This window comes from Ranitomeya variabilis, chromosome 1, assembly GCF_051348905.1.
Source record: "Ranitomeya variabilis isolate aRanVar5 chromosome 1, aRanVar5.hap1, whole genome shotgun sequence".
Taxonomy (NCBI): Eukaryota; Metazoa; Chordata; class Amphibia; order Anura; family Dendrobatidae; genus Ranitomeya; species Ranitomeya variabilis.
Window position 1 is genome coordinate 247,014,118 of NC_135232.1, and position 72,089 is coordinate 247,086,206.

Below are 72,089 nucleotides of genomic sequence, written 5' to 3' on the forward strand. Positions count from 1 at the left end.
GCTGTGGCTGGGCTGACGTATATACAGGTGGTGCTAGGCTCAGTGGGCTTGGGCTGGTGATGATATATACAGGTGGTGCTAGGCTCAGTGGGCTGGGGCTGATATATTCAGGTGGTGCTGGGTTCAGTGGGCTGGTGATGATGTATATACAGGTATAGGGCTCATTATACTGTATGGGGTATTATATGGGGCACATTATACTTCATTGAGCAATATATGGGAATCAATATTCTGTATGGAGCAATATATGGGGCAAGTTATTTTGTCTAGAGCGCTATGTGGTGCCCATAATACTGTATGGAGCAATATATGTGGCTTATTATTCTTTATGGAGCAATATATCAGGCTCATTATTCTGGATGGAGTAATATTTGGGGCTCATTATAGTGTATGGAGCACTATATGGTTCCCAAAATACTGTGTGGAGCAATATATGGGGCATGTTATTCTGTATGCAGCACTATGTAGTGCCCACAATACTGAATGGAGGACTATGTGGTGCCCATAATACTGTATGGAGCAATATATGGGGCTCATTATACTGTATGGAGCAATATATGGGGCATGTTATTCTGTATGGAGTGCTACATGGTGCCCATAATACTGTATGGAGCAATATATGGGGCTCATTATTCTGTATGGAGCAATGTATGGGGCTTATTATTCTGTATGGAGGATTGTGTGGTGCCCGGAATACTGTATGGAGGACTATACTGTCTGATTTATGACCTATTATAGAATGTACAATAGTTATCATTCATGTAATGTACGGGGGGACTGTATATAAGATGGGAGCCCTATAGTTGGGCTGTACTGTACATGTGTTTGGGGGGGGCGTCTTTTTGAAGTTCGCCTTAGGCAGCAGTGTGGCTAGGTTCACCCCTGACCCACTGTATATGTTTTGAAGAATATTTCCTTTGAAAATGATGTGTATATAACTTAGAGAAATTATCTATGTAAAAGCTTGTGTTAAAATCGCATTGCCGTGGGATAGCACTCGCACTGCATTCGGATTGAAAGCGGATGCTAGGTGTGAAAAATCGAATTGCACTTGCATAAAAAATGCATTACACTCGCATTACACTCATCTGACTCCCCTGCATCAAAATCAGACCAATTTTAAAATTTCTAGTGTGACTCCAACCTTGCTGTGATCTTTTGAAGACAGAATGAACAAATCAACAGCAGGTGAAGAATTGGTTTTAGTTACTTTTTACACCATTCCTCGCATGGTGTAAGTGATTAGATTACTTCTTCGGGTGCGATTACAGAATATCAGATTTATATCGGGTTTTTATGTTTCACTGCTTTCACACTCTAAAAGACACTTTTATTGCAGAAAACAAGTTTTTGCATCCCCATAGTTAGATAGCTATAATTGTTCCATAGTTTGGCTGACAGACACATGTGACAGTTTGTTTTTTGCAGGACGAATTGACATTTCTTTTGGTACCATTTTCAGACACATGACTTTTTTTCTCGCGTTCTATTCTGATTTTTGGGAGGCAGAATGAACAAAAAACAGCAATTCATGAAGTGTTTTTTTGTTTGTTTTTTTCAATGCTGTTCTGGGTGTGGTGAAATTGATAAGGCAGCTTTATTCTTTGGGTCAGAACGATTACAGAGATACCACATTTATATTTTTCTATGTTTTGGCTCAGTTACGGAATAGAAGCTATATTATTTGTATAGAAAAAAAAATATTCTGAGATAAAATTTATTTTTCCACTGAGAGAGCTGTATGGCAGCTAGTTATTTGAGGGACATGATGACGTTTTCAGAGATATCATCTTTGTTTACATTTGTCTTTTTGATGACTGCGGAGGTTGACATACTAGAGATGCGCAATGGCGCCCCCGCTCACCGTTGACTGACCCTTCTACCCCTATCCAGCCCTATATGGGAATGGGTGGGAGGGAAGGAGGAATAAAGAGGAAGATTTTAAACGGAGTTTGGACAATGATCCACCACAATATGTGGGGAAATTGATGGACACAGCGGGTCCGTGCTCCCAAAACACAGCTTATGCATCACGGATGATCTGGTTTATATTCCTTCTCTTCAAAGTTTCTTTGTATAGAATCAAGCCTATGAATCCATCTTAGTTCTTTTTGAAGGATCCTGCGATCCCAATTCCCACCTCTAACCCTAGAACGCATACCTGGGGCCTGGCATGCCTGCCAGGTTACTTGTTTTCTATTTTCTGTAAAAGTACTTTAGTTAGAATTTTGAAAATCTAGGTAATCCTCAGGTATATAGTTGTTAGTAATTTCCAGCTTTTCATATATTTTTATGTTACAGACATTTTGGTATAACAACCTTTTTTTGGGACTACCCCATATTCACGCACCTGGGGCCTTTTAGGCCTGTACTAGGTTTACATGTGATACACAGATTTGCTTATCAAGGCAAATTACGGAGGCAATGATCCGATGTGGAATACGCTTTCTGGAACATCCAGAGCAAAGAGAAAAAAAAAGAAAGCGCTGCTATATTTGTCCAGCAAAGAAGGAAAGAAAATCGGAGCGTTTCTGTTCTACTTGCGGACAAAATGTATGCAAGGAACATTCAGCCGAAAAAATAATATGCGAGAATTGTCGGGGGAATATGTAAAGTTACAAATAAATATTCCTGCACCAAGTTTGCTACAACCAAAAAATGTTTTCATAAAAAAATTGCATATAGAATGCCTATATTTGGCGTGCCCGTTTACTTACTTTTTTGTTGTTTTATGCACATAATTATGTTTTGAAATATACACATCTTAGGCTGTGTTCCCAGTAGCGCTGGGGTTCGCCAGAAGGGGATCCATAATGGATCTGACCTCCTGGTAACTCCAGGATTCCGCCAACCTTAGCTGGGGTCACCAGGAGGTCAGATCCATTACGGATCCCCTCCTGGCGGACCCCAGCGCTAGTTGGAATGCATCCTTACCTTGCAATTGTAAAATACATTTTGAAAAGTATTTTTATTTGAGTTATTCCATGATAATTGTAAACAGGCCTAAAAGGCCCCAGGTGCGTGAATGTGTAGATTTCTATGGGTATGCGTTCTAGGGCTAATTGATGGAGAGATAACCTCAATCACAGTGAAAGTAAAAGACCCAAGATCCCCAAGATGTTTTTCCCTTACATGTCTGGAGATAGGGGTATACATGGCATGTTTTGTGTCCCACAAGGGGATCCCCTATCCATCTCCAAAATTCTCTTTTCATTTTGCCAATATAATTAATCAGACATGAGCACTTAAACAGATATATGACTCCCTTGGTTTTACAATTGGCAAAATGTCTAGAGTAGTATCTTTTGCCTGTACTCTCACTCTCAAAAAATGTACACACCTCAATGTACTTGCAAAAATTGCATCCACCACAGTGGAACGTACCCTAACTTCTGTTGTCAAGCCAGGTGCTCTTTTTCTTGGGGGGATGTAGGTGCTATGTACCAATTGGTCACCAATAGATCTCCCTTTCCTACAACTAATTGCTGGTAGGGGAGGCCAATATATCACAAATGTCTGTATCTGCTTTTAAGATACCCCAGTGTTTGGAAATAATTGCTCTGACTTCTTGTGAACAGTTGTCATAGTTTCCTATGATTCTGAGGACAGGGTCAATATCTTGTTGTCTTTCTGGTCTCAACAGCTTAGTACTTGTTTGTGACTCAGCAAAATTAAATGCTTCCTTGAGGACTGTTTTGGGATATCCTCTCTCAGAAAACCAGTCTCTCAGATGGTGGGCCTGAATGTAAAATGCTGCTGAAGATGAGCAGTTTCTTCTGACATGTAGATATTGACCCTTAAGTATACCTTTTTTAAGACCAAAGTGATGATGACTATCCCATCTTAGAAGGTTATTTGTAGCTGTTAGCTTTCTAAAAATGCTGGTCTGTAGGTGACCCTCTCTGTCTTTTTTAATATTGATAAAGAAAATTTATAGATTCGTCATTGATTTCAAAGGTAAATCTCAGGCCAAGATTGTTCACATTTAGTTCACGTATAAATGCATCAAAGGAGGGAACATCACCTGTCCAGAAAATAATCACATCGTCGATATAGCGACCCCAGAAAGTGATATGGGGACACCACCAAAAACAACAGTATCCCCTCCCACCAGCCCAGGAGCAAGTTGTGTGGGTCAGGTAGTTCCGGACACGGCATTATCAAATTTGCTTACTTTTTTGTTTATTTTTGTTGTTACATAAATACATGTATTTTATTGGAACAATTTTTTTTATTGTTTTTCCCAATTTTTAAATTTTTTTATATGTTTTTACAATTTTTTATAACTTTTTTAAAAAACTGTTTTGCATTGTCCGAGGATGGGACATAAATTTTACATTGAGTGATCGCTGATTTAATACTCTACCATGCTTGTGCATGGCAGAGCATTAAATCAGCATCTCTGACACAGGGAGAATAGATCAGCATCTCAGCAGGAGCTCATAGGCCACCATCCCTGTCTGACCCCATGGTCATCTTTTAACCCAGGGTCAATATGGAGACCATTGGAGCAACCTGATAAGAGCAGAGAGGGTGCTCCATCCCTCTGAGATGCCCCTCAATGTCACTGTCACTATTAACAGCAGCATCAGAGGGAAGAAATGCATTGTTTCAGGGTGTCAGCTCTCATATAGAGATGACACCCGCATTTGATCGCTGTGGCGCTCAGGGTAAGACCGCACAATAATCACTCCATATATATATATATATTTCGGTTTGCGATAATGAAGCACCTGCAGCGCCGTATATATGGCACATGTCATCAATGGGTTAAATAGTTAAATTGCTTTTTATCATATTAAATAAGTCTTTGATCACCTACCAACCAGCAATAATACTGACTCTCACAGACCTGCTAGATTTTCCTTCTCTGCACTTGCTACCTGCATTCATTGCACTTGTTTCAACTTGTTACCTGTATAAAAGCCACCTGCCACACACTCAATCACACTCCAACCTCTCCAACATGGCCCAGCTATCTAAGGATATCAGGGTCAAAATTGTAGATTTCCACAAAGCTGGAATGGGTTATTGGACAATAGGCGAGCAGCTTGGTGAGAAGGCAACAACTTTTGGCACAATTATTAGAAAATGAAAGAAACACAACATGACTGTCAATCTTCTTCTGTATTGGGCTCCATGCAGAGTCTCTCCTCATGAGGTAAGCATGATTCTGAGAAAGGTCAGGAATTAGCCCAGAACTACATGAGAGGACCTGGTCTATGACCTGAAGAGAGCTTGGATCAAAGTCTCATACATTACCGTTAGTAACGCATTATGCCGTCATGGATTAAAAATTTTCAGGTCACACAAGGTCCCCCTTCTCATGCCAGCACATGTCCAGGCCCATCTTAAATTTGCCAATAACCATCTGGACAATCCAGAGGAGGCATGGGAGAAGGTCATGTCGTTAGATGAGACCAAAATAGAACTTTTTGGCATCAACTTCACTAGCCGTGTTTAGAAGAAGAAGGATGAGTACAACTCGGGGAGATATCATACTTTCTTGTGCCAGTCATTACACTGGCTACCCATCCAATCCAGAATCTAGTACAAAACTACTACCCTCATCCACAAAGCACTCCATGGCTCAGCACCACCCTACATCTCCTCTCTGGTCTCAGTCTACCAACCTACCCGTGCCCTCCGCTCTGCTAATGACCTCAGGTTAGCATCCTCAATAATCAGAACCTCCCACTCGCGTCTCCAAGACTTTACACGTGCGGCGCCGATTCTTTGGAATGCACTACCTAGGTTAATACAATTAATCCCCAATCCCCACAGTTTTAAGCGTGCACTAAAAACTCATTTGTTCAGATTGGCCTACCGCCTCAACGCATTAACCTAATTATCCCTGTGTGGCCTATTAATAAAAAACAACAACATAATCACGTTCCTCCATCATGTTCTCATACACTTTATGCAGTTAATAGCCTCTGTGTCTGTACTGTTACATACTTAGGCAGTTAACTGGTTCATGCAGCTTTACATGAACACCCGAGCCTTACACTATGGCTGGTCCAAATAACTAAAGCAATTGTTACCATCCACCTCTTGTGTCTCCCCTTTTCCTCATAGATTGTAAGCTTGCGAGCAGCAGGGCCCTCATTCCTCCTGGTATCTGTTTTGAACTGTGATTTCTGTTATGCTGTAATGTCTGTTGTCTGTATAAGTCCCCTCTATAAGTTGTAAAGCGCTGCGGAATATGTTGGCGCTATATAAATAAAATTATTATTATTATTATTATTATTACTTTGGGGGTGCTTCTCTGCAAAGGAGACAGGATGACTGCACTATATTGAAGGGAAAATGGATGAGGTCATGTATTGCTAGATTTTAGCCAACAACGTCCTTCCTCCAATAAGTGCATTGAAGATGGGTCATGGTTGGGTCTTGCAGCATAACAATAACCCAAAACACACAGCCAGGACAACTAAGGCTCCCTAAGAAGCATTTCTTTGGAGGGAGCTGAAACTCAATGTTGCCCAGCAACAGCCCTGGACCCTGAAATATCTGGAGAAGATCTGTATAGAGGCATGGGCCAAAATCCCTGCTGCAGTGTGTGCAAACATGGTCAAGGGCTACAGGAAACATCTGACCTCTGTAATTGCAAAGATTTCCGTACCGAATATTACGTTCTGGTTTTCTATTGTATCAAATACGTATTTCATGCAATAAAATGCAGATTAATTATGTAAAATCATACAATGATTTTCTGATTTTTTAATTTTTTTTTAAGATTCTGTCTCACACAGTTGGTGTGTACCTATGATGAATATTACAAACCTCTCCATTCTTTGTAGGTGGGAAAACTTGCAAATTTGGCAGTGTATCAAATACTTATTTTCCCCACTGTATATATGTATCTCCTCAGCTTTGTCAATATAAAAGGAGAGGTGCCCAAACATACTTCTTGCACTAGGGCCCCAAGTCTGCCCCAGAATCACAGGTCATGCCAATTTCCCAACAATTTACATCATATTTTGAAATATCTTCTGCTTTATAGACAAATGCATCTTATCTATATTCATACATGAAAACAAGTGTAAGGGTTTATTGAATTATTTTTCCATGAATTTTTAAGACACAGAATTGAGAATGATACACTACAAAACTGAAAAATTAAAAGTTACAAACTTTGCGACTGCATTTAATGCATTTGTGACTTTTGCTCAGAAAGTGCTAATAAACAGAACATGATTTTGATGTAAGTCTCTCCTACAATGCTGCACAATGTTAGGGGTGACTTTGAGGAAGGGGACAAGGATGGGGAGCTTGTTTCTGATTTATAATAATAGGTAATGTTTCAGGCCTGAATGGCTATAATCATCTCCAGTGCACTTTCAGGGCTGTTCATTTATTTTATATCTGCAAAAGTGGTAGCTCTCTTTAGAGAACTGTCTAAGTAATCAAATCCAAACAAGATTGGTAATGAAGAAGAAGGAATATTAGATATTTAGTGCTGCGCATTTGGATGTCTGTGCTTAAGAAAGGACATATAGAAATATGAAGCTGGTGAGGTCATGAAGAATGAACAAGATTAGCTGCTGCCACATTTGGTTCAGTGCGCTTTAGGGAATCGGTCTTGCAGCACAATTATTCTAATAGATGGAAATGTGTTGCTTATACTCGATACAGCAATTAGCACTTGAAAGAAACCAAGGTGATAATAAGAAACATTATTTATGTAGGAACAAGCAGACATTTTCATAATAATATAGTAGAATAAACACTGTCAATAAATAAACACAAATTTTCATATTTTTTTCAGCATATGCAGCATCAGCTATGAAATATAGGTGAAAAAATAGGGCCCTTGTTAGCATTTATGAACTGAATGGGTTGGCTTTCAGGCATTTAGTAGGTCATGGTTAAAGCTAATGTATGAGCAATTGTAGCGGCTAATATGATAATACTCTCCCCACTTTTTTTGTACATAGTATCTGGTTGCAATAGTTAGAGAAGGAAAAAACTGGAAAATTAAAAAAGTGCAACTAATCACATTCTTTTCCACTAAAAGTATTCAATGTTCTGCTTTTAATTAGCTGAATAACTTTATTAGAAATTACATCACAGGTTAAAGTCCTTGTCTAATGCGTAGGATTGCTTTCTGTCTGTCTCTCTTTGTGTCTAAGGAATGAGAGAAGAATAGCACCCAATAGTCTTAACAATTATTGTAGGCAGGTGGCAACCTAATTTCTTCATATTTTACTGAATGAACTTGGATCCAAGGGGTAATGTTTCTCCTTGCAGAGAGTGACATGTCAAGCCTGACATGCCGAGGTGAGGAGACTTTTAAGCTGCAATGAAGAGATTATTCGCATATCTCCCCAGAGAAAATTCCCAAAGGATCATTTTATCCATTGTTTGTGCCTAGTGTTAAAGCTCAGCAATATTTACTTAAAGGACCTGTTCACTACTAGGACAATCCCTTCTTAAACTAAATGTTATGACTAGTTAAAGCATTAAAGCCTATACTCATCTCATGTGCCAGCGCCGTTTTCGCAGTGTTGACACTCGATCTCCCAGTGGCTGTGATTTGGAGTTGTGATGCCGGCACCCAATCAGCACTGGAGTCACTGTCTCCACCTTTGGACAAATTGAACATGAAGAGGAAGCAAGGTATCAGCTGCAACTCGGACTTCTTCTTCCTATTCAGTTTGTCTGAAGGTGGAGACAGTGATGCCAGCATTGTTTGGACGCCGAGGTCACGTGTCATTCCACCACATCACAGACTCAGGACCGCGAGTGTTGACACCTCTGGTATGGAGCCGACATGTTAGTTGATTATAGGCTTTATTATTTTATCGGGCATCACATTTAGATTAAGAAGGGGTTGTTCTGGTAGTGGACAACCCATTTAAGTGGGTCCAAGCTACCATATCAGATACAGCCAAAGGACAGTCTAAGATAAGCAAAAGAAAGAAAAAAAAGAGAAGCATGGCATCCTGTAGCTGGGTTTGTAGCCTTCAGGTTAGCACTAAGCCTCTGAAAGGCTGTTCAGGAGCATTTGTGATGTCTGGGCAATCATGCAAATAATTAACATTAAGTCTGGAGAAGAATAATGAGTGTTGAGCACTACTGGTTGGGAAGTCCAGATAGAATATAAAGTGAATCGACCTTATTTTCCATCTAGATTTCAATAGACACTGAATCCATTTTATATTTCATTTAGACTTCCAGAACAAGTAAAGCCAATGGCTCAATATTTTTTTCCTGAATTTATGTTAATGGACAAAGGTGTAGAAATACATCTGTAAAAAGGAATAGTAATTTAAATGCTGTTTTCACACTGGGGCCTGTAAAGTCCATACAGTGGTGCTTGAAAGTTTGTCAATCCATCAGAATTTTCTACATTTCTGCATACATCTAACCTACTGAAAAACTACATCAAATTTTCACACACATGCTAAAAGTAGATAAAGAGCAACAAATCAAGCAAATGAGTTATAAATATTACTTTTTTATTTTTTTAATGAAGAAAATGATTTAATATCCCATGTTTGTGAGTGGCAAAAAGTATATGAGCCTTTAGTATTAGCAGATAATATGAAGATGAAATTAGAGCGACCTGTTCCATCAAATTCTGTTCTTAACACAACATATATTGTCTCACAACATACAAGGAGATTTCTGAGGACCACAGAAGAACTGCACACACTAAAGGCAAGATACTACAAATTCTTTAAAACAAAAAAAAAAGCATTAAAATGAGAAAGAAGCTCATGGTTACCAATGGAATCCGCAAGAATGATCCCTTGATAAATATAATTTTTTTAGATAACCTCCTACACCAACCAATAGGAAAGGCACCACTACAAGGAAAAACATCTTGTTGATAGCACGATGGTATAGGACAGAAGAAGTGAACAAACAACACTTACATTTTTTGAAGGCTTGAATTTTGAGGTAGGGACATAAGAAGAACAGCAACTTAAGTGTGGTTTTTAGTGAACTGTGCATAATAACTTGCAAAGCCGAACAATCTCTGGGAAGATTTAAGATCAGTATGAAGTGACTATAGATGAGCGAATATTTCAATGATCGGTTCGGATTATGATCACCAAAATTGCAATATTTGCCAATTTATTTGCTTAACCTTCGCTGAACATAGCCAAATGCCATTACAGTCAAAACCAAAAGGCAAAAACAAATGCATGCACAACTCCTTCTAATGGCCCCAAAAGCTACTAAAACACATCAAATGAGAGACAGACACAACTAAAGTGACCTCAATTCACCCACAGTGCAAATTATAGCATGTCACTGCAGCAATCAGCCCTGCATGAGATATTGTGGCCTGGGACAGTATTTACAGCTTACAATTGAATGTCACAGTAAGACGAAGTGGGTGAGGGATCGCTGTAGGCCTGGTTTGCAGGGATTCCTGATATTACATACAACAGCTCAACCTGCTTTCATGCTGAGCCACAATAAGGTAGCACAAATATCAGTTTCATAGATTACCATTGTCAGTAAAATGTAAGGATAGTAGCAACATGGGTAGTTGACTCTAATGAAGTGGTGGCCTGACGGTCTCGGAGGCCTACTGCTATAGGCAACACACATGAAGAAGATCCAACCAGGAGTCTACACATTTTCAAAAACTAGTGGCAGACACCAACAAAGTGGCCCAAATTTCACCACAATAGTAATAGTATAGTAGGCGCTGACAGGTTTTCCACTATGCCAAATCCAGCAGATGGACACCCGTACAGGAGTTTTCACATTAACAAAAATAAAGACCTGACCCCACAGAAGTGGCATCAATTTCATTAGAGTAGAAATAGTATAATTGGGACCAACACATTTTCCACTAGAGCCAACCCAACAGATGTAGGCCAACCATGACTGTTCACATTTCCACAAATTTGTGTTAACATCTGCAGCAGCAGCCACAGCAGGCATAGAAGCCACACTAAAGATATCACAGAGTGCAGTTACACAACATTAATCTGTACAGTCTGTGTTTGGGGTGCAAAAGTCCTTCGACATCCAAAACTTGTTCATCTTGATGAAAGTTAGTAAGTCTACACTTTCAAGGGACAGCCGGCTGCGATTATTCATCAGGATACCACCAGCAGTGCTGAAGATACTTTTTGAGAGAACTCTGGCATGATAAAACCCACAAAGCATGTGAGGCGAGCTCAGGCCACTCATCCATTTTGGAAGACCAAGATGTGGAAGAGTCCAAACCCTCCCTGATGGTATAGATATTCAGTTTTAGATAATCCTGCACCATCCTCTCCATTCGTTCACCACGTGTAAGACTTGGACTCTGTTGTGCTGGTGCACGAGCTGGTCTAAAAAAAAGTGTCAAGGGACTCACAGAAATTGCTTCTTCCACTTACGCTACTGCTGCTGTTGCCGCCAATGTTTTGCTGTTAACGAATTGACGTGCCAGAGGTTGGAAGTCTACAGCTGTGATGCGAACTGTGTGCTTCAGTGCTGCCTTACTAAGAAGATCTCTAAAGGTTGTGTAAAAGCATGTTTTGATACTCCAGCATTTGTTGGTCCCATTCCAGGACAGGAAGCATCCACCAAAATTTGGTTTTCTAACGTGGATCTAACAGAGTGGCAACCCAGTAGTCAGCAATATTTCTAATCTTAACTATTTGGGATCATGTAGCAGATAGTGCAGCAAGAAGGCACTCATATGTCGGGCTCTACCATGAGGTCCAAGCCCATGCTATGTTGATGGCTGGTTAAAATTGATGCTTGCTTCCTCCATCCCCTCCCGCCAACCACTAACAACAGAGAGGGGAGGATTGTCCTCTACATCTCCTGACAGTTGCTCGCTCATCACCTCTTCCTCCTTCATTTGTTCCTCGGATCTTCCCAACACCTCCATCTCTGCAGTATGGAGGTGGTGATTTGCTCTGCACTGTTGAAACGCATGCCTCACTAAGGCAGAGGTTGAGGGTGCAGTTGGAAGCCCTAGAGAATATCGAAGAGGAGGCAGAAGCAGTGCAGGAAATGTTAAATGTAGATGCTTGTCCTGCAAGACTTGGGGATTCCAAGACTTGTGGAGCAACGCCTGTCCCCACAGCCACCATAGTCACAACCAATGAACTCACTTTACCTTTCTGATGTTAGCTCAAGCACTGGGGGAAAATTTCCCAACACGCTCGCGCTGACGTCACATAGGTGAAGTGAGTTCATTGGCTGTGAATTCTGTTGTGAATTCCGCTCTTGGGCTCCCTCCGGTGGTTGTAAGTGGCACTTTTGTGAGTTCTGCTCTTGGGCTCCCTCCGGTGGTTTTGAGTGGAACTGCTGCTCCTTGGATTTAGCAGTCAGCAGCTGCTTCCACTGATCGTCTTTCTGGCTCGGCTATTTATCCTGGCTCTATCCTTCAGCCTGGGCCAGTTATCAATGGTTCCTGGTTGGATTCACATCTCTGCTTGGATTTCCCTGATATTCTGACCAGTTCAGCAAAGATAAGTCCTTGCTTGTTCTTTTGCTGTCCACATATTGTGGACTTAATCGTTCAGCTCTTTCTATGTTTTTTCTTGTCCAGCTTGTCAATATGGATTTATTCAGTTAAGCTGGAAGCTCTGGGAAGCATATTTACCCTCCACACCTTTAGTCAGGTGTGGAGATTTATGTAAACTCTGTGGTGGATTTTTCTAGTTTTTTAATACTGACTGCACAGTATTCTGTCCTATTCTATCTATCTAGCTAGACTGGCCTCCTTTGCTACATTCTGATTTCATTCTGCGCAAGTCATTTCCCTCTCCACTCACAGTCAATATTTGGGGGGGCTGCCTTTCCTTTGGGGATTTTCTCTGAGGCAAGATAGCCTTCCTGTTTCCATCTTTAGAGGTAGTTAGTCCTCCGGCTGTGACAAGGTGTCTAGGGAGTGACAGGAACATCCCACGGCTACTTCTAGTGTTGTGATAAGCTCAGGAACTGCGGTTTGTACAGGTACCACCTCCTCCAGAGCTCGTTCCTTGTTGCTTCTAAACCACCAGTTCATAACAGTACAACTGGCCAAAAATGAATTAAATGCATCTCAAAAGAAGGAAAAAAAAGTTCTGAGCCATTTTTTTTTTTTTTGCAGTCTGTTTTGTCTTTTTTTTTCCTCTTAATCTCTGGGTGGTTCAGGATTTTGGCGCTGGCATGGATGTTCAGGGTTTGTTTTCTCGTGTGGATCAACTTGCTGCAAGAGTACAGAGTATCCAAGATTATGTTGTCCAGACTCCGGCTTTAGAGCCTAAAATTCCTACTCCTGATTTGTTTTTTGGGGACAGATCTAAGTTTTTGAATTTTAAAAATAACTGCAAATTGTTTTTTGCTTTGAAACCCCGTTCCTCTGGTGATCCCATTCAGCAGGTTAAGATTATCATCTCTCTGCTGCGTGGTGACCCTCAGGACTGGGCATTCTCCCTTGAATCAGGGAATCCAGCATTGCTTAATGTAGACGCATTTTTTCAAGCACTCGGATTATTGTATGACGAACCTAATTCTGTGGATCATGCAGAAAAAACCTTGTTGGCCCTATGTCAGGGTCAGGAAGCGGCAGAATTATACTGCCAGAAATTTAGAAAATGGTCTGTGCTCACTAAATGGAATGAGGATGCTCTGGCTGCAATTTTCAGAAAGGGTCTTTCTGAAGCCCTTAAAGATGTTATGGTGGGGTTCCCCACACCCGCTGGTTTGAGCGAATCTATGTCTCTAGCCATTCAGATTGATCGGCGCCTGCGCGAGCGCAAAGTTGTGCACCATATGGCAGTGTCCTCTGAGCGGAGTCCTGAGCCTATGCAATGTGATAGGATTTTGACTAGAGCAGAATGGCAGGGATTCAGACGTCAGAATAAGCTGTGTTTTTACTGTGGTGATTCTGCTCATGTTATTTCTGATTGCCCTAAGCGTACTAAGAGGGTCGCTAGGTCTGTTACCATCAGTACTGTACAACCTAAATTTATCTTATCTGTGACCCTGATTTGCTCATTATCGTCCTTTTCTGTCATGGCATTAGTGGATTCAGGCGCTGCCCTGAACTTAATGGACTTGGAATTCGCCAGGCGCTGTGGTTTTTCCTTGCAGCCTTTGCAGAGCCCTATTCCTTTGAGGGGCATTGATGCTACACCGTTGGCCAAGAATAAACCTCAGTATTGGACTCAGCTGACCATGTGCATGGCTCCAGCACATCAGGAAGATTGCCGTTTTCTGGTGTTGCATAACTTGCATGATGTTGTTGTACTGGGTTTTCCATGGTTACAGGAACATAATCCGGTGCTGGATTGGAAATCTATGTCTGTGACTAGTTGGGGTTGTCAAGGGGTACATTGTGACGTTCCTTTGATGTCAATTTCCTCTTCCCCCTCTTCTGAAGTCCCTGAGTTTTTGTCGGATTTCCAGGATGTATTTGATGAGCCCAAGTCCAGTTCCCTTCCTCCACATAGGGACTGTGATTGTGCTATTAACTTGATTCCTGGCTGTAAGTTCCCTAAGGGACGACTTTTCAATCTGTCTGTGCCAGAGCATACCGCCATGCGGAGTTATGTCAAGGAGTCTTTGGAAAAGGGGCATATTCGGCCGTCTTCCTCACCATTGGGAGCGGGATTCTTTTTTGTTGCCAAGAAGGATGGCTCCTTGAGACCCTGTATTGATTATCGCCTTCTTAATAAGATCACGGTCAAATTCCAATACCCTTTACCTTTGCTCTCTGATTTGTTTGCTCGGATTAAGGGGGCTAGTTGGTTTACTAAGATTGACCTTCGAGGGGCATATAATCTTGTTCGTATTAAACAGGGTGACGAATGGAAAACTGCATTTAATACGCCCGAAGGCCATTTTGAATACCTTGTGATGCCTTTCGGGCTTTCTAATGCTCCTTCTGTATTTCAGTCCTTCATGCATGATATTTTCCGCAATTATCTTGATAAATTCATGATTGTGTATTTGGATGATATTTTGATTTTTTCCGATGATTGGGAGTCTCATGTGAAGCAGGTCAGGATGGTATTCCAGATCCTTCGTGATAATGCTTTATTTGTGAAGGGGTCTAAGTGCCTATTTGGAGTTCAGAAGGTCTCTTTTTTGGGTTTTATTTTTTCTCCCTCGTCTATAGAAATGGATCCTGTTAAGGTCCAAGCTATTCATGACTGGATTCAACCCACATCGGTGAAGAGCCTTCAGAAATTTTTGGGCTTTGCTAATTTTTATCGCCGTTTCATTGCCAACTTTTCCAGTGTGGTTAAGCCCCTGACCGATTTGACGAAGAAAGGCGCTGATGTGACGAATTGGTCCTCTGCGGCGGTTGAGGCCTTTCAGGAGCTTAAACGCCGATTTACTTCTGCCCCTGTGTTCCGTCAGCTGGATGTTTCTCTTCCTTTTCAGGTTGAGGTTGATGCTTCTGAGATTGGGGCAGGGGCCGTTTTGTCTCAGAGGAATTCTGATGGTTCTTTGATGAAACCGTGTGCCTTTTTTTCCAGAAAGTTTTCACCTGCGGAGCGCAATTATGACGTTGGCAATCGGGAGTTGTTGGCTATGAAGTGGGCATTTGAGGAGTGGCGACATTGGCTTGAGGGAGCCAAGCACCGCGTTGTGGTCTTGACCGATCATAAGAATCTGATTTACCTCGAGTCGGCCAAGCGGCTGAACCCTAGACAGGCTCGATGGTCCCTGTTTTTCTCCCGTTTTGATTTTGTGGTCTCGTATCTTCCAGGATCTAAGAATGTTAAGGCTGATGCCCTCTCTAGGAGTTTTTTGCCTTATTCTCCTGGAGTCCTTGAGCCGGTTGGCATTCTTAAGGAAGCGGTGATTCTTTCTGCCATCTCCCCTGATTTGCGGCGGGTGCTTCAGGAATTTCAGGCTGATAAACCTGACCGCTGTCCAGTGGGGAAGCTGTTTGTTCCTGATAGATGGACTAGTAAGGTAATTTCTGAGGTTCATTCTTCAGTGTTGGCTGGTCATCCTGGGATTTTTGGTACCAGAGATTTGGTTGCTAGGTCCTTTTGGTGGCCTTCCTTGTCGCGGGATGTGCGTTTTTTTGTGCAGTCCTGTGGGACTTGTGCCCGGGCCAAGCCTTGCTGTTCCCGCGCTAGTGGGTTGCTTTTGCCTTGGCCGGTCCCTGAGAGGCCCTGGACGCATATTTCCATGGATTTTATTTCGGATTTTCCTGTTTCCCAGAAGATGTCTGTTATCTGGGTGGTTTGTGACCGGTTCTCTAAAATGGTCCATTTGGTACCTTTGCCTAAATTGCCTTCCTCCTCTGATTTGGTTCCATTGTTTTTTCAGCATGTGGTTCATTTGCATGGCATTCCGGAGAATATTGTGTCTGACAGAGGCTCCCAGTTTGTTTCTAGGTTTTGGCGGGCCTTTTGTGCTGGGATGGGCATTGATTTGTCTTTTTCTTCGGCGTTCCATCCTCAGACAAATGGCCAAACTGAGCGAACTAATCAGACCTTGGAAACCTATTTGAGATGCTTTGTGTCTGCTGATCAGGATGATTGGGTGGCTTTCTTGCTGTTGGCCGAGTTTGCCCTTAATAATCGGTCTAGTTCGGCTACTTTGGTTTCGCCTTTCTTTTGTAATTTTGGTTTTCATCCTCGTTTTTCTAAGGGGCAGGTTGAGCCTTCTGATTGTCCTGGTGTGGATTCTGTGGTGGACAGGTTACAGCAGATTTGGACTCATGTGGTAGACAATTTGACGTTGTCTCAGGAAAAGGCTCAACGTTTTGCTAACCGCCGTCGGTGTGTTGGTCCCCGGCTTCGGGTGGGGGATTTAGTCTGGTTATCTTCTCGTCATGTTCCTATGAAGGTTTCTTCCCCTAAGTTCAAGCCTCGGTTTATTGGTAGTGTTGAGCATTCCGATACCGCAAGTATCGGGTATCGGCCGATACTTGCGGTATCGGAATTCCGATACCGGGATTCCGATACTTGCCGCGTATCGGATACCGGAATCGGAAGTTCCAAGATTCAAAATGCAGAAATTCAGCCAATGAGAATGATTCCAAGTGTGGGCACATCCTGTTTAGCATGGAGGGCATGAAAGTACTGGCAAGGCTGTGATTGGCTGCTGAAATGATGTCATGCTGCAGTTTAAAAGTCGCTGGCGCCATTTTGCGATCACTCTGCTGTGAATTCAGTTAGTGACAGGACGCTGTTTGCTGACTGAGGGACAGTTTAGAGATAGCGATTTGCTTCTTTGTGCTTTCCAAAGGCTAATTTAGCAACCGCTGTGTTCACCTACTATTCACCTTGCTTTTGCCTTGTAGCGCTGTTTTCACAGCGATCTGCAAGGTCTGTGTGTGTGTGTGTGTGAGTGCAGCCCACTCTCTAGTCTGAGTGCAGCCACATAGGCCATCCATAGCTGGTTGTATTCAGTTTAGGGAGGGTGGTTCATTGCCTCATACTGTTCTTTTTTTTTTTTTTTTTCCAAGTAGTGTAGTCTGCTGCTAATTTATTCAAAAAAATCCTATTAGTGTCTTTCCACCCGTCTCCAGCTAATTTGTGGAAAAACACTACATAGGATAAAGTAGAGGAGGGTTTTTGGGCCTTGCAGCGCCGTTTACGGCTGTCTGCACGGTCTCCGTGTGACTGCAGCTCGCCCTGTAGTCTGTGAGCAGCCGTAGCCTGGTTGTCTCCAGCTCAGGGTTGTTCACTGCGTCATACCGCCAAATCAATTTTATTTTTTTTTCAAGTAGTGTAGTCTGCTGCTAATTTATTTAAAAAAAATCCTATTAGTGTCTTTCCACCCGTCTCCAGCTAATTTGTGGAAAAACACTACATAGGATAAAGTAGAGGAGGGTTTTTGGGCCTTGCAGCGCCGTTTACGGCTGTCTGCACGGTCTCCGTGTGACTGCAGCTCGCCCTGTAGTCTGTGAGCAGCCGTAGCCTGGTTGTCTCCAGCTCAGGGTTGTTCACTGCGTCATACCGCCAAATCAATTTTAATTTTTTTTCAAGTAGTGTAGTCTGCTGCTAATTTATTTAAAAAAATCCTATTAGTGTCTTTCCACCCGTCTCCAGCTAATTTGTGGAAAAACACTACATAGGATAAAGTAGAGGAGGGTTTTTGGGCCTTGCAGCGCCGTTTACGGCTGTCTGCATGGTCTCCGTGTGACTGCAGCTCGCCCTGTAGTCTGTGAGCAGCCGTAGCCTGGTTGTCTCCAGCTCAGGGTTGTTCACTGCGTCATACCGCCAAATCAATTTTAATTTTTTTTCAAGTAGTGTAGTCTGCTGCTAATTTATTTAAAAAAATCCTATTAGTGTCTTTCCACCCGTCTCCAGCTAATTTGTGGAAAAACACTACATAGGATAAAGTAGAGGAGGGTTTTTGGGCCTTGCAGCGCCGTTTACGGCTGTCTGCACGGTCTCCATGTGATTGCAGCTCGCCCTGTAGTCTGTGAGCAGCCATAGCCTGGTTGTCTCCAGCTCAGGGTTGTTCACTGCGTCATACCGCCAAATCAATTTTCTTTTTTTTTCAAGTAGTGTAGGTTGCTGCTAATTTATTTAAAAAAATCCTATTAGTGTCTTTCCACCCGTCTCCAGCTAACTTGTGGAAAAACACTACATAGGATAACGTAGAGGAGGGTTTTTGGGCCTTGCAGCGCCGTTTACGTCTGTCTGCACGGTCTCCGTGTGACTGCAGCTCTATCTGTTGTCAGTTCAGCCCCCCAAAAAGAAATAAATAATAAAGTTCACCAAACACACCAGTGACACCACTTTACATTTGTGTAGGCCACATTAGCTCATATTAAAGTCTAGTCCACACTTTAGAAAATTAGTGTTTCTTATACCTGTTAGGAGGAGTTGCTCAGGAATAAGCACACAAATCCGTTAGTACTTTTCTGCTTATCTTTATCAGTCAACCAAGATGAAGAAGGCAGTGAGTAAGGCACGTGGGCGTGGGCGTGGGCGCGGAGCAGGGAGGGGACGTGGGGATTCTGTGCCTGCTGCGGGCACCGGTGACTCATCAGCACCCACTTTCACCAGGCAACAGTCGTTCATGCGCAGCTTTGTGTCAGAGCGCCGTACACCGCTGCTGCGTCAAGACCAAATTGAAGCTGTTGTCGGATGGATGGCAGCTAATGCATCGACTTCCATTAGTGCCACATCCTCTCAGACACAGAGCACTGGAGAGCAGCCATCTGTCTCTTCACCACCTGCCAAATTGCCCAGGCAGACAGAGAGCCCAGGACAGGAGCCGTCTCTACTTCTGTTCTCTGAATCTCTTGGCTTGGAAACAGGGGGCCAGCCAAGCAGCATTGGAGAAATGGAAGAAGAGGCAGGGTGCAGTGATGCCCAACAGCTTTTTCTGTCTTCCTCTGAAGAGGCGGGTGGGCCAGTGGCTCCGGTCACCACATCGCAGGCCGCATCAGCTGATGATGACACTCAGGTGCCACTTACTGGTGCGTGCTCTGCTGCTGAGACTACCCAGGAGGAGCAGTTGGGGGCAGAGGGTAGTGTAGATGATGAGGTCCTCGACCCATCTTGGCGTGAGGGACAGGAAGGTGGTGGGAGCAGCTCTGAGGAAGAGATTCCCCGTACGGCCCAAAGAGGGAGAGGGAGGGGGAAGACTGCGGATCCTGCAGCCTCCGCTTTGGCACCCGTTAGGAGCATGTCTCTTCCAAAAGCCAAAAAGGGCGCTCCCAAGACTTGCAGTGCCTGGTCCTTTTTTGACACAGTTGCAGATGACATTTGCTATGTCAGATGCAACGTGTGTCATCAAAAAGTCAAAAGAGGTCGAAATGTCAGCAACCTCAATACCTCCAACATGTGGAAACATGTGCGCAACAGGCACCCGGCGGAGTTAGAAAAACACACTGAAGAGGTAGGCCAACCAACAGCGGCAGCTACCACCTCTTCAGCTCGTGTTGCCTCTTCCTCTAGCTCACACGCAGCTGGTTCGGCTTCCTCCCAGGATCGCCGTGGAAGAACCTCTGGCCCTGTTGTCCAGAGACCCGCTGTAATTCCACCCGCAGCGCCACTTTCCCAGTCATCCACACACTCCCAGCCCAGTCTACAGCCATCGGTAGTACAGGCATGGGAGAAAAGGCGGCCTTTCTCGTCAAACCACCCACGAGCACAGGCTCTGACTGCAGGCATTGCCAAACTTCTGTCACTGGAAATGCTGTCATTCAGGCTGGTGGAGACTGACAGCTTCCGTGACTTGATGTCATTGGCAGTCCCACAGTACAATGTGCCTAGCCGCTTTTACTTCAGCAGGCAAGCCGTCCCTGCCCTGCACAAGCATGTGGAGGGACACATAAAACACGCGCTACTGAACGCCGTCAGTAGCAAGGTCCACCTCACCACCGATGCGTGGACCAGTCAACATGGACAGGGGCGATACCTTTCCCTCACTGCCCATTGGGTTAATGTCGTTGAGCCGGGTACAGACCGTGCGAGTGGCGCAGGACGTGTCCTGCCCACTCCAAGGATTGCAGGAATCCATTCTGTACGCATTGACTCCTCCTCTTACACCAGTTCCTCAGAATCATCGCTGCAGGAGCCGTCACAGTCCACCTCCACATGGACCCGTGATGAACGTGTACCTGTTACGACCGACATGAGCACAGCCGTGGCCAAACGTCAACAGGCCGTGTTGAAATTAATTTTTTGGGGGAATCGTAGCCACACAGCGCAGGAGCTCTGGAATGCCATCAAGCAGGAGAGCGATGTGTGGTTTGTGCCAGCGAATTTCCAGCCAGGCATGGTAGTGTGTGATAATGGTCGAAATCTGGTGGCAGCTCTGGGCCTCGGCAACCTCACTCACATCCCATGTCTGGCACATGTGCTCAATTTGGTCGTGCAGAGCTTTTTGAGGGACTATCCGGATCTTGATGCACTGCTGCACAAGGTCCGCCTAGAGTGTGCTCACTTGCGGCGTTCCAGCACGGCAAAAGCGCGCATTGCGGCTCTGCAGCGCCGACACCGCCTGCCGGAACATCGCATCATATGTGACCTACCTACCAGGTGGAATTCCACGTTACATATGTTGGAGCGGTTGTGTGAGCAGCAGCAAGCTGTAATGGAGTACCAGCTGCTTCAGGCGCAAAAAAGTCGCAGTCAGCGCCGTACAGACTTCACAACCACAGAGTGGGCCACTATGAATGACGTCTGCCAGGTTTTGCGTCCCTTTGATTATTCCACGCGGATGGCGAGTGCAGATGATGCACTAGTCAGCATGACTGTCCCCCTTATCTGCCTGCTTGAAAAATCACTGCAAGCGCTAAGGGATGATGTTGTGGAAGAGGTGGAGGATGAGGATTCACCATTTCCATCATCTTCTGGACAGTCAGCGCCACGTGGTTCCTCACAAACGCGTAGGCAGGGGACAGTTTGTGAGGAGGATGAGGAGGAGTCAATGGAGGAGGAAGACATCCGTCCAGAGGAGGGAGTTACACAATTGTCCAGTACTCAGTGTGTACAGCGAGGGTGGGGTGATGACGAGCGGGCAGAGATCACGCCTCCAGCAGGGGACAGCGTTTCTTGGGCAGTTGGCAGTCTGCAGCACATGGTGGATTACATGCTGCAGTGCCTGAGAAACGACCGCCGCATCGCCCACATTCTCAACATGTCTGATTATTGGGTGTTCACCCTCCTCGATCCTCGCTACCGGGACAACGTAGAAAGCTTCATCACACCGTTGAACCGGGAGCGAAAAATGCGGGAGTACCAAGACACACTGGTCAATTCCATCATCTTCTCCATTCCAACTGAGAGAAGTGCTGCTAGTGCATTCCAAAGCAGCTCAGTGCGTCCAGGCAGTGGTGGAGGCTCTGCACAAAGAGGGAGCAGAAGCAGTGCCTCTGCCCAAGGCAAGACCAGTATGGCCCAACTGTGGCACAGTTTTCTGTGCCCCCCACAAAAGTCTACACCATCACAGACGGCTCCAGTCAGCAGGAGGCAACGGTTCCGTCAGATGGTGACAGACTACATGTCTTGCCCTCTTGCTGTACTCCCAGACGGCTCTTCCCCTTTCAAGTTTTGGGTCTCAAAGCTGGATACATGGCCAGAGCTAAGCCAGTATGCATTGGAGGTGCTGTCTTGCCCTGCGGCCAGTGTATTATCGGAACGTGTCTTTAGTGCTGCAGGTGGTGTACTAACTGACCGTCGCATGCGACTATCCTCCGATAACGTTGACCGGCTTACTTTCCTGAAAATGAACAAGGCCTGGATCTCGCAGGAATTTGCCACTCCTCCTCCTGATTAAATAATTAGGTCACTGTATACGTTATCCAGGTCTCCTGTTGTGTTCATCTTTCTACCACCTGAATTTAAATTCCTGGGCTCCAACACCGCCAGTTGAGGCTCAGAAGTGCCGTCTGCACAGTCAAAACATACGACCCAGTGTTATTGGGTTTCAGTAACGTCAGCTGATCCCCAGCTGTGTAGCCGGCAATGTGTCATGCGACCGCCACGCTGACACAACAACTGAAATGTAAGGGAATCTGTCCCCCCCCCCAAGGCGTTTGTTACTGAAAGAGCCTCCTTGTGCAGCAGTAATGCTGCACAAGGAAAAGGTAGCTATTTTTGTTTAGCACCTTGCACACGCAGAACTTAACACTTATAAAATGTGTCCACTGATACCGTAACACCGTCCCGGAGGTGGGACTTTCCTTCGTAATGTGATGCAGCACAGCCGTCATTCCTACCCCCCCGGCGCCGCGCACCGGCTCCTCAGCGTTGTTTGATTCCGTCCCGGAGCCTGCGCTGTTATGTTATCCCGTGGCCAGGCACACTTAGCGCTGCCCGTCTTCTGGCATCATTTGGTGTCAGGATGGCTGCGCCTGTGCGGCCGCGCTGGCAGAGAGCCCGCCTCGCAGTGTCTTCTGATTTAATCCCACTGGGGGCCTGGGATCCATGGACATGCGCAGTGCATATCTGAACCTCCACCTCTCACTCATCTCCCTATGGCTTCTTCAGACTGTTCGGTGTCAGCTGGTCCCTAATAGCATGCCACGGCCGTGACACCGCACAGTCTTAAGAAGCCGTAGGGAGGGGAGTGAGAGGCGAGGATATGCACTGCGCATGTCCATGGATCCCAGGCCCCCAGTGGGATTAAATCAGAAGACACTGCGAGGCGGGCTCTCGGCCAGCGCGGCCGCACAGGCGCAGCCATCCTGACACCAAATGATGCCAGAAGACGGGCAGCGCTAAGTGTGCCTGGCCACGGGATAACATGACAGCGCAGGCTCCGGGACGGAATCAAACAACGCTGAGGAGCCGGTGCGCGGCGCCGGGGGGGTAGGAATGACGGCTGTGCTGCGTCACATTACGAAGGAAAGTCCCACCTCCAGGACGGTTTTACGGTTGCAGGGGACACATTTTATAAGTGTTTAGTTCTGTGTTTGCAAGGAGCATGATGAAAAGAGCCACCTTTTCCTTTTGCATCTTTTGTGCTGCACAAGCTGGCTCTTTCAGCTACAAACACCTTGGGGGGGGGGTTAAAGGTTCCCTTTCGACTTTCTCAGGCTTCGGCCTACATTGTGTTCCTCTGCTTTTCCACCTGTCCCTGGGCTCCAACACCGCCAGTTGCCGTCCAGAAGTGCTGTACGCACAGTCAACAGTCGCTCCTCTGTTATTGGGGTTCAGTAACGTCAGCTGTTCCCCTGCTGTGTGTGTGGCAATCCCTCCTACCTCCTCCAACCTCCTCCAACCTCCTCCTCCTCCACCTGTCCCTGGGCTCCAACACCGCCAGTTGCCGTCCAGAAGTGCTGTCCGCACAGTCCCGACAGTCCCTCCTCTGTTATTGGGGTTCAGTAACGTCAGCTGTTCCCCTGCTGTGTGTGTGGCAATCCCTCCTACCTCCTCCAACCTCCTCCAACCTCCTCCTCCTCCACCTGTCCCTGGGCTCCAACACCGCCAGTTGCCGTCCAGAAGTGCTGTCCGCACAGTCCCGACAGTCCCTCCTCTGTTATTGGGGTTCAGTAACGTCAGCTGTTCCCCTGCTGTGTGTGTGGCAATCCCTCCTACCTCCTCCAACCTCCTCCAACCTCCTCCTCCTCCACCTGTCCCTGGGCTCCAACACCGCCAGTTGCCGTCCAGAAGTGCTGTCCGCACAGTCCCGACAGTCCCTCCTCTGTTATTGGGGTTCAGTAACGTCAGCTGTTCCCCTGCTGTGTGTGTGGCAATCCCTCCTACCTCCTCCAACCTCCTCCAACCTCCTCCTCCTCCACCTGTCCCTGGGCTCCAACACCGCCAGTTGCCGTCCAGAAGTGCTGTCCGCACAGTCCCGACAGTCCCTCCTCTGTTATTGGGGTTCAGTAACGTCAGCTGTTCCCCTGCTGTGTGTGTGGCAATCCCTCCTACCTCCTCCAACCTCCTCCAACCTCCTCCTCCTCCACCTGTCCCTGGGCTCCAACACCGCCAGTTGCCGTCCAGAAGTGCTGTACGCACAGTCCCGACAGTCCCTCCTCTGTTATTGGGGTTCAGTAACGTCAGCTGTTCCCCTGCTGTGTGTGTGGCAATCCCTCCTACCTCCTCCAACCTCCTCCAACCTCCTCCTCCTCCACCTGTCCCTGGGCTCCAACACCGCCAGTTGCCGTCCAGAAGTGCTGTACGCACAGTCCCGACAGTCCCTCCTCTGTTATTGGGGTTCAGTAACGTCAGCTGTTCCCCTGCTGTGTGTGTGGCAATCCCTCCTACCTCCTCCAACCTCCTCCAACCTCCTCCTCCTCCACCTGTCCCTGGGCTCCAACACCGCTAGTTGCCGTCCAGAAGTGCTGTACGCACAGTCCCGACAGTCCCTCCTCTGTTATTGGGGTTCAGTAACGTCAGCTGTTCCCCTGCTGTGTGTGTGGCAATCCCTCCTACCTCCTCCAACCTCCTCCAACCTCCTCCTCCTCCACCTGTCCCTGGGCTCCAACACCGCCAGTTGCCGTCCAGAAGTGCTGTACGCACAGTCCCGACAGTCCCTCCTCTGTTATTGGGGTTCAGTAACGTCAGCTGTTCCCCTGCTGTGTGTGTGGCAATCCCTCCTACCTCCTCCTACCTCCTCCAACCTCCTCCTCCTCCACCTGTCCCTGGGCTCCAACACCGCCAGTTGCCGTCCAGAAGTGCTGTACGCACAGTCCCGACAGTCCCTCCTCTGTTATTGGGGTTCAGTAACGTCAGCTGTTCCCCTGCTGTGTGTGTGGCAATCCCTCCTACCTCCTCCAACCTCCTCCAACCTCCTCCTCCTCCACCTGTCCCTGGGCTCCAACACCGCCAGTTGCCGTCCAGAAGTGCTGTCCGCACAGAACCAAACACCTCGCCAATGTGTTAGTGGGGTTCAGCACCGCCAGCTGTTCCCCTGCTGTGCAGCCGGCAGCGTGTACTGCGACCGCCACGCAGGCACAACAAGTTAAATTTAAGGGAACCTGCCCCCCCCCCAGGCGTTTGTTACTGAAGGAGCCACCTTGTGCAGCAGTAATGATGCAAAGGGAAAAAGTGCCTCTTTTCGTGGTGCTCCTTGCACATGCTGATCCTAACACTTATGAAAAGTGCCCCCTCCTACCGTGATACCGTACGGTTGGTGGAACTTTCCTTTGTGATGTGACGCAGCACAGCCGTCATTCTTACCCCCTTGGCGCCGTGCGCCGCCTCCTCAGCGTTGTTTGAATCAGTCCCGGAGCCTGCGCTGTTAGGTTAGCCCTTGGCCATGCACACATTTTGCGCTGCCCGTCTTCTGACATCATTTGGTGTCAGGCTGGCTGCGCCTGTGCGGCCGCGCTGGCCGAGATCCCGCCTCGTACTGTCTTCTGATTTCATCCCACTGGGGGCCTGAGATCCATGGACATGCGCAGTGCATATCTGAACCTCCACCTCTCACTCATCTCCCTATGGCTTCTTCAGACTGTTCGGTGTCAGCTGGTCCCTAATAGCATGCCACGGCCGTGACACCGCACAGTCTGAAGAAGCCGTAGGGAGGGGAGTGAGAGGAGAGGATATGCACTGCGCATGGCCACGTATCTCAGGCCCCCAGTGGGATGAAATCAGAAGACAGTACGAGGCGGGATCTCGGCCAGCGCGGCCGCACAGGCGCAGCCAGCCTGACACCAAATGATGTCAGAAGACGGGCAGCGCAAAATGTGTGCATGGCCAAGGGCTAACCTAACAGCGCAGGCTCCGGGACTGATTAAAACAACGCTGAGGAGGCGGCGCACGGCGCCAAGGGGGTAAGAATGACGGCTGTGCTGCGTCACATCACAAAGGAAATTTCCACCTACCGAACGGTATCACGGTAGGAGGGGACACTTTTCATAAGTGTTAGGTTCAGCATGTGCAAGGACCATAATTAAAAGAGCTAAGTTTACCTTTTCCAGCATTAGTGCTGTACACGATGGCTCTTTCAGCTACAAACGCCTGGGGGGGGGTTAAAGTTTCCCTTTCAACTTGCTCCAGTGCAGGCTTCGGCCTACACTCTGCTCCCTCTCCTCCTCCTGCTGACCCTGGGCTCCAACACCGCCAGTTAGGGCCCGGTACTGCTAGCTGCACAGAGAAAAACACCAGCCAATGTGTCAGTGGGGTTCAGCACCGCCAGCTGTTCCCCTGCTGTGCAGCCGGCAACGTGTCCTGCAACTGCCACGCAGGCACAACAGACCCAAAAGCTGCCGCCAGTGCAGGCTTCGGCCTACACTCTGCTCCCTCTCCTCCTCCTGCTGACCCCGGGCTCCAACACCGCCAGTTGGGGCCCGGTACTGCTAGCTGCACAGAGAAAAACACCAGCCAATGTGTCAGTGGGGTTCAGCACCGCCAGCTGTTCCCCTGCTGTGCAGCCGGCATCGTGTCCTGCAAAAGCCACGCAGACACAAGAACTGAAATTGAAGGGAACCTGTCCCCCCTCCCCCAGGCGTTTGTACGTTTTAAAGGCCACCTTGTACAGCGGTAATGCTGCATGTGTGCAAGGTGGCTCATAAACGTATTCTCCTCGCACATGTGGAACTGAAAACACGTCTAAAATGTGTCCTCTGTGTGACCATTTAACCGTCCCGGTGGTGTGACTTTCCTTTGTAATGACACGCTGCAACCCCCTTGGTAGCGCTGCCCGTCTTCTGGCATCATGGTTTGGCTGCCTGCGCCTCTGCGGCCGCCCTGACCCACACAACGCCCCTCGTTGTCTTAGTTATTGGGACTGCGAGGGTGTGATTGATGGGCATGATCAGTGCATCAGTTCGCCTGTCCCTCATCTCCTTCCGCCTTCTGCGGACTGTGCGGCTTCATGGCCGTGGCATGCGATAAGGGATCAGATGACGCCGCACAGTCTGAAGCGGGTGTAAGGACCCGAGTGTGAGAGGCGAACATATGTGCTGCGCAAGGCCCTGAATCCCAGCCCCGCAGTGTTTTAACAATGTTAAGACACTGCGGGGCTGGGATTCATGGTCATCGCGAAACGCACCGGCCGACATTAAATGATGCCAGAACATGGGCAGCGCTAACAGCGCTAGGCCAGGGGATAACACGACAGCGCAGACTCCTGTACAGCAAATAACAACGCTCAGGAGGCTGCACCCAGCACCAAGGTGGGATTCTTGACATCTGTGCTGCGTCTCATTACAAAGGGAACTCGCGCCTCCAACACAGTTTGACTGTATAAAGGGCTAAATGTTATACGTGTTTCACTCAGCGTGTGCAAGGAGCGAAATTAAAAGAGCAACCTTTGACTTGTGCAGCACTACTGCTGCATAAGCTGTGGCTCTTCTACTTTGTAACCCCTGAGGGGGGGGTTAAAGGTTACCTTTGAAATTGGTTCAATTAGGCTTCGGCCTACACTCTGCTCCCCCTGCAGAGCCCTGGGCTCCAACACCGCCAGTTGGGGCCCGGTACTGCTAGCTGCACAGAGAAAAACACCAGCCAATGTGTCAGTGGGGTTCAGCACCGCCAGCTGTTCCCCTGCTGTGCAGCCGGCAACGTGTACTGCAACTGCCACGCAGGCACAACAGACCCAAAAGCTGCCGCCAGTGCAGGCTTCGGCCTACACTCTGCTCCCTCTCCTCCTCCTGCTGACCCCGGGCTCCAACACCGCCAGTTGGGGCCCGGTACTGCTAGCTGCACAGAGAAAAACACCAGCCAATGTGTCAGTGGGGTTCAGCACCGCCAGCTGTTCCCCTGCTGTGCAGCCGGCATCATGTCCTGCAAAAGCCACGCAGACATTTGCTCTTGTACCTTCTGCTCCCCATCCTGGTTCCAGTACCGTCAGCTGGTTCCGGGCAGAGCCTTTGGCTTAGGTGCCTCCCTCTGGGTATCCGAGTTCCACCAACGTCAGGTGGTCCTTGGTAGTGCTTTCAGGCACGGGTACCTCCTGCTTAGTAACCGGGTTCCAGTAACGTCAGCTGGTCCTCGGTAGTTCCATTGGCTCTTGGACCTTCGGCTACCCATCCGGGTTCCAGCACCGTCAGCTGGTTCTCGGCAGTGTCTTTTGCTCTTGTACCTTCTGCTCCCCATCCTGGTTCCAGTACCGTCAGCTGGTTCCGGGCAGAGCCTTTGGCTTAGGTGCCTCCCTCTGGGTATCCGAGTTCCACCAACGTCAGGTGGTCCTTGGTAGTGCTTTCAGGCACGGGTACCTCCTGCTTAGTAACCGGGTTCCAGTAACGTCAGCTGGTCCTCGGTAGTTCCATTGGCTCTTGGACCTTCGGCTACCCATCCGGGTTCCAGCACCGTCAGCTGGTTCTCGGCAGTGTCTTTTGCTCTTGTACCTTCTGCTCCCCATCCTGGTTCCAGTACCGTCAGCTGGTTCCGGGCAGAGCCTTTGGCTTAGGTGCCTCCCTCTGGGTATCCGAGTTCCACCAACGTCAGGTGGTCCTTGGTAGTGCTTTCAGGCACGGGTACCTCCTGCTTAGTAACCGGGTTCCAGTAACGTCAGCTGGTCCTCGGTAGTTCCATTGGCTCTTGGACCTTCGGGTAGCCATCCGAGTTCCAGTTCCATCAGCTGGTTCTCGGCATTTTCTCAGCCTTCTTGTACCTTCTGCTACATTTCCAAGTTCAAGAGACTAAACACGATGACCCGGAAGAACACCCCTAAGATGACGACGACACCAGAGACGACAACCACCGTGATGACGACGACCCTGGAGACGATGACCCTGAAGACCACCGTGATGACGACGACCCCGGAGACGACGACCCTGAAGACCACCCCGATGACGACGACCCCGGAGACGACAACCCTGGAGACGACGACGACCTGGAAGACCGAGAAGCAGAAGAACAAGAGGCTGCAGAACAAAGAGCAGAAGAACATTAAGCATAACACTAAATATCAGAGCAAAAAATATTATCCAAATTATAAGCAGAAGAAGACTAAGCAGTGTATGGGGGTGAGTCCGTTCCTCCTCGTGGTGCCCCTGGATAAAGCCTGATGCTGCAGGCCAAACTGAACGCGGACAAATGTAACTCTTTTGTGACAGGCAGAACGGAAGGTGTAATCTTCAAACTTTTATAGATAACAACTACGGGAATGCCTGTCACAAATAAGAATATGATGAAGAAGTAGAATATGATGAAGATAATAGTAAAATAAAAAGAATATGAACAATGTAACCCAAAAAATAATAGGTAGAAGATGAAGAAGAAGATGAATAAGGTGAAGAAGTTGATGTCAAAGAAGCTGATGATGAGGATAATGAAGAAGAAAGCGTGGGAGAAGTAAAAAAGAAGGTGAAGGGCGTTGAAGTAGTGATAGTGAAACATCAATATGTGACATAAAAAAAAAAAAAAATAACATAGTCAAATTCTTTCTAACGCCGAACGTCATAAAAAAAAAAAAAATCCTGCTATTCTATTACATTGGGCTAAACCTCTGTGCCTTTAATGTCTCCGCCACGTCCCCCAATACATCCTACATTATTCTTAGTTGTTTTCCTTCATGTAGAATGAACCTACAAGTGTATAAAGGGTTTATTTTAATTCCGATATTTTCGTCCCATTGACTTGCATTGGGATCGGGTATCGGTATCGGATTGGATCCGATATTTTGACGGTATCGGCCGATACTTTCCGATACCGATACTTTCCGATATCGGAAAGTATCGCTCAACACTATTTATTGGTCCTTATAAGATTTCTGAGATTATCAATCCGGTGTCTTTTCGTTTGGGCCTTCCAGCCTCTTTTGCCATCCATAATGTTTTCCATAGATCTTTGTTGCGGAGATATGTGGTGCCTGTTGTTCCCTCGGTTGATCCTCCTGCCCCGGTGTTGGTTGAGGGGGAGTTGGAATATGTGGTGGAGAAAATTTTGCATTCTCGTTTTTCGAGGCGGAGACTTCAGTATCTTGTCAAGTGGAAGGGTTATGGCCAGGAGGATAATTCTTGGGTTGTTGCCTCCGATGTCCATGCCGCCGATTTGGTTCGTGCCTTTCACTTGGCTCGCCCTGATTGGCCTGGGGGCTCTGGTGAGGGTTCGGTGACCCCTCCTCAAGGGGGGGTACTGTTGTGAATTCCGCTCTTGGGCTCCCTCCGGTGGTTGTAAGTGGCACTTTTGTGAGTTCTGCTCTTGGGCTCCCTCCGGTGGTTTTGAGTGGAACTGCTGCTCCTTGGATTTAGCAGTCAGCAGCTGCTTCCACTGATCGTCTTTCTGGCTCGGCTATTTATCCTGGCTCTATCCTTCAGCCTGGGCCAGTTGTCAATGGTTCCTGCTTGGATTCACATCTCTGCTTGGATTTCCCTGATATTCTGACCAGTTCAGCAAAGATAAGTCCTTGCTTGTTCTTTTGCTGTCCACATATTGTGGACTTAATCGTTCAGCTCTTTCTATGTTTTTTCTTGTCCAGCTTGTCAATATGGATTTATTCAGTTAAGCTGGAAGCTCTGGGAAGCAGATTTACCCTCCACACCTTTAGTCAGGTGTGGAGATTTTTGTAAACTCTGTGGTGGATTTTTCTAGTTTTTTAATACTGACCGCACAGTATTCTGTCCTATTCTATCTATCTAGCTAGACTGGCCTCCTTTGCTACATTCTGATTTCATTCTGCGTATGTCATTTCCCTCTCCATTCACAGTCAATATTTGTGGGGGCTGCCTTTCCTTTGGGGATTTTCTCTGAGGCAAGATAGCTTTCCTGTTTCCATCTTTAGGGGTAGTTAGTCCTCCGGCTGTGACGAGGTGTCTAGGGAGTGACAGGAACATCCCACGGCTACTTCTAGTGTTGTGGTAAGCTCAGAAACTGCGGGTTTGTACAGGTACCACCTCCTCCAGAGCTCGTCCCATGTTGGTCCTAAACCACCAGTTCATAGCAGAACTCCCAGGACCCGTCTGACTGCACCTCAAGCAGGAGAACTTTTTCTCGCTCACAGACAGGTAATAGGAGTTCACAGGGAGACACTGAGCACACGCTGCTTAATTTCTCTGCTGGATTACAGGCTGTTTAGTCGCATCATGCAACCATGCAGCCTGCCATTTAGATGTAGCAGAGCTAGACCCATCGCAAGACAAATGGATTATCATCTTCTCTGGGGAAAGGTGAGGAATATTGTTGTTTGTTTTTTTAACTCTTTTGCAGAAGACAATGGCACTGGTGGAATGGGTGAGGTCATAAGTATAATTTAATGAAGCAAAAATGAGGAGAACATGAGTCAAAATGTATCTCAAAATATAAATGTTTTATTAAAGGTAGACATTTACCACAAAGACTAAATACAAATATATATGGTTTAAGGAGTCTCGAGGACATGGACGTGTGTATTGTAAGACATGACATGTTATTGGTTGTATCCGACCATGTGATCAGATTAGCAGGGTATTTAAGACCAGTGAGTTATCATTTTAGACCACACCCCCTTGAAGAAGCAAATGTCTATACTCCCAAAATGCGCATCGGGATTGCGGTCACTTTGTGGACAAGAGAAGACATAACATGGGTAATTAACCCTTGATTTATCTATGCATACTTTATGCTATTCATGCTTGATACATAGTAATGGTTTTAGCAATGCATGTTGGCAAAAGACATGGTGGCGGTTACAGATGGAACTGATTAGTCTTGGTACTGACAAGTGACTAACTGTTTGTTCCACCTGTTTATGTTACACTAGATGGTTGCCCGATTCTAACGCCTCGGGTATTCTAGAATATGTATGTCCACGTAGTATATTGCCCAGTGACGTAGTATATTGCCCAGCCACGTAGTATATTGCCCAGTGACATAGTATATTGCCCAGCGATGTAGTATATTGCCCAGCCACGTAGTATATTGCCCAGCCACGTAGTATATTGCCCAGTGACGTAGTATATTGCCCAGCCACGTAGTATATTGCCCAGTGACATAGTATATTGCCCAGCGATGTAGTATATTGCCCAGCCACATAGTATATTGCCCAGCCACGTAGTATATTGCCCAGTGACGTAGTATATTGCCAAGTGACGTAGTATATTGCCCAGCCACGTGGTATATTGTCCAGCCATGTAGTATATTGCCCAGCCACGTGGTATATTGCCCAGTGATGTAGTATATTGCCCAGTGACGTAGTATATTGCACAGCCACGTAGTATATTGCCCAGTGACATAGTATATTGCCCAGCGATGTAGTATATTGCCCAGCCACGTAGTATATTGCCCAGCCACGTAGTATATTGCCCAGTGACGTAGTATATTGCCAAGTGACGTAGTATATTGCACAGCCCCGTACTATATTGCCCAGTGACGTACTATATTGCCCAGCGACGTAGTATATTGCCCAGCCACGTAGTGTATTGCCCAGCCACGTAGTATATTGCCTAGTTACATTGTATATTGCCCAGTTACATTGTATATTGCCCAGTGACGTAGTATACAGCAGAGCCACATAGTATATTGCCCAGTTACGTAGTATATTGCCCAGTGACGTAGTATATTGCCCAGTGACATAGTATATTGCCCAGTGACGTAGTATATTACCCAATGACGTAGTACACAGCACAGAGCCACGTAGTATAATGCACAGCCCATGTAGTATATTGCCCAGCTATGTAGTATATTGCCCAGCCACATATGACACAGGTAGTATATTGCCCAGCTATGTAGCATATTGCCCATCCACGTATGACACAGGTTAAAAAAATAAAAAATAAACATATACTCACCTTCCGCAGGCGCATTGTAGCTCTGTCGCCTGTGTAGGGTGCAGGTGGCATCTTCCGGTCCCAGGGTGTGATGACATCGCGGTCACGTGACCGTGACGCAGTCACATGACTGTGACATCACAGCAGGTCCTTGTCGTGCAGGACCTGTCATGATGTCGCGGTCACATGACCGTGTAGCGGTCACATGACCGTGATGTCACGGCAGGTCCTTTCCGCGCAGGCCTTGTGATGACGTCGCGGTCACATGACCGTGACATCATGGCAGGTCCTTCTGCCAGACCATCTGTGCAACCGGGACGTGCCGGTTGCATCGCAAGAAGCGGGAAAGGCGGCGTAGGTGAGTATATAATCTTTTTTTATTTTTTTAATTATTTTTAACATTAGATGTTTTTACTATTGGCCCTGCATAGGCTGCGTCAATAATAAAAAAACTTGGTCACACAGGGTTAATAGCAGCGGTAACGGAGTGCGTTACCCGCGGCATAACGCGGTCCATTACAGCCGGCATTAACCCTGTGTGAGTGCGGGGAGTAAGGAGCGGCCATTTTCTTCCGGACTGTGCGCGTCGCTGATTGGTCGCGGTAGCCATGACAGGCAGCTGGCGAGACCAATCAGCAAACGAATAACCGTTACTGACAGAAGGACAGACGGAAGTGACCCTTAGACAAATATATAGTAGATTGCTTGTATGCATTGCTTTCCACTTGTATATGTAATTTTTTTAGCATAATATGTCGTCCTGATTTACCCTGTGACTGTTACTTTCTATATTTTGAGATACATTTTGACTCATGTTTTCCTCAGATTTGATTGATATTTTTAAGTCTGTATTTTTTTATATTTTTGATTGTATATATTCTGGTGATTTATATAATTAGTTGTTTTTCTGTGTTTTTCACAGCTGTCAAGCCCAGTTCTGTTATGGATTTTAATGCCAGTGAACAGACATGGCTTTCTCAACTAAAAGATGTTTTTAGTGATGATCCTAAAATATCATCTTTTGGAGGTGGTAAAGATACATAAGAACTTATTAAGAAACTAAAAGATCTACTGGTGGAATTGTGCTTTTTTAAACAAATATCTGGAGAGGGGTCTCATAATCTAATTAAGCTTTGATTATCCTTAACCCCTTAATCCCATATGACGTACTATCCCGTCGAGGTGGGGTAGGCCTTAATTCCCACCGACGGGATAGTACGTCATAGCGATCGGCCGCGCTCACGGGGGGAGCGCGGCCGATCGCGGCCGGGTGTCAGCTGACTATCGCAGCTGACATCCGGGACTATGTGCCAGGAGCAGTCACGGACCGCCCCCAGCTCATTAACCCCCGGCACACTGCGATCAAACATGATCGCAGTGTTCCCGCAGTATAGGGAAGCATCGCGCAGGGAGGGGGACTCCTTGCGGGCTTCCCTGAGACCCCCGGAGCAACGCGATGTGATCGCGTTGCTCCGAGCGTCCCTTACCTCCTATCCCAGCAGGCCCCGGATCCAAAATGGCCGCCGGGCTGCATCTGGGTCCTGTAGGGATTACTTCCAGGTCCAGAGCAGGCGCTGGTAAGCCTGCAGCGCTCTAAGTCAGATCGCTGATCTGACAGAGTGCTGTGCAAACTGTCAGATCAGCGATCTGTGATGTCCCCCCCGGGACAAAGTAAAAAAAAAATAAAAAATTCCTAAATAAAGAAAAAATATATATATTATTCCCATAAATACATTTCTTTATCTAAATAAATAAAAAAAACAATAAAAGTACACATATTTAGTATTGCCGCGTCCGTAACGACCGAACCTATAAAACTGTCCCACTAGTTAATCCCTTCAGTGAACACCGTAAGAAAAAAAAAAAAAAACGAGCCAAAAAACAACGCTTTATTATCATACCGCTGAACAAAAAGTGGAATAACACGCGATCAAAAAGACGGATATAAATAACCATGGTACCGATGAAAACGTCATCTTGTCCCACAAAAAATGAGCTGCCACACAGCATCATAAGCAAAAATATAAAAAAGTTATAGTCCTCAGAATAAAGCGATGCCAAAATAATTATTTTTTCTATAAAATAGCTTTTATCGTATAAAAGCGCCAAAACATAAAAAAGATATAAAAGAGATATCGCTGTAATCGTACTGACCCGACGAATAAAACTGCTTTATCAATTTTACCAAATGTGGAACGGTATAAACACCTCCCCCAAAAGAAATTCATGAATAGCTGGTTTTTGGTCATTCTGCCTCACAAAAATCGTAATAAAAAGCGATCAAAAAATGACATGTGCCCGAAAATGTAACCAATAAAAACGTCAACTCGTTCCACAAAAAACGAGACCTCACATGACTCTGTGGACCAAAATATGGAAAAATTATAGGTCTCAAAATGTGGAGACGCAAAAACTTTTTTGCTATAAAACGCGTCTTTTAGTGTGTGACAGCTGCCAATCATAAAAATCCGATATAAAAAATGCTATAAAAGTAAATCAAACCCCCCTTCATCACCCCCTTAGTTAGGGAAAAATAATAAAATTAAAAAATGTATTTATTTCCATTTTCCCATTAGGATTAGGGCTAGGGTTAGGGTTAGGGCTAGGGTTAGGGTTAGGGCTAGGGTTAGGGCTAGGGTTAGGGTTAGGGCTAGGGTTAGGGCTAGGGTTAGGGTTGGGGCTAGGGTTGGAGCTAAAGTTAGGGTTAGGGTTGGGGCTAAAGTTAGGGTTAGGGTTGGGGCTAAAGTTAGGGTTAGGGTTTGGATTACATTTACGGTTGGGATTAGGGTTGGGATTAGAGTTAGGGGTGTGTCAGGGTTAGGGGTGTGATTAGGGTTACCATTGGGATTAGGGTGTGTTTGGATTAGGGTTTCAGGTAGAATTGGGGAGTTTCCACTGTTCAGGCACATCAGGGGCTCTCCAAATGCGACATGGCATCCGATCTCAATTCCAGCCAATTTTGCATTGAAAAGTAAAATGGCGCTCCTTCCCTTCCGAGCTCTGCTATGCACCCAAACAGTGGTTTACCCCCACATATGGGGTATCATCGTACTCAGGACAAATTGCATAACACATTTTGTGGTCTAATTTCTTCTCTTACCCTTGGGAAAATAAAAAATTGGAGGCGAAAAGATAATTTTTGTGAAAAAATATGATTTTTTATTTTTACGAGTCTGCATTATAAACTTCTGTGAAGCACTTGGTGGGTCTAAGTGCTCACCACACATCTATATAAGTTCCTTAGGGGGTCTACTTTCCAAAATGGTGTCAGTTGGGGGGTTTCAATATTTAGGCACATCAGGGGCCCTCCAAACGCAACATGGCGTCCCTTCTCAATTCCAGTCAATTTTGCATTGAAAAGTAAAATGGCGCTCCTTTCCTTCCGAGCTCTGCCATGCACCCAAACAGTGGTTTACCCCCACATATGGGGTATCGGCGTACTCAGGACAAATTGTACAACAACTTTTGGGGTCCATTTTTTCCTGTTACCCTTGGTAAAATAAAACAAATTGGAGCTGAAATAAATTTTGTGTGAAAAAAAGTTAAATGTTCATTTTTATTTAAACATTCCAAAGATTCCTGTGAAACACCTGAAGGGTTAATAAACTTCTTGAATGTGGTTTTGATCACCTTGAGGGGTGCTGTTTTTAGAATGGTGTCACACTTATTTTCTATCATATAGAAGCCTCAAAGTGACTTCAAATGAGATGTGGTCCCTAAAAAAAATGGTGTTGTAAAAATGAGAAATTGCTGGTCAACTTTTAACCCTTATAACTCCCTAACGAAAAAAAATTTTGGTTCCAAAATTGTGCTGATGTAAATTAGACATGTGTGAAATGTTACTTATTTAGTATTTTGTGTGACATATCTCTGTGATTTAAGGGCATAAAAATTCAAATTTGGAAAATTGCAAAATTTTCAAAATTTTCACCAAATTTCTATTTTTTTCACAAATAAACGCAAGATATATCGAATAAATTTTACCACTATCATGAAGTACAATATGTCGTGAGAAAACAATGCCAGAATTGCCAAGATCCGTTGAAGCCTTCCAGAGTTATAACCTCATAAAGGGACAGTGGTCAGAATTGTAGAAAATTGGCCCGGTCATTAACATGCAAACCACCCTCGGGGCTTAAGGGGTTAATAAGGAATTGGAAGTGGAATTTCTAAAATGGGGAAAAAAATATCTGTGAAATTAAAGCAAAAAAATTCCAACGTGATATTAAGGATCACCAGTAGTGTTGAGCATTCCGATACCGCAAGTATCGGGTATCGGCCGATATTTGCGGTATCGGAATTCCGATACCGAGTTCCGATACTTTTGCGATATTGAGAATCGGGATCGGAATGCATATTCATGTGTAAAATAAAGAATAAAAATAAAAAATAGGGATATACTCACCCTCTGACGCGCCCTGGTTGTAACTGCTGCAACCGGCAGCCTCCGTTCCTAAGAATGAGGTAGTGAAGGACCTGCGATGACGTCGCGGTCTTGTGATTGGTCACATGACCAATCACAATCCGCCACGTCATCGAAGGTCCTTCACGCGCTCATTCTTAGGAATGGAGGCTGACGGTTAACATCGCTAGGTCCAGGGTCCGCCGGAGGGGTGAGTATATCCATAATTTTTATTTTTATTCTTTATTTTTTACATGAATATGGATCCCAGGGCCTGAAGGAGAGTTTCCTCTCCTTCAGACCCTGGGAACCATCCAGGATAGCTTCCGATACTTGTGTCCCATTGACTTGTATTGGTATCGGGTATCGGTATCGGCGATATCCGATATTTTTCGGATATCGGCCGATACTATCCGATACCGATACTTTCAAGTATCGGAAGGTATCGCTCAACACTAATCACCAGTCCAACTCTATGTATAGATGGAATAGGAGGTGTAGAGAGTCCTCATGCACTCAATCTGCCTCCACTGTTTCTATAGCCTCGAGTGAGGAGTCATCCAGATCCAAATCAAAAACATCTGACACGGGTTTTTGTCATGAAAGGATGAACACCAGATATGGGAAATACTTGATTGATACTAATGATAAGAAAGGAAAATATGGATCTGAGGTAATTTATCAACTCATATTTTATCTCAGGCATATTTAGAGGTACCTCAAAGAGGATTGACATTTTCACCTACTAATAATTTTAATCCATTTACGCTACCAAAGACCTCTTCCTCTTCTCGAGTCACTTGCAGCTGATTCTATAGAACAGGAGCCATTGACGGCTCTCGAGGACCTCCTACAGGAACAGACTCCCGAATATTCAGGTGGGTTTCCACATTATCTCTGCCCCAGACCCACAAAATTTCCACCCTTGTCAGTTGTTCCTGCTGTTGATATTTTTACACGTCTCGTTGTACAAGATTTTCAACAAATTACAATGAGATGCAAATTTGATAACTTAACAGCAAAACAACGGAAAGCTTTGCAGGAATTAAGATCATTTGATGACATTGTCATCAAAGCAGCTGAAAAGGGGGGGGGACATAGTTCTGTGGCCGACAATTATGTATGAACGTGAGGTTAGCAGACATCTGAAAGATACTGATACTTATCAAAAATTTGACTCAAATCCTCTTAATCCTTTTCAATCTGAACTTGAGAAAATTCCAACTGTGGCATTTGAGAGGGGTATTGTTCCTAAGAAAATAGTTGATGGCCTTCTAACGAAGTATCCGAAGGTCCCTACCATATATTTCATTCCGAAAGTGCATAATGACCCCATGTGTCCTCCTGGGCATCCAATTGTCTCTGGCGTGGGAGGGTTATGTGTTGTGATCCGCTTTTTGGCTCCCCTGGTGGTGGCTGGTGGTACTGGAGACTTGTGTGTGCTTTTCTGCCTCAGCTCACCTGCTTCCATCAGTTTTGGGAGTTCCCTATTTAGCCTTGCTCTCCAGTCACTTCCTTGCCGGTCATCATTGTAACCTGAGTCTTTCAGTTGCATGTTCCTGCTACTAGTCTGCTGATCAGCTAAGTGGACTCTTGTCCTTATTGTTTTGTTTTTCTTGTCCAGTTTACAGTTTTGTCATTTCCTGTTACTGGAAGCTCTTGTGGACTGAAATTGCCACTCCTGTGTCATGAGTTGACACAGGAGTCTTAAAGTAATTTCAGGATGGGGTTTTGAAAGGGTTTTTCAGCTGACCGTGAAGTCCTCTTTTGTATCCTTCCTCTATCTAGTAAGTGGACCTCGCTTTGCTAAATCTACCTTCATACTGTGTATGTCTTTTCCTCTGAACTCACCGTCAATATACGTGGGGGCTACTATCATCTTTGGGGATTTCTCTAGAGGTAAGCCAGGCCTGTTCCTTCCTCTCCCAGGCGTAGTTAGTTCTCCGGCTGGCGCATGGCATCTAGGCAGCCGTAGGAATGCTTCCTGGCTACTGTTAGTTGTGTGGTAGATTTAGGTCACGGTCAGCTTGAGTTTCCATCACCCGAGAGCTAGTCTGTTATTTTTGTGTTTCTGATGTTCCCATGCCATTGGGGAATCATGACAGTATGACCGGCCGACAAAGTGTTAATTGTTTGGGCTGAAGCTGGAGAAAAAGAAGTGTTGAAGGAAAAAATTTTTTTTTCTTTCCCTCAGAGTTTTGCTGCCTAGCCCTTAATTGCTGTCTAGCTGCTTCTTTCCTCCTCTTAACCCTTGAATGGCTCTGACCTTAGCTGTTTAACATGGATGTCCAGAGTTTGGCTGCAGGTTTAAATAATCTTGCTACGAAGGTTCAGAATTTACAAGATTATGTTATACGTACTCCTATTTCTGAACCTAAGATTCCTACACCAGAGGTATTTTCCGGAGATAGATCTCGGTTTCTGAATTTCAAATGTAATTGTAAATTATTCCTTTCTCTCAGACCTCACTCCTCTGGAGATCCTGTTCAGCAGGTTAAGATTGTGATTTCTTTGCTGCGAGGTGACCCTCAAAATTGGGCATTTTCATTGACACCAGGGGATCCTGCGTTGCTCAATGTGGATGCGTTTTTTCTGCCTTTAGGGTTGCTGTATGAGGAACCTAATTTGGAGATTCAAGCTGAAAAAGCTTTAACCCCTTCCCGACATTTGACGTACTATCCCGTCGAGGTGGGGTGGGCCCGTATGACCGCCGACGGGATAGTACGTCATCACCGATCAGCGGCGCTCACGGGGGGAGCGCGGCCGATCGCGGCCGGGTGTCAGCTGCATATCGCAGCTGACATCCGGCACTATGTGCCAGGAGCGGTCACGGACCGCCCCCGGCACATTAACCCCCGGCACACCGCGATCAAACATGATCGCAGTGTACCGGCGGTATAGGGAAGCATCGCGTAGGGAGGGGGCTCCCTGCGGGCTTCCCTGAGACCCCCGGAGCAACGCGATGTGATCGCGTTGCTGCGAGGGTCTCCTACCTCCTTCCTGGCTGCAGGTCCCGGATCCAAGATGGCCGCGGCATCCGGGTCCTGCAGGGAAGGAGGTGGCTTACCGAGTGTCTGCTCAGAGCAGACGCTTGGTAAGCCTGCAGCCCTGCACAGCAGATCGTCGATCTGGCAGAGTGCTGTGCACACTGCCAGATCAATGATCTGTGATGTCCCCCCCTGGGACAAAGTAAAAAAGTTAAAAAAAAAATTTTCCACATGTGTAAAAAAAAAAAAAAAAAAAATCCTAAATAAATAATAAAAAAAAAATATATATTATTCCCATAAATACATTTCTTTATCTAAATAAAAAAAACAAAACAATAAAAGTACACATATTTAGTATCGCCGCGTCCGTAACGACCCAACCTATAAAACTGCCCCACTAGTTAACCCCTTCAGTAAACACCGTAAGAAAAAAAAAAAAAAAACGAGGCAAAAAACAACGCTTTATTACCATACCGCCGAACAAAAAGTGGAATAACACGCGATCAAAAAGACTGATATAAATATCCATGGTACCGCTGAAAACGTCATCTTGTCCCGCAAAAAACAAGCCGCCATACAACATTATCAGCAAAAAAATAAAAAAGTTATAGTCCTGAGAATAAAGCGATACGAAAATAATTATTTTTTCTATATTTTAGTTTTTATCGTATAAAAGCGCCAAAACATAAAAAAATGATATAAATGAGATATCGCTGTAATCGTACTGACCCGAAGAATAAAACTGCTTTATCAATTTTACCAAACGCGGAACGGTATAAACGCCTCCCCCAAAAGAAATTCATGAATAGCTGGTTTTTGGTCATTCTGCCTCACAAAAATCGGAATAAAAAGCGATCAAAAACGGTCACGTGTCCGAAAATGTTACCAATAAAAACGTCAACTCGTCCCGCAAAAAACAAGACCTCACATGACTCTGTGGAGCAAAATGTGGAAAAATTATAGGTCTCAAAATGTGGAGACGCAAAAACTTTTTTGCTATAAAAAGCGTCGCTGGTTTCACACTTGCGTTTTTGTCTGCAGCGTTTTTTGCACAAAAAAACGCATGCGTTTTTTCCCTATATTTAACATTGAAAACGCATGCGGTTTTTTTGTACGCGTTTGGTCGCGTTTTCAAACGCATGCGTTTTTTTTCTGCATGCGTTCATTTTCAGAAATACAACCTGCAGTGTTTTCTTGCGTTTTTAAGCACATGCGTTTGTTTGCGTTAAAAACGCATGCATTTAAACACACTGAAAAGCCACCCACCACCATCAAGGTGATAAAGGGATCCAAACCCTAACCCTAACTCTACCCCTAACCTCACCCCTAACCGTTTAATGAACATTTTCTGACAGTCATAGTGCCACGTATTTCAGTGCCACGTATTTCAGTGCCACGTATTTCAGTGCCACGTGTTTCAGTGCCACGTATTTCAGTGCCACGTATCACATATTTCAGTGCCACGTATCACGTATTTCAGTGCCACGTATCACGTATTTCAGTGCCACATATTTTAGTACCACGTATTTCAGTGCCACGTATTTCAGTGCCACGTATTTCAGTGCCACGTATTTCAGTGCCACGTATTTCAGTGCCACGTATTTCAGTGCCACGTATCACGTATTTCAGTGCCACGTATTTCAGTGCCACGTATTTCAGTGCCACGTATTTTAGTGCCACGTATTTCAGTGCCACGTATCACGTATTTCAGTGCCACGTGTTTCAGTGCCACGTATTTAAGTGCCACGTATCACGTATTTCAGTGCCACGTATTTCAGTGCCACGTATTTCAGTGCCACGTATCACGTATTTCAGTGCCACGTATTTCAGTGCCACGTATTTCAGTGCCACGTATTTCAGTGCCACGTATTTTAGTGCCACGTATTTCAGTGCCACGTATCACGTATTTCAGTGCCACGTGTTTCAGTGCCACGTATTTAAGTGCCACGTATCACGTATTTCAGTGCCACGTATTTCAGTGCCACGTATTTCAGTGCCACGTATCACGTATTTCAGTGCCACGTATTTCAGTGCCACGTATTTCAGTGCCACGTATTTCAGTGCCACGTATTTCAGTGCCACGTATCACATATTTCAGTGCCACGTATTTCAGTGCCACGTATTTCAGTGCCACGTATTTCAGTGCCACGTATTTCAGTGCCACGTATTTCAGTGCCACGTATTTCAGTGCCACGTATCACGTATTTCAGTGCCACGTGTTTCAGTGCCACGTATTTCAGTGCCACGTATTTCAGTGCCACGTATTTCAGTGCCACGTATTTCAGTGCCACGTATCACATATTTCAGTGCCACGTATTTCAGTGCCACGTATTTCAGTGCCACGTATTTCAGTGCCACGTATTTCAGTGCCACGTATTTCAGTGCCACGTATTTCAGTGCCACGTATCACGTATTTCAGTGCCACGTGTTTCAGTGCCACGTATTTAAGTGCCACGTATCACGTATTTCAGTGCCACGTATTTCAGTGCCACGTATTTCAGTGCCACGTATTTCAGTGCCACGTATTTCAGTCACGTTTAGGGTTAGGGTTAGGGGTAGGGTTAGGGTTAGGGTTAGGGCTAGGGTTGGAGGTAAAGTTAGGGTTGGGGCTAAAGTTAGGGTTGGGGCTAAAGTTAGGGTTAGGGTTTGGATTACATTTACGTTTGGATTAGGGTTGGGATTAGAATTATGGGTGTGTCAGGGCTAGGGGTGTGGTTAGGGTTACCGTTGGGATTAGGGTTAGGGGTGTGTTTGGGTTAGGGTTTCAGGTAGAATTGGGGAGTTTCCACTGTCCAGGCACATCAGGGGCTCTACAAGCGCGACATGGCGTCCAATCTCAATTCCAGCCAATTCTGCGTTGAAAAAGTAAAACAGTGCTCCTTCCCTTCCGAGCTCTCCCGTGCGCCCAAAAAGGGGTTTACCCCAACATATGTGTTATCAGCGTACTCGGGACAAATTGAACAACAACTTCTGGGGTCCAAGTTCTCTTGTTATCCTTAGGAAAATAGAAATTTGGGGGGCTAAAAATTATTTTTGTGGGAAAAAAAAGATGTTTTATTTTCACGGCTCTGCGTTATAAACTGTAGTGAAACACTTGGGGGTTCAAAGTTCTCACAACACATCTAGATAAGTTCCTTGGGAGGTCTAGTTTCCAATATGGGGTCACTTGTGGGGGGTTTGTACTGTTTGGGTACATCAGGGGCTCTGCAAATGCAACGTGACGCCTGCAGACCAATCCATTTAAGGCTGCATTCCAAATGGCGCTCCTTCCCTTCCGAGCTCTGTCATGCACCCAAACAGTGGTTCCCCCCCACATATGGGGTATCAGCGTACTCAGGACAAATTGGACAACAACTTTTGGGGTCTAATTTATCCTGTTACCCTTGTGAAAATACAAAACTGGGGGCTAAAAAATCATTTTTGTGAAAAAAAAAAAGAATTTTTATTTTCACGGCTTTGCGCTATAAACTTTAGTGAAACACTTGGGGGTTCAAAGTTCTCAAAACACATCTAGATAAGTTCTTTGGGAGGTCTAGTTTCCAATATGGGGTCACTTGTGGGGGGTTTGTACTGTTTGGGTACATCAGGGGCTCTGCAAATGCAACGTGACGGCTGCTGACCAATCCATTTAAGTCTGCATTCCAAATGGCGCTCCTTCCCTTCCGAGCTCTGTCATGCGCCCAAACAGTGGTTCCCCCCAACATATGGGGTATCAGCGTACTCAGGACAAATTGGAAAACAAATTTTGGGGTCCAATTTATTCTGTTACCCTTGTAAAAATACAAAGCTGGGTGCTAAAAAATCATTTTTGAGAAAAAAAATAAAAATTATTTTCACGGCTCTGCGTTATAATCTGTAGTGAAACACTTGGGGGTTCAAAGCTCTCAAAACACATCTAGATAAGTTCCTTAGGGGGTCTACTTTCCAAAATGGTGTCACTTGTAGGGAGTTTCAATGTTTAGGCACATCAGGGGCTCTCCAAACGCAACATGGCGTCCCATCTCAATTCCAGTCAATTTTGCATTGAAAAGTCAAATGGCGCTCCTTCCCTTCCAAGCTCTGCCATGCGCCCAAACAATGGTTTACACCCACATATGGGGTATCAGCGTACTCAGGACAAATTGCACAACATTTTTTGGGGTCCAATTTCTTCTCTTACCCTTGGGAAAATAAAAAATTGGGGGCAAAAAGATCATTTTTGTGAAAAAATATGATTTTTTATTTTTACGGCTCTGCATTATAAACTTCTGTGAAGCACTTGGTGGGTCAAAGTGCTCACCACACATCTAGATAAGTTCCTTAGGGGGTCTACTTTCCAAAATGGTGTCACTTGTAGGGAGTTTCAATGTTTAGGCACATCAGGGGCTCTCCAAACGCAACATGGCGTCCCATCTCAATTCCAGTCAATTTTGCATTGAAAAGTCAAATGGCGCTCCTTCCCTTCCAAGCTCTGCCATGCGCCCAAACAATGGTTTACACCCACATATGGGGTATCAGCGTACTCAGGACAAATTGCACAACATTTTTTGGGGTCCAATTTCTTCTCTTACCCTTGGGAAAATAAAAAATTGGGGGCGAAAAGATCATTTTTGTGAAAAAATATGATTTTTTATTTTTACGGCTCTGCATTATAAACTTCTGTGAAGCACTTGGTGGGTCAAAGTGCTCACCACACATCAAGATAAGTTCCTTAGGGGGTCTACTTTCCAAAATGGTGTCACTTGTAGGGGGTTTCAGTGTTTAGGCACATCAGGGGCTCTCCAAACGCAACATGGCGTCCCATCTCAATTCCAGTCAATTTTGCATTGAAAAGTCAAATGGCGCTCCTTCCCTTCCAAGCTCTGCCATGCGCCCAAACAATGGTTTACACCCACATATGGGGTATCAGCGTACTCAGGACAAATTGCACAACATTTTTTGGGGTCCAATTTCTTCTCTTACCCTTGGGAAAATAAAAAATTGGGGGCAAAAAGATCATTTTTGTGAAAAAATATGATTTTTTATTTTTACGGCTCTGCATTATAAACTTCTGTGAAGCACTTGGTGGGTCAAAGTGCTCACCACACATCTAGATAAGTTCCTTAGGGGGTCTACTTTCCAAAATGGTGTCACTTGTAGGGAGTTTCAATGTTTAGGCACATCAGGGGCTCTCCAAACGCAACATGGCGTCCCATCTCAATTCCAGTCAATTTTGCATTGAAAAGTCAAATGGCGCTCCTTCCCTTCCAAGCTCTGCCATGCGCCCAAACAATGGTTTACACCCACATATGGGGTATCATCGTACTCAGGACAAATTGCACAACATTTTTTGGGGTCCAATTTCTTCTCTTACCCTTGGGAAAATAAAAAATTGGGGGCAAAAAGATCATTTTTGTGAAAAAATATGATTTTTTATTTTTACGGCTCTGCATTATAAACTTCTGTGAAGCACTTGGTGGGTCAAAGTGCTCACCACACATCAAGATAAGTTCCTTAGGGGGTCTACTTTCCAAAATGGTGTCACTTGTAGGGGGTTTCAGTGTTTAGGCACATCAGGGGCTCTCCAAACGCAACATGGCGTCCCATCTCAATTCCAGTCAATTTTGCATTGAAAAGTCAAATGGCGCTCCTTTCCTTCCGAGCTCTGCCATACGCCCAAACAGTGGTTTACCCTCACATATGGGGTATCAGCGTACTCAGGACAAATTGTACAACAACTTTGGGGGTCCATTTTCTCCTGTTACCCTTGGTAAAATAAAACAAATTGGAGCTGAAATAAATTGTGTGTGAAAAAAAGTTAAATGCTCATTTTTATTTAAACATTCAAAAAATTCCTGTGAAACACCTGAAGGGTTAATAAACTTCTTGAATGTGGTTTTGAGCACCTTGAGGGGTGCAGTTTTTAGAATGGTGTCACACTTGAGTATTTTCTATCATATAGACCCCTCAAAATGACTTCAAATGAGATGTGGTCCCTAAAAAAAAATGGTGTTGTAAAAATGAGAAATTGCTGGTCAACTTTTAACCCTTATAACTCCGTCACAAAAAAAAATTTTGGTTCCAAAATTGTACTGATGTAAAGTAGACATGTGGGAAATGTTACTTATTAAGTATTTTGCGTGACATATGTCTGTGATTTAAGGGCATAAAAATTCAAAGTTGGAAAATTGCGAAATTTTCAAAATTTTCGCCAAATATTCGTTTTTTTCACAAATAAATGCAAGTTATATCGAATAAATTTTACCACTAACATGAAGTACAATATGTCACGAGAAAACAATGTCAGAATCGCCAAGATCCGTCAAAGCGTTCCAGAGTTATAGCCTCATAAAGGGACAGTGGTCAGAATTGTAAAAATTGGCCCGGTCATTAACGTGCAAACCACCCTTGGGGGTGAAGGGGTTAATAGCCCTGTCTCAAGGGCAAGATGAAGCTGAGATATACTGCCAAAAATTTCGTAAATGGTCTGTGCTTACTCAGTGGAATGAGTGTGCCCTAGCGGCAAATTTCAGAGAGGGCCTTTCTGATGCCGTTAAGGATGTCATGGTGGGGTTTCCTACGCCCACAGGTCTGAATGAGTCCATGACAATGGCGATTCAGATTGATCGGCGTTTGCGGGAGCGCAAACCCGTGCACCATTTGGCGGTATCTTCTGAAGGGACGCCAGAGAAAATGCAATGTGACAGAATTCTGTCAAGAAGCGAGCGGCAGAATTATAGGCGCAAAAATGGCTTGTGCTTCTACTGTGGTGATTCCGCGCATGTTATATCAGCATGCTCTAAACGTACTAGGAAGGTTGACAAGTCTGTTTCTATCGGCACTTTACAGTCTAAATTTCTTCTGTCTGTAACTCTGATTTGTTCATTATCAGTTATTACCGTGGATGCCTATGTGGACTCTGGCGCCGCTCTGAGTCTCATGGATTGGTCCTTCGCCAGGCGCTGTGGGTTTGATTTGGAGCCTCTGGAAGTCCCTATACCTCTTAAGGGTATTGATTCTACACCTCTGGCTTGTATTAGACCACAGTTCTGGACGCAAGTGACTATGCGTATGACTCCAGACCATCAGGAGATGATTCGCTTCCTCGTGTTGTATAATTTACATGATGTTTTAGTGCTTGGATTACCATGGTTACAATCTCATAACCCAGTACTGGACTGGAAAACTATGTCTGTGTTAAGCTGGGGATGTCGGGGGGCTCATGGGGACATACCTTTGGTTCCTATCTCGTCATCTATTCCCTCTGAGATTCCTGCATTTTTGTCGGATTTTGGGGATATTTTTGAAGAGCCTAAAATTGGTTCTCTCCCTCCCCACAGAGAGTGTGATTGCGCCATAGATCTGATTCCAGGCAGTAAATTTCCAAAGGGTCGTTTGTTTAACCTATCTGTACCTGAGCATGCTGCCATGCGAGAATATGTTAAGGAGTCCCTGGAAAAGGGACATATTCGTCCTTCTTCATCACCTTTAGGAGCTGGGTTTTTCTTTGTCTCTAAAAAGGATGGCTCGCTGAGGCCTTGTATTGATTATCGACTCCTGAATAAAATTACTGTCAAATATCAGTATCCGTTGCCGCTGCTTACTGATTTGTTTGCTCGCATAAGGGGGGCTAAGTGGTTCTCCAAGATTGATCTCCGTGGGGCGTATAATTTGGTGCGAATTAAGCAAGGGGATGAGTGGAAAACCGCATTTAATACGCCTGAGGGCCACTTTGAGTATTTAGTAATGCCTTTCGGCCTTTCTAATGCGCCTTCAGTTTTTCAGTCCTTTATGCATGATATTTTCCGTGAATATCTGGATAAATTTATGATTGTGTATTTGGACGATATTTTGATTTTTTCTGAGGACTGGGAGTCTCATGTTCAGCAGGTCAGGAGGGTTTTTCAGGTCTTGCGGGAGAATTCTTTGTGTGTAAAGGGTTCTAAGTGTGTTTTTGGGGTTCAAAAGATTTCCTTTTTGGGGTACATTTTTTCCCCTTCTTCTGTTGAGATGGACCCTGTCAAGGTTTGGGCTATTTGTGACTGGACGCAGCCTACTTCTCTAAAGGGTCTTCAGAAGTTCTTGGGCTTTGCTAATTTTTATCGTCGATTTATAACAGGTTTTTCTGGTGTTGCTAAGCCTCTTACGGATTTGACTAAGAAGGGTGCTGATGTTGCCAATTGGTCCTCTGCCGCTGTGGAGGCCTTTCGGGAACTTAAGCGCCGCTTTTCGTCTGCCCCTGTGTTGCGCCAGCCCGATGTCTCTCTCCCCTTTCAGGTTGAGGTCGATGCTTCCGAGATCGGAGCGGGGGCGGTTTTGTCACAGAAAAGTTCCGATTGCTCAGTGATGAGACCTTGTGCGTTCTTTTCTCGAAAATTTTCTGCCGCCGAAAGAAATTATGATGTCGGTAATCGGGAGCTTTTGGCCATGAAGTGGGCATTTGAGGAGTGGCGTCATTGGCTTGAGGGTGCTAGACATCAGGTGGTGGTTTTGACTGATCACAAGAATCTGATTTATCTTGAGTCTGCCAGGCGCCTGAATCCTAGACAGGCGCGCTGGTCGTTGTTTTTCTCTCGGTTTAATTTTGTGGTCTCATATCTACCAGGTTCTAAGAATGTGAAGGCGGATGCCCTTTCTAGGAGTTTTGAGCCTGATTCCCCTGGTGATTCGGAACCTACAGGTATCCTTAAGGATGGGGTGATATTGTCCGCTATTTCCCCAGATCTGCGACGTGCTTTGCAAGAGTTTCAGGCGGATAGACCTGATCGCTGTCCACCTGGTAGACTGTTTGTTCCTGATGATTGGACCAGTAGAGTCATCTCGGAGGTTCATTCTTCTACGCTGGCGGGTCATCCTGGAATTTTTGGTACCAGGGATTTGGTGGCTAGATCCTTCTGGTGGCCATCTCTGTCTCGTGATGTGCGTGTTTTTGTGCAGTCTTGTGATGTGTGTGCTCGGGCCAAGCCTTGTTGTTCTAGGGCTAGCGGGTTGTTGTTGCCCTTGCCTATTCCGAAGAGGCCTTGGACGCACATCTCGATGGACTTTATTTCTGATCTTCCTGTCTCTCAAAGGATGTCTGTTATCTGGGTGGTGTGTGACCGTTTTTCTAAGATGGTTCATTTGGTGCCATTGCCGAAGTTGCCTTCCTCGTCTGAGTTGGTTCCTTTGTTTTTTCAAAATGTGGTTCGCTTGCATGGTATTCCTGAAAATATCGTTTCTGATAGGGGTACCCAGTTCGTTTCTAGATTTTGGCGGGCATTCTGTGCCAGGTTGGGCATTGATTTGTCTTTTTCATCTGCCTTCCATCCTCAGACTAATGGCCAGACGGAGCGAACTAATCAAACTTTGGAGACGTATTTGAGGTGTTTTGTGTCTGCGGATCAGGATGATTGGGTTGCCTTTTTGCCGTTGGCGGAGTTTGCTCTTAATAATCGGGCCAGTTCTGCCACTTTGGTTTCCCCTTTCTTTTGCAATTCGGGGTTTCATCCCCGTTTTTCTTCTGGTCAGGTGGAGTCTTCGGATTGTCCTGGAGTAGATGCTGTGGTGGATCGGTTGTATCGGATTTGGGAACAAGTGGTGGACAGTTTGAATTTGTCCCAGGAGAGGACTCAGCGGTTTGCTAACCGCCAGCGTCGGGTTGGTCCTCGCCTTCGTGTTGGGGACTTGGTGTGGTTGTCTTCCCATTTTGTCCCTATGAGGGTTTCTTCTCCTAAATTTAAGCCTCGGTTCATCGGTCCCTATAGGATTTTGGAGATTATTAACCCTGTTTCCTTTCGTTTGGACCTTCCGGCATCTTTCGCTATCCATAATGTTTTCCATCGGTCGTTGTTGCGGAGATACGAGGTGCCGGTGGTTCCTTCTGCTGGGCCTCCTGCTCCTGTGCTGGTTGAGGGTGAATTGGAGTACGTTATAGAGAAGATCTTGGACTCCCGTATTTCCAGGCGGAGACTCCAGTACCTGGTTAAATGGAAGGGCTATGGTCAGGAAGATAATTCTTGGGTAACTGCCTCTGATGTTCATGCCTCGGATTTGGTTCGTGCCTTTCATAGGGCTCATCCAGGTCGCCCTGGCGGTTCTTGTGAGGGTTCGGTGCCCCCTCCTTAAGGGGGGTGTACTGTTGTGATCCGCTTTTTGGCTCCCCTGGTGGTGGCTGGTGGTACTGGAGACTTGTGTGTGCTTTTCTGCCTCAGCTCACCTGCTTCCATCAGTTTTGGGAGTTCCCTATTTAGCCTTGCTCTCCAGTCACTTCCTTGCCGGTCATCATTGTAACCTGAGTCTTTCAGTTGCATGTTCCTGCTACTAGTCTGCTGATCAGCTAAGTGGACTCTTGTCCTTATTGTTTTGTTTTTCTTGTCCAGTTTACAGTTTTGTCATTTCCTGTTACTGGAAGCTCTTGTGGACTGAAATTGCCACTCCTGTGTCATGAGTTGACACAGGAGTCTTAAAGTAATTTCAGGATGGGGTTTTGAAAGGGTTTTTCAGCTGACCGTGAAGTCCTCTTTTGTATCCTTCCTCTATCTAGTAAGTGGACCTCGCTTTGCTAAATCTACCTTCATACTGTGTATGTCTTTTCCTCTGAACTCACCGTCAATATACGTGGGGGCTACTATCATCTTTGGGGATTTCTCTAGAGGTAAGCCAGGCCTGTTCCTTCCTCTCCCAGGCGTAGTTAGTTCTCCGGCTGGCGCATGGCATCTAGGCAGCCGTAGGAATGCTTCCTGGCTACTGTTAGTTGTGTGGTAGATTTAGGTCACGGTCAGCTTGAGTTTCCATCACCCGAGAGCTAGTCTGTTATTTTTGTGTTTCTTATGTTCCCATGCCATTGGGGAATCATGACAGTTATGTAATCCAATTTGCAAGTTAATTGATTATTATCTTAAACCTTTGTTAGAGTCGCTCCCCTCCTACGCCAGAGACACTTTAGATGTCCTTTCCAGAATTAATGGCAGTCAATTAGAACCAGATATGATTTTAGTAACTGCCGATATTGAAGCACTATATACATGCATAAAACATGAGGATGGTTTGGAGGCAGTCTGCTTCTTCCTGGGGACCAGCAACTTGGATGGCCTTGTCTGTGATCCTATTATGAAACTTCTAACTTTTATTTTTACAAAAACATTTTTTGTTTTTAAAAACATTTTTTATTTACAAAAACGTGGCACTGCCATGGGCGCGGCCTGTGCGCCTACTTTTGCCAACCTCTTCCCTGGGATTTTGGGAATGGGGAGTGTTTGGCGGGGAGGGTGCATGGGGCGCGGACCATGTTCATCATTTGTAAAGGATCTGAATCACAACTCCATAACTTCATGCAGCAGCTGAATTCTAATAGTTACAATATCAAACTCTCATATGTTGCGAGTGGTTCTTCTATGGATTTCTTGGACATTAAGATCCAAGTGGATCAGAACCTTTTTTTGCAAACCGATGTACACAGAAAGCCAACTTCAACTAATTCACTGCTCTATGCAGAATCAAGTCATCCTTATAGCACAATCAAGGCCATCCCTATTGGTCAGTTCCTCAGGATGAAGCGGATCTGTTCTACCAAACCAAAATTTGATTTACAAGCTAAAGATCTCTCTGATAGATTTCAGGCAAGAGGATATTCACATAGATGCATTAAGGCCGGGTATAACAGAGATAAAAGATGCTTTTGGGATGATCTACTGTGTCCTAGGGCCAAAAAGAATTTGATAGAGAATAAAATCCGGTATATCTCCACATATCATGGTGAGTGGCCTACAATGAGTGTATGTCTACAAAAGCATTGGGATATACTAAAAATGGATCCCATCCTAGCCAAATGTATTACTGATGTTCCCTTTATGACCTCAAGACGTAGTAGAAACATAGGAGATATCTTGATGAGTAGCCATTATGTTCCTAAACTGACTAAAGAAAAAAACCCTTTCGGCACTTATGGACCAGTAAAAGGATGTTTCCCTTGTGAGAACTGTAGTGCATGTGTGAATAATGTAAGTTATTTAACACTTCTACAGATGGTAAAAAACAGTTTTGTATTAAACAGCATATAACATGCAATACGACTCAAGTGATTTACTATGCCACTTGCACATGTCCCAAAACCTATATTGGGTTAACATCAAGGCGTCTTGGTACTCGAACACGAGAACATGTTCGTCATATTATGGCGGCAAAAACAGAAACGGATGTTTCACAATTAAAAACATTGCCTAGACATTTTCATCAATTTCACAATTGTGACCCCAAACAATTTTTTGTAAAAGGTATTGAAAATGTGCAATGTGGCATTCGCAGTGGCTATATCCACCGCCTCTTAGTGCAAAAAGAGTGCAGGTGAATTTTTGTCCTAGATTCTATGGTGCCCAAGGGGTTAAATGAGAGTAGTAGAGTATTATTAACTCTTTTCACACAGCATGCATTTTGTAGCACTGGGTGGCCCGCCTGTATGTGCGTTAGTAATAGGCTGTAAACCAGATGCTCTGCATTGCCTGTGTGAACAATGCCACATACAGACTATTATCGCTTATCTTTTTGTGCACTAATGCCAAACACCAATACTGGATTGAAAGTGGTTGTTTCATCGGTATTTTTTGCACCTGTGTTTTTGCCATCATTAATCGGGTCCGATGCGCCCTGCTAGTGCATTTGTTTGGAGGCTTCAGCAGGTAATCATCTCTGCTTTTTTCCCTGTGAATTTTTTTTTTTTTTTTAAATTATGTACCTCGGTATATTCAAGTATATGGGGAACCCTTCTCCAGATATATTCTTACCACCTTTTGGTTGGTCTCTTTTTATGCTTTAACATCTTATGTTAGTTTTTAACACGTTTGTCTTCTGATTTTTAGTTTTATATGTGATCCATGTTGGAATTGGATAACAAGGATGAGCTGTGGATGCACCCTTTTTCGTTTGCAAGTCTCTACACTGTCAAGTCTGGCACATTTATTTAAAATGGACTTCATAATCTTTGTATTACTTTTTCAATATTTATATATTGCAATATTGTTGTGTAATTTATAATTATGCACAATATATGTTCTATTTAGTAAGCACTTTACAATGATCACAATGTTATTTGAATATTTAGATATTATATAATTGTCATATATATAAATAAATATGCACACTATAATAGCACAATATAACAGACAAATATATGTCACAAATGTACTTTTTATTCATATATTATTCATTGTATATAATTCCTTTTTTTTTTTTTTAAGTTCTTTTTTTTTTTGCACTTTCTGTATATATTTGGTATCGATTCATAGATCTTCCATTACATTGCATTGGGACTCCTTGTCTCTGTTCTCCCCTCTATTCCCTTGTCTGTTTTGCTGGGTGGCGTAGGGTTTGGTGCCAGCCTTATCCCCCAGCTGCAGTATATGGGTTAAGGAGTCTCCAGGACAAGGACCTGTGTATTGTAAGACATGACTGTTATGACCCCAATGGCAGAGGGTCTCAGGAATAAATACCAAGTCAGCAAACATAAAAAAACCAGCTCATAGGGCAGTGGTAACTGGGCTGACCATATATCTAATCCTAGCACCACAAATAGAAGTAGCCGGGGAACGTGTCTACGTTGGTTCTAGACGTCTCGCACCAGCCGGAGAACTAACTAACCCTAGAAGGGAAAAGAAAGACCTTTCTTGCCTCCAGAGAAAAGACCCCTAAAGTTGGATACAAGCCCCCAACAAATAATAACGGTGAGGCAAGAGGAAAAGACAAACATAAGAATGAGCTAGGTATTTAGCAAAGAGAGGCCCACTAGCTAATAGCAGAATATAGTAAGATAACTTATATGGTCAGCAAAAACCCTATTAAAATATCCACGCTGGATATTCAAGAACCCCCGAACCGTCTAACGGCCAGTGGGAGAACACCAGCCCCCTAGAGCTTCCAGCAAAGTCAGAAATCACATTTAGTACAAGCTGGACAAAAATAGAAGCAAAGCAAGTAACTCAAAAAACAAAGAAGCAGGACTTAGCTTAATTTAGCAAGAGCCAGGACCAGCAGACAGGAGCAACAGAAGGATCTGATTACAACGATGCCAGGCACTGGACTAAAGATCCAGGAAGTTTATATAGCGACACCCCTGGACTAATGACCCAGGTGAGTGCCAAACTGAAGAAAGACAATCCCAGAGTCATATCACTAGTGACCACAAGAGGGAGCCAAAAAGTCTAATTCACAACAGTACCCCCCCCCTTAAGGAGGGGTCACCGAACCCTCACCAAGACCACCAGGACGATCAGGATGAGCAGCGTGAAAGGCACAAACTAAATCGGCCGCATGCACATCAGAGGCAACCACCCAGGAATTATCCTCCTGACCATAGCCCTTCCACTTGACCAGATACTGAAGCCTCCGCCTGGAGAGACGAGAATCCAAGATCTTCTCCACCACGTACTCCAACTCGCCCTCAACCAACACCGGAGCAGGAGGCTCAACAGAAGGAACCACAGGTACAACGTACCGCCGCAACAAAGACCTATGGAACACGTTGTGAATGGCAAATGACACCGGAAGATCCAAGCGAAAGGACACAGGATTAAGGATTTCCAATATCTTGTAAGGACCGATGAAGCGAGGCTTAAATTTAGGAGAGGAGACCTTCATAGGAACAAATCGAGAAGACAGCCATACCAAATCCCCAACACGAAGTCGGGGACCCACAGCGCGGCGGCGGTTGGCAAAACACTGAGCCTTCTCTTGTGACAACTTTAAGTTGTCCACCACATGATTCCAGATCTCCTGCAACCTATCCACCACAGAATCTACCCCAGGACAGTCAGAAGGCTCCACATGTCCCGAGGAAAAACGAGGATGGAAACCAGAGTTACAAAAAAATGGCGAAACCAATGTAGCGGAACTAGCCCGATTATTAAGGGCAAACTCAGCCAACGGCAAGAAGGTCACCCAATCATCCTGATCCGCAGAAACAAAACACCTCAAATAAGCCTCCAGAGTCTGATTAGTTCGCTCCGTTTGTCCATTAGTCTGAGGATGAAAGGCAGACGAAAACGACAACTCAATGCCCATCCTAGCACAAAAGGATCGCCAGAACCTGGAAACAAACTGGGATCCTCTGTCAGACACAATATTCTCAGGAATGCCGTGTAAACGAACCACATTCTGAAAGAACACAGGAACCAGATCGAAAGAGGAAGGCAGCTTAGGCAAAGGCACCAAATGGACCATCTTAGAAAAGCGATGACATACCACCCAGATGACAGACATGCCCTGAGACACCGGGAGATCTGAAATGAAATCCATGGAAATGTGTGTCCAAGGCCTCTTCGGGACAGGCAAGGGCAAGAGCAACCCGCTGGCACGAGAACAGCAAGGCTTAGCTCAAGCACAAGTCCCACAGGACTGCACAAACGACCGCACATCCCGTGACAAGGAAGGCCACCAAAAGGACCTAGCCACCAGATCTCTGGTGCCAAAAATTCCCGGATGCCCTGCCAACACCGAGGAATGAACCTCGGAAATGACTCTGCTGGTCCACTTATCAGGAACAAACAGTCTGTCAGGTGGACAAGAATCAGGTCTACCAGCCTGAAATCTCTGCAACACACGTCGCAAATCCGGAGAAATGGCTGACAAGATAACTCCCTCTTTAAGAATACCAACCGGTTCTGCGACTCCCGGAGAGTCAGGCACAAAGCTCCTTGAAAGAGCATCAGCTTTCACATTCTTTGAACCTGGTAAATACAAGACCACAAAGTCAAAACGGGAGAAAAACAATGACCAGCGGGCCTGTCTAGGATTCAGGCGTTTAGCAGACTCGAGATACATCAAATTTTTGTGATCAGTCAAGACCACCACACGATGCTTAGCACCCTCGAGCCAATGACGCCACTCCTCAAATGCCCACTTCATGGCCAACAACTCCCGATTGCCAACATCATAATTCCGCTCAGCAGGCAAAAACTTCCTCGAGAAAAAGGCACAAGGTCTCATCACAGAGCAACCAGGGCCTCTCTGCGACAAAACTGCCCCTGCCCCAATCTCAGAAGCATCCACTTCAACCTGAAAGGGAAGTGAGACATCAGGCTGGCACAAAACAGGCGCCGAAGTAAACCGGCGCTTCAACTCCTGGAAAGCCTCCATGGCTGCAGGAGCCCAGTTAGCAACATCAGAACCTTTCTTGGTCATATCCGTCAAAGGTTTAACAATGCTAGAAAAATTAGCAATAAAACAACGGTAGAAGTTAGCAAAACCCAAGAACTTCTGAAGACTCTTAACTGACGTGGGTTGAGTCCAATCATGAATAGCTCGGACCTTGACTGGGTCCATCTCCACCGCAGAAGGGGAAAAAATAAACCCCAAAAAGGGAACCTTCTGTACTCCAAAGAGACACTTTGAGCCCTTAACAAATAAAGCATTCTCACGCAAAACCTGAAACACCATCCTGACCTGCTCCACATGCGAGTCCCAGTCATCAGAAAAAAACAGAATATCATCCAGATAAACGATCATAAATCTATCCAGATACTTCCGGAAAATATCATGCATAAAGGACTGAAACACTGAAGGAGCATTAGAGAGCCCAAAAGGCATCACCAAGTACTCAAAATGACCTTCGGGCGTATTAAATGTGGTTTTCCATTCATCTCCTCGCTTAATGCGCACAAGGTTGTACGCACCACGAAGATCTATCTTGGTGAACCACTTGGCACCTTTAATTCGGGCAAACAAGTCTGACAACAGAGGCAAAGGATACTGAAATTTAACAGTGATTTTATTCAAAAGCCGATAGTCAATACAAGGTCTCAAAGATCCGTCCTTCTTGGCCACAAAAAAGAATCCCGCACCAAGAGGGGGAGAGGAAGGATGGATATATCCCTTCTCCAGAGATTCCTTGATATACGAACGCATTGCGGTATGCTCAGGTACAGACAGATTAAATAGTCTTCCCTTAGGAAATTTGCTACCTGGAATCAAATCTATGGCACAGTCACAGTCCCTATGAGGAGGCAAAGCACTGGACCTGGACTCGCTGAACACATCCTGATAATCAGACAAATACTCAGGAACTTCCGAAGGAGTAGAGGAAGCAATAGACACCGGCGGGGAATCACCATGAATACCCTGACAGCCCCAACTTGACACAGACATTGCCTTCCAATCCAAGACTGGATTATGAGTCTGTAACCATGGCAAACCCAAAACGACCAAATCATGCATCTTATGCAGAACAAGAAAACGAATCACCTCCCGATGTTCAGGAGTCATGCACATGGTTACCTGTGTCCAAAACTGCGGTTTATTTTCCGCCAATGGCGTAGCATCAATACCCCTCAGAGGGATAGGATTAACCAACGGCTCAAGAACAAAACCACAGCGCTTGGCAAATGACAGATCCATAAGACTCAGGGCAGCACCTGAATCCACAAACGCCATAACAGGGTAGGAAGACAATGAGCAAATTAAAGTCACAGACAAAATAAATTTAGGTTGCAAATTACCAATGGCGACAGGACTAACAACCCTTGTTAGGCGTTTAGAGCATGCTGATATAACATGTGTAGAATCACCACAGTAAAAACACAACCCATTCTGACGTCTATGATTTTTCCGCTCATTTCTGGTCTGAATTCTATCACATTGCATCAAATCAGGTGCTTGTTTAGACAACACTACCAGAGGATTAGCGGTTTTGCGCTCCCGCAAACGCCGGTCAATTTGAATAGCCAGCGCCATGGAATCATTCAGACTTGTAGGAATGGAGAAACCCACCATCACATTCTTAATGGCTTCAGAAAGGCCATTTCTGAAATTTGCGGCCAGAGCACACTCATTCCACTGAGTAAGCACGGACCATTTCCGAAATTTTTGGCAATACACTTCAGCTTCATCCTGGCCCTGAGAAACAGCCAGCAAGGCTTTTTCTGCCTGAACCTCAAGATTGGGTTCCTCATACAGCAATCCGAGCACCAGAAAAAACGCATCAACATTCGCCAATGCCGGATCTCCTGGCGCCAGCGAGAAGGCCCAATCCTGAGGGTCGCCCCGTAAAAAAGAGATAACAATTTTAACTTGCTGAGCTGAGTCTCCAGATGAACGGGGTCTCAGAGATAGAAACAATTTACAATTATCCCTGAAATTCCTAAACTTAAATCGGTCTCCAGAAAACAGTTCAGGAATAGGTATTTTAGGTTCAGACATAGAACTACTGGTAACAAAATCTTGTATGCTTTGCACACGAGCAGCAAGCTGGTCCACACTCGTAATCGAGGTCTGGACATTCATGTCTGCAGCAAGCTCAAGCCACTCAGAGGTAAAGGGGAGGAAGAGAGGAAAATAAAAAAATAAAAAAAAAAACTCAAAATTTCCTTTCTTATTATCCCACTTCTGCAATGCATTAAACATTCAATATTGTCCTGGCATACTGTTATGACCCCAATGGCAGAGGGTCTCAGGAATAAATACCAAGTCTGCAAACATAAAAAAAACAGCTCATAGGGCAGTGGTAACTGGGCTGACCATATATCTAATCCTAGCACCACAAATAGAAGTAGCCGGGGAACGTGCCTACGTTGGTTCTAGACGTCTCGCGCCAGCCGGAGAACTAACTAACCCTAGAAGGGAAAAGAAAGACCTTTCTTGCCTCCAGAGAAAAGACCCCCAAAGTTGGATACAAGCCCCCAACAAATAATAATGGTGAGGCAAGAGGAAAAGACAAACATAAGAATGAGCTAGGTATTTAGCAAAGAGAGGCCCACTAGCTAATAGCAGAATATAGTAAGATAACTTATATGGTCAGCAAAAACCCTATTAAAATATCCACGCTGGATATTCAAGAACCCCCGAACCGTCTAACGGCCGGGGGGAGAACACCAGCCCCCTAGAGCTTCCAGCAAAGTCAGAAATCACATTTAGTACAAGCTGGACAAAAATAGAAGCAAAGCAAGTAACTCAAAAAACAAAGAAGCAGGACTTAGCTTAATTTAGCAAGAGCCAGGACCAGCAGACAGGAGCAACAGAAGGATCTGATTACAACGATGCCAGGCACTGGACTAAAGATCCAGGAAGTTTATATAGTGACACCCCTGGACTAGTGACCCAGGTGAGTGCCAAACTGAAGAAAGACAATCCCAGAGTCATATCACTAGTGACCACAAGAGGGAGCCAAAAAGTCTAATTCACAACACATGACATGTTATTGGTTGTATCTGACCATGTGATCGGATCAGCTGGTATTTAAGACCAGTGAGTTAGCGTTTTAGACCACACCCTCTTGAGGAAGTCTATACTCGCGAAACATGCGTCAGGATTGCGGTCACTTCATGGACAAGAGGAGACATAACATGGGTAATTAATCCTTGATTTATCTATGCATACTTTATGCTATTCATGCTTGATAAATGGTAATGGCTTTAGCAATGCATGTTGGCACTAAACATGGTGGCGGTTACAGGTGGAACTGATTAGTCTTGGTACTGACAAGTGACTAACTGTTTGCTCCACCTGTTTATGTTACATTGCTTGTATGCATTGCTTTCCACATGTACAGTGGGGCAAAAAAGTATTTAGTCAGTCAGCAATAGTGCAAGTTCCACCACTTAAAAAGATGAGAGGCGTCTGTAATTTACATCATAGGTAGACCTCAACTATGGGAGACAAACTGAGAAAAAAAAATCCAGAAAATCACATTGTCTGTTTTTTATCATTTTATTTGCATATTATGGTGGAAAATAAGTATTTGGTCAGAAACAAAATTTCATCTCAATACTTTGTAATACATCCTTTGTTGACAATGACAGAGGTCAAACGTTTTCTGTAAGTCTTCACAAGGTTGCCACACACTGTTGTTGGTATGTTGGCCCATTCCTCCATGCAGATCTCCTCTAGAGCAGTGATGTTTTTGGCTTTTCGCTTGGCAACACGGACTTTCAACTCCCTCCAAAGGTTTTCTATAGGGTTGAGATCTGGAGACTGGCTAGGCCACTCCAGGACCTTGAAATGCTTCTTACGAAGCCACTCCTTCGTTGCCCTGGCAGTGTGCTTTGGATCATTGTCATGTTGAAAGACCCAGCCACGTTTCATCTTCAATGCCCTTGCTGATGGAAGGAGGTTTGCACTCAAAATCTCACGATACATGGCCCCATTCATTCTTTCATGTACCCGGATCAGTCGTCCTGGCCCCTTTGCAGAGAAACAGCCCCAAAGCATGATGTTTCCACCACCATGCTTTACAGTAGGTATGGTGTTTGATGGATGCAACTCAGTATTCTTTTTCCTCCAAACACGACAAGTTGTGTTTCTACCAAACAGTTCCAGTTTGGTTTCATCAGACCATAGGACATTCTCCCAAAACTCCTCTGGATCATCCAAATGCTCTCTAGCAAACTTCAGACGGGCCCGGACATGTACTGGCTTAAGCAGTGGGACACGTCTGGCACTGCAGGATCTGAGTCCATGGTGGCGTAGTGTGTTACTTATGGTAGGCCTTGTTACATTGGTCCCAGCTCTCTGCAGTTTATTCAATAGGTCCCCCCGCGTGGTTCTGGGATTTTTGCTCACCGTTCTTGTGATCATTCTGACCCCACGGGGTGGGATTTTGCGTGGAGCCCCAGATCGAGGGAGATTATCAGTGGTCTTGTATGTCTTCCATTTTCTAATTATTGCTCCCACTGTTGATTTCTTCACTCCAAGCTGGTTGGCTATTGCAGATTCAGTCTTCCCAGCCTGGTGCAGGGCTACAATTTTGTTTCTGGTGTCCTTTGACAGCTCTTTGGTCTTCACCATAGTGGAGTTTGGAGTCAGACTGTTTGAGGGTGTGCACAGGTGTCTTTTTATACTGATAACAAGTTTAAACAGGTGCCATTACTACAGGTAATGAGTGGAGGAAAGAGGAGACTCTTAAAGAAGAAGTTACAGGTCTGTGAGAGCCAGAAATCTTGATTGTTTGTTTCTGACCAAATACTTATTTTCCACCATAATATGCAAATAAAATGATAAAAAAACAGACAATGTGATTTTCTGGATTTTTTTTTCTCAGTTTGTCTCCCATAGTTGAGGTCTACCTATGATGTAAATTACAGACGCCTCTCATCTTTTTAAGTGGTGGAACTTGCACTATTGCTGAATGACTAAATACTTTTTTGCCCCACTGTATATGTAATTTTTTAGCATAATATGTCATCCTTATCTACCCTGTGACTGTTACTTTCTTTTGGGATCACACTATTTTATTACATCCATTTATATATATTTGAATTTAGTCCATGTGTTAAATGTCTACTTTTAATAAAACATTTATATTTTGAGATGCATTTTGACTCCTCATATTTGATTGATCTTGATCTTGATCTTTTTGAGTGTGTGTTTTTTGATATTTTTGATTGCATATTTACTGGTGTATTTGTATTTGCATCAATAGTTTGATTATGATTTATTAAAGGAGTCTGTGTCATTCTTTCAATTAAAGAACTTTATTCTGGGTGTGTGTTTTTATACAATATGACTTTGGTGTTTGTAATGGGGGCATCTTATTGACACCTCTCCATTACTAACCTTAAGGCTTGCTGTCACTTGATAATACAAAAGGTGACATCAACCCCCCCAACTATCAACCCACTTGCCACTGCTACAAGGCAAGTGGGAAGAGAGAGGCTAAGTGCCAGAATTGATACATCTTAAATATGCACCTTTTCTGGGGTGGCTGAGAGCACACCACCAGGACAATGAAGAAGGGGCTTCATAAAAAGCGTATGAAGGTCCTGGAGTGGCCTAGCCAGTCTCCCGATCTAAACCCCATAGAAAACCTTTGGAGGGAGTTGAATATATGTGTTGCCCAGTGACAGGCACAAAACATCACTGCTCTATAGGAGATCTTCATGGAGCAATGGGCCAACATACCACTAACAGTACATATTACTAAAACAAGTGAACTACCCAGGTGAGTATAAAATGACCTATGGGCCACACAGAAAAACAAGACAAAACCTGCTTGTGCACAATGGTGATAACATTCCAATGCTTCAGTGTTGTCTATGTGTTTGGGCCTTACACTCTGTCCTCAGCATTCTACTAGTGGGCCACTAATCACTGCATGTCACCATCACTGACTACATTGGTTGATGTCCAAATAAAGATTTAATGGTAATAATTACCCATGTGTTGTTGGTCTGATTCCTGTGAGGACCTCGGTCTCCCCAACGCGCGTTTCGCGTGCTATCAGTAGCCTCGCTTCCTCAGTAAAATACACTGGGCCTGAGTTTGGGTTCTGTGTCCAAAAAAAAAAAGTGAGATAGAAATTCTCACAAAGTGGATATATACAGTACCTCAGTCCTCTTAGTTTGTGGCGTATCAGCCAGCCACTTGCTGCCACTCACATTGCATTGTAAAATACACTGGGCCTGAGTTTGGGTTCTGCGTCCTAAAAAAAAAGGGAGATTGAAATTTTCACAAAGTGGGTATACCTCAGTCCTCTTAGTTTGTGGTGTATCAGCCAGCCACTTGCTGCCACTCACATTGCATTGTAAAATACACTGGGCCTGAGTTTGGGTTCAGTCTCCCTCCAAAAAAAATGAGATTGAAATTCTCACAAAGTGGATATACCTCAGTCCTCTTAGTTTGTGGTGTATCAGCCAGCCACTTGCTGCCACTCACATTGCGTTGTCAAATACACTGGGCCTGAGTTTCAATTCTGTGTCCAAAAAAAAGTGAGATTGAAATTCTCACAAAGTGGATATACCTCAGTCCTCTTAGTTTGTGGTGTATCAGCCAGCCACTTGCTGCCACTCACATTGCATTGTAAAATACACTGGGCCTGAGTTTGGGTTCAGTCTCCCTCCAAAAAAAGTGAGATTGAAATTCTCACAAAGTGGATATACCTCAGTCCTCTTAGTTTGTGGTGTATCAGACAGCCAATTGCTGCCACTCAGATTGTGTTGTAAAATACACTGGGCCTGAGTTTGGGTTCAGTCTCCCCCCAAAAAAAGTGAGATTGAAATTCTCACAAAGTGGATATACCTCAGTCCTCTTAGTTTGTGGTGTATCAGCCAGCCACTTGCTGCCACTCACATTGAGTTGTCAAATACACTGGGCCTGAGTTTCGGTTCTGTGTCCAAAAAAAAAGGGAGATTGAAATTCTCACAAGGTGGATATACCTCAATCCTCTTAGTTTGTGGTGTATCAGCCAGCCACTTGCTGCCACTCACATTGCATTGTAAAATACACTAGGCCTGAGTTTGGGTTCAGCCCCCCCCCCCCAAAAAAAAAAAGTGAGATTGAAATTCTCACAAAGTGGATATAGCTCACTCCTCTTAGTTTGTGGTGTATCAGCCAGCCACTTGCTGCCACTTACATTGCGTTGTAAAATACACTGGGCCTGAGTTTTGTTCTGTGTCCAAAAAAAAAAGAGAGATTGAAATTCTCACAAAGTGGATATATACCTCTGTCCTCTTAGTTTGTGGTGTATCAGCAAGCCACTTGCTGCCACTCACATTGCGTTGTAAAATACACTGAGCCTGAATTTGGGTTCTGTGTCCAAAAAAAAGGGAGATTGAAATTCTCACAAAGTTGATATACCTCAGTCCTCTTAGTTTGTGGTGTATCAGCCAGCCACTTGCTGCCACTCACATTGCCTTGTAAAATACACTAGGCCTGAGTTTGGGTTCAGTCTCCCCCCAAAAAAGTGAGATTGAAATTCTCACAAAGTGGATATACCTCAGTCCTCTTAGTTTGTCATGTATCAGCCAGCTACTTGCTGCCACTTACATTGTGTTGTGTTATACACTGGGCCTGGGTTGTGGTGCAGTATCCCCCCCAAAAAAGGGAGAATGAAATTCTCAACAAGTTTACATACACCTTCTACCTTGTTTTACAGTACCACATAACGGTTGTTATTTTGGTTAGATTTTCCCAAAAATTAGGAAGTCTGGTGGAAGAGGCCGTGGACGGTCGTTGCCAACTGGTACTGATGGTGGTGGTGGTGGTGGTGGAGCATCTGGTGGTAGTGGGAAAAGCAAAATAGCAGCTAAGGCTGGAGGTGTTGAGCCAGCATCATCGTCTGGCTACACAAGGCCTCGAAGCCTCCCTTATCTGGGAGTAGGAAAACCGCTTTTAAAGCCGGAGCAGCAGGAAAAAGTTTTGGCTTTCCTTGCTGACTCAGCCTCTAGCTCTTTCGCCTCCTCTTCAGAAAGTCCCAATTTTAAAAGCAACAAGTCGTCAACGGATGCTCCTGGTCAGGAACAAGTCGCTTCCTTGTGTCCTTCACCCAAAGCAAAAGTGAAGGAGCTCCATGGAGCTCTTTACACATACCGTGCCTGGGTTAGAAAGGGAAATTGTTAACAGCCCATTACAAGATGAATTGGACATGGAGTGCACTGATGCACAGCCACAGCTAGATTATTATGCTGTTCCATTGACTCAGATCACTACATTGCCCTCGCAGTGTACTGAGCCAGAAACTGACCCTGGTGAGACTATGGTGCCCCATCCCGAACGCTATAGCACCTTACACGGTGACACAGAGAAAGGTGCACATGACATTGAAAAGGAGGTGATAGATGACCCAGTTGTTGACCCAGATTGGCAGCCATTGGGGGGAGAGGGTGTCACTGACAGTAGCTCAGAAGCGGAGGAGGATGATCCGCAGCAGCCATCTACATCGCAACAGCTTTCATCTGGCAGGCCCGTCTCAGGCCAAAAACGTTTGTCAACCAAAAAAACAGTTTGAGGACAGTGTGGCCATCTGGAGAAAGTAGCACAGCGTGCAATGCCTGAAAAGGTATTCCATAGTATGAATAGTGGAGTGTGGCAATTTTTTAACCAAGATCCGAATGACCAGTGCAAAGTTATCTGTAAGAAATGCTCAAAGACCTTTAGCAGAGGGAAGAATCCCCAAAATTTAAATACAACGTGCATGCGTAGACATTTAACCAGCATGCACTTGCAAGCCTGGACCAACTACCAAACGTCCCGTACCGTTGGTGCACCTGCTCAGAATGAAGGTAGTCAGCAACGCTACATTGCTTCCCTCACTATAAGCCCACCGGTAAGGACACCACCAGCAGCAAAAGTGGAGGTATCGTCGCAAGGCCAAAGCAGTCAGGGAATCACAAGGTTTTTGGTAGGAAACATCAAGAATACCATCACCGACCCTCTCTCAATCCGCTATGTCCACCACCACCACCACCGCTATGTCCACCACCACCATTTGCAGCTCTCCAGTCCAGCTCACCCTACAAGAGACTCTCATTAGGACAAGAAAGTACTCAACCTCTCATCCGCGTACACAGGGTTTGAACGGCCTCATTGCTAGATTAATCTCGTTAGAGATGATGCCCTACCGGTTGGTTGAATGCGAAGCTTTCAAAGACCTGATGGCCTACGCAGTTCCATGCTATGACCTACCCAGTCGGCACTTCTTTGTGAGAACAGCCATCCCAGCTCTCCACCAGCATGTCAAAGACCACATTATCCATGTACTGAGGCAATCAGTCAGTGGAAAGGTGCACCTCACAACAGATGCATGGACCAGTAGGCATGGCCAGGGACATTACGTGTCCATCATGGCGCACTGGGTTAATGTGGTGGATGCAGGGTCCACAGGGGACAGCCATAGTGGGACAGTTCTGCCTAGCCCACGGTCTAGGCAACAGTTGACTGTAGGCGTTCACCACCCCTCCTCCTCCCCCTCCTCCTCCAGAAGCCAAAGCTCATCCACAGAGCGCAGTCGCAAAACCACTCCATCGGCAGCTGCCAGTGTTGCACATGAGGTATCCCATTATAGAACAGCTAGTGGTAAGCGTCAGCAGGCTGTGTTGCAAATGAAGTGTTTGGGCGACAACAGACACACTGCAGAAGTTCTGGCTGAGTACTTGCAGCAAGAAACTCAGTCATGGCTGGGCAGTGTACATCTTGAGGCAGGCAAGGTAGTCAGTGATAACGGAAGGAATTTTATGGCTGCCATAGCCCTTTCAGAACTGAAACACATACCTTGCCTGGCTCCCACCTTGAACCTGGTGGTGCAGTGCTTCCTGAAAAATTATCCGGGGTTACCAGCCCTGCTCCTGAAGGTGTGAAGACTTTGCTCGCACATCCGCCGGTCGCTCCAGCCATATGCTGAACCATCAGCGATCCCTGAATCTTCCCCAGCACCGCCTAATAAATGTTGCATCAAGGTGGAACTGCACACTGCACATGCTTCAGAGGCTGTGCGAAAAGAGGCATGCTGTAATTATTTTGTACGAGGATACACATACACGGGCAGGCACGTGGATGGCAGACATGGAGTTGTCTGGTGGTGTGCAGTGGTCGAAGCTACAAGACCTCTGTCAAGTCCTTCAGTGTTTTGAGGAATGCACATGGCTGGTAAGTGCAGACGACGCCATCATAAGCATGAGCATCCCACTAATGTGTCTGCTGATGCAAAGTTTGACGCACATTAAGGAGCAGGCATCTGCAACCGAGGATGACAGTCAGCCATTGTCTGCTCAGAGAACTCTCCTGGATGAGGTGGCGGACAAAGTGGAGGAGGAGGATGATGGGGATGAATATTTATGGGAGCAGGATGCTTCTCAGGGGGCAATACAAACTGGTGGCGTTGCAAGGTCAGGTACAGGGTTTTTGCGGGACACAAGTGATGTTGATTTGCAAGAAAGTGCTCCTCAACCCAGCACAAGCAGTGAATTGACACCTGGAACATTGGCCCACATGGCTGAGTATTCCTTGCGTATCCTAAAAAGGGACCCCGTATTATCAAAATGATGACCGATGACGATTACTGGTTGGCCTGCCTCCTGGATCCACGATATAAAGGAAAATTGCAAAATATCATGCCACATGAGAACCTTGAGCAAATATTGGCTACCAAACAAGCCACTCTTGTAGACCGTTTGGTTCAGGCATTCCCAGCACACAGCGGCGGTGATGGTTCTATCACGAGGTGTAGTGGGCAACATGGCAGAGGTGTTAGAGGTGCACAAATCCGAAGTGGCGTTGGACAGAGGGGTTTTATGACCAGGTTGTGGAGTGATTTTGCAATGACCGCTGACACGACAGGTACTGCTGCATCGATTCAAAGTGACAGGAGACAGCATTTGTCCAGTATGGTTACAAACTACTTTTCTGCCCTTATCGATGTTCTCCCACACAGGTCATTCCCCTTTGATTACTGGGCATCTAAAATAGACACCTGGCCTGAATTGGCAGAATATGCATTACAGGAGCTCGCTTGCCCTGCTGCTGGTGTGCTATCCGAAAGAGTCTTCAGTGCGGCTGGTTCAATACTGACCGAAAAAAGGACACGTCTGGCTACCCGAAATGTCGTTGACCTAACCTTCATTAAAATTAACCAATCATGGATTTCAAATTATTTGGCCCCACCTTCCCCTGCTGACACGTAGCTTGCCTGAAAAATGTCTTGCTTTTGGCCTATTCTTACTGACTGCTACAATTCCTCCATTTGCAGCTGTTGAATGTCCACATAAGTCATTTTTATACCTCCCTAAATGGGCTGACTCCCCCCACAGGGCCATGGTCACCACCTGGCGCAAGCACCTGTGCGAGTGCCGTTTGCCTGGACAGGTGGGTGTGCCCACTCTTGGGCGACGGCACTGGCACAGGGTCCCTCATAGTACAATGAAGTGTCTCTGATGGTGGTGGTGCACAACCAATGTCAGACACACCGTCGTAATATGAGGGGCCCTGTGCCAGTACCGCATCCCATGAGAGAGTGTTCCCCCCAGCTCGAACAGTGCTCTACCGCTTGCAATACTTACCTCTCCCTGCTCCACCACTGTGTAGTCTGTGCTGTTCAATGGCACTGCCAATACAAATTTGTTGAAATGATAGACGATAGTTAAAATATACAGGGGCCCTGGCCTTCATTTAGACCAGTTAATACTTTGGGCCTACTACCACTGTCTGCTACTCAGCAGAGGAGCCCACCCCTGTACCTAGCTATGCCACCTGTTTATTTATGAACAATTTTTTGGCAGACATTTAGCCCACTTTATTATTTGGGCCTACTGTGTCTGCCGCTCATGACAGTTGTCCTCCACTGAACAAAGCAATGCCGCCTGTTTAGTCCTGTTACCACATTTGAACTGCATTTAGCCTACTTTATTATTTGGGCCTACTAACTGTGTCTGCCACTCATTACAGTTTTCCTCCAATGAACAAAGCAATGCCGCCTGTTTAGTCCTGTTAACAAATTTGAACTGCATTTAGCCTACTGTATTATTTGGGCCTATATCTGTGTTTCCTCCTCTTCCTGCCCATTGCCCAGCCCCTGCTAGATGAGTCTGCGGGTACATTGACCCAGACCACTACATTCCCCTTGCACTCTACACAGCCAGAATCTGACCCTGCTGAAATCCTTCAATGGCACTGCCAATAAAAATTTGTTGAAATGATAGATGACAGTTAAAATATACAGGAGCCCTGGCCTCCATTTAGAGCAGTTAAAACGTTGCGCCTACTACCACTGTCTGCTACTGAGCAGAGGAGCCCACCCCTGTACCTAGCTATGCCACCTGGCTCTTTCTGAAAAAATTTTTGGCAGACATTTAGCCTACTTTACTATTAGGGCCTACTCACTGTGTCAGCCACTCCTTACAATTGTCCTCCGCTGAACCAAGCAATGCCGCCTGGTAATTTCTGTTACCAATTTTGAACTGCAAAAGCCTACTTACTTTTTTGGGCCTACTAAGTGTGTCAGCCACTCCTTACAATTGTCCTCTGCTGAACCAAGCAACGCCACCAGTTTACTCCTGTTACCGATTGAACTGCATTTAGCCTACTTACTTATTTAGGCCTACTAACTGTGTCTACCTCCCATTACAGTTGTCCTCCACTGAAGAAAGCTATGCCGCCTGTTTAGTCCTTTTACCAGTTTTGAACTGCATTTAGCCTAGTTATTTGGGCCTACTAACTGTGAATGCCTCCCTTTACAGTTGTCCTCCACTGAACAAAGCTATGCCAAGGTTTAGTCCTTTTACCAATTTTGAACTGCATTTAGCCTACTTATTTGGCCCTACTAACTGTGTCTGCCTCCCATTACAGTTGTCCTCCACTGAACAAAGCTATGCCGCCTGTTTAGTCCTTTTACCAGTTTTGAACTGCATTTAGCCTACTTATTTGGGCCTACTAAGTGTGTCTGCCTCCCAATACAGTTGTCCTCCACTGAACAAAGCTATGCCGCCTGTTTAGTCCTTTTACCTGTTTTGAACTGCATTTAGCCTACTTAATTATTTAGGCCTACTAACTGTGTCTACCTCCCATTACAGTTGTCCTCCACTGAAGAAAGCTATGCCCTGTTGTGAATTCCGTTCTCGAACTCCCTCCTGTGGTCATGAATGGTACTTCGGCGAGTTCTGTCCGTGGACTCCCTCTGGTGGCTGTGAGTGGAACTGCTGGTTCTGAGGTTGTTTCCTCAGCTGCCCTCATTTGCGGCTAGGCTGGCTTTTCTATTTATCTCCACTCAGATCGTTATTTCATGCCAGCTGTCAATGTATCGGTATTGGTTCAGATCTCTCTCGGATCTTTCTGATGACCTGTCTACTCCAGCAGAAGCTAAGTCCCTGCTAGTTCATTTGTTGTTCATTGTGTACTGAATATATTTATTAGTACTTGCTAAGTTCTAGTCCAGCTTTCTAACATGATATTGCCTTGCTAGCTGGAAGCTCTGGGGTGCAGAGTGGCACCTCCGCACCGTGAGTCGGTGCGGGGGTCTTTTTGCACACTCTGCGTGGCTTTTTGTAGTTTTTTGTGCTGACCGCATAGATTCCTTTCCTATCCTCAGTCTATTTAGTAAGTCTGGCCTCCTTTGCTGAAAACCTGTTTCATTCCTGTGTTTGTGACTTTCCTCTTAACTCACAGTCAATATTTGTGGGGGGCTGCCTTTTCCTTTGGGGAATTTCTCTGAGGCAAGGTAAGGCTTTATTTTCTATCTTTAGGGGTAGTTAGCTCTTAGGCTGTGAAGAGGCGTCTAGGGAGAGTTAGGTACGCTCCACGGCTATTTCTAGTGTGTGCGATAGGATTAGAGTTTGCGGTCAGCAGAGATCCCACTCCCCAGAGCTTGTCCTGTTTTCTAGTTTAACCATCAGGTCATTCCAGGTGCTCCTAACCACCAGGTCCTAACAGTACAGCTGGCCCACAAAGTGTTAATGCATCTCAATAGAGGGATAAGAGAAGTTCTGAGACCATTTTTTTTTCTCTGCAGTGTGTTTTGTCTTTCTTTTCCCCTTAACCTCTGGGTGGTTCAGGACTCACGTGTAGAGATGGACATTCAAGGTCTGTCCTCTTGTGTTGATCAACTCACTGCAAGGGTACAAAGCATTCAAGATTATGTAGTTCAGAATCCGATGTTAGAGCCTAGAATTCCAATTCCTGATTTGTTTTCTGGGGATAGATCTAAATTTCTGAATTTCAAAAATAATTGTAGACTGTTTCTTGCTTTGAAACCTCGCTCCTCTGGTGACCCCATTCAGCAAGTGAAAATCATTATTTCTTTGTTACGTGGCGACCCTCAAGACTGGGCATTTTCCCTTGCGCCAGGAGATCCTGCATTGCTTAATGTAGATGCATTTTTTTGTGGTGCTTGGATTGCTTTATGATGAACCTAACTCTGTAGATCAGGCAGAGAAAATCTTGCTGGCTTTGTGTCAGGGTCAGGATGAAGCGGAGGTATATTGCCAGAAGTTTAGAAAGTGGTCTGTGCTTACTCAATGGAATGAGTGTGCCCTTGCGGCAATTTTCAGAAAGGGTCTTTCTAAAGCCCTTAAGGATGTTATGGTGGGGTTCCCCACGCCTGCTGGTCTTAATGAATCAATGTCCTTGGCCATTCAGATCGATCGGCGCTTGCGTGAGCGCAAAGTTGTGCACCATTTGGCGGTATCCTCAGAGCAGAGGCCTGAGCCTATGCAATGTGATAGGACTTTGACCAGAGCTGAATGGCAAGAACACAGACGTCAGAATGGGCTGTGTTTTTACTGTGGTGACTCCACTCATGCTATCTCTGATTGTCCTAAGCGCACTAAGTGGTTCGCTAGGTCTGTCATCATTGGTACTGTACAGCCTAAATTTCTTTTGTCCGTTACTCTGATTTGCTCTATGTCGTCCTATTCTGTTATGGCATTTGTGGATTCAGGCGCTGCCCTGAATTTGATGGACTTGGAGTTTGCCAGGCGCTGTGGTTTTTTCTTGGAGCCCTTGCAGTATCCTATTCCATTAAGGGGAATTGATGCTACGCCTTTGGCCAAGAATAAACCTCAGTATTGGACTCAGTTGACCATGTGCATGGCTCCTGCACATCAGGAAGATATTCGCTTTTTGGTGTTGCATAATTTGCATGATGTGGTCGTGTTGGGTTTGCCATGGCTACAGGTCCATAATCCAGTATTGGATTGGAAATCAATGTCGGTGTCCAGTTGGGGTTGTCAAGGGGTACATGGTGATGTTCCGTTGTTGTCAATTTCTTCCTCTACTCCTTCTGAAGTCCCTGAGTTTTTGTCGGATTACCGAGATGTATTTGATGAGCCCAAATCCAGTGTCCTACCTCCTCATAGGGATTGTGATTGTGCTATTAATTTGATCCCTGGTAGTAAGTTTCCTAAGGGACGACTTTTCAATTTATCTGTGCCGGAACACGCCGCTATGCGGAGTTATATAAAGGAGTCCTTGGAGAAAGGTCATATTCGCCCGTCGTCGTCACCGTTGGGTGCAGGGTTCTTTTTTGTGGCCAAGAAGGATGGTTCTCTGAGACCTTGTATAGATTACCGCCTTCTTAATAAAATCACGGTCAAATTTCAGTACCCTTTGCCTCTAC